The 72089-nt window shown below is 39.7% G+C and overlaps 2 non-coding genes across 2 annotated transcripts; both read left to right on the top strand.

Moving 5' to 3' along the window:
- Window positions 1-17217: 17217 nt before the first annotated feature.
- Window positions 17218-17325, top strand: LOC112782114 (small nucleolar RNA R71). The gene has a single exon (XR_003192852.1). It is a non-coding gene; the product is annotated as a small nucleolar RNA R71 (small nucleolar RNA).
- Window positions 17326-33751: 16426 nt separating this feature from the next.
- LOC112780884 (small nucleolar RNA R71) lies at window positions 33752-33858 on the top strand. Its single transcript, XR_003191691.1, has one exon. It is a non-coding gene; the product is annotated as a small nucleolar RNA R71 (small nucleolar RNA).
- The last annotated feature ends 38231 nt before the right edge of the window (window positions 33859-72089 follow it).

Below are 72089 nucleotides of genomic sequence, written 5' to 3'. Positions count from 1 at the left end.
TTTGGAACATGGTTTTGAGCTAAGAACACAAGCATGTGAGTTTTGAGCCTAATTCTGTGGTTACATCATATAACCACTTATTTCCATTCTTGTCTATATTATTCTCTTTCTATGATTGTAATCTTTGATTTTTTTGATTCTCTATGTCCATTATTCCATGAATACATGCATTTATATGATTAAGGTCATCATTTTATTTAGCTCACTTACCCAAATAGCCAACCTTTCATCAACCACTGTTAGCCAATTTTGAGCCTATTTAATCCCTTTTGTTCTTAATTTTAGCACATCACTACCCCTAAGTGAAAAATAATAAATGTCCCTTAATTTAGATCTTTTATTAGCTTAGGCTAGTGAGGGTGTGTATCATTTGGGTATGGGAAACTTGGAAACATTGGTTGAGGTAAAAGTGTGTTTTTATATTTTTGTTGAAGATCTTAGGAATTGGGTACATGCTCATGCATTAAATATGTAAACCCATATGCATTGATATGTTTGTATATAATTTGAAAAAAAATGATGATAAAAAAATGATAAAGAAAAATAATATATATATATATATATGGAATAAATTTAGCATATATATATATATATATATATAAGAAAAAGAAAAAGAGAAAAAGAAAAGCAATAAAAAGGGGAAAAAATGCCCCAAGCTAAAGTTCTATAATAACAATGCATATGGAATGTGAATTAAAAAGAATGCATGAGTGTGTGAAAAAGTGGTAATCATGGGTAGTTAGGTATTGTATTAGAATTGTATAGGTTGTTATATGTGTTTGGTGAGAGCTTAGGTTAATCAAAAATTCAAATTTCAAGCTCACTTGACCATATGCAACCTTACCTTAACCCTAGCCCCATTACAACCTTTGAATAAGTCCTCATGATAAATGTATGCATGCATGGAATAATTGTTGATTGTTAGATGAAAAACAAATCTTGGAAAGCATGATTAGAAGAGGATTGAGTGAATCAACCCTATACACTTGAGCGACTAGAGTGGATACACTTCTGGTGAGGGTTCGATGCTCAATTCCTTGATCCTTGCTTTGACGAGCTTTCTTTTTGCAAGTTTGTATATACTTAAATTTTTATATTTGAATTGGTAGGATTCATGAATCGTCATATGATCTTAACCCTACTTGTTCATATACGTTCTTAGAGATTGATTTACTTTTAACCAAGTAGGTAGAATCATTTTGCATTTAGTTGCATGCATATAGTTTATTTGCATTGAAAAATGTTCATACCCGTTTTCTTGTCTTTGTTGGTTTAGCATGAGGACATACTTGGTTTAAGTGTGGGGAGGTTTGATATATAAACCCCAATTTTGTGGTTTATCTTGTGTTGAATTTAGGGGATTTTATCATCTTTTCTCACATTTATTCAATGAAATAGTATGGTTTTGTGCATTTCTCCTAATTTGTGCTTAAGAGTAAAAACATGCTTTTTAGGCCTTTAAATCGTTAATTTTAATTTACTTTAATTCCATTCGATGCCTTGATATGTTTGTTAAGTGATTTCAGGATTAGAAGGCAAAGATTGGGTTGAAGGAATGAAGAAAAAGCATGCAAAAATGGAGGATTCATGAAGAAATGAGGATTTGCTTAACTCAAGGCCACGCGCTTTGGATCATCATATGTAACTTTTGACATCTGAGAACCTCTTTAGAGAGGCTGGCCTCATGGCCATGCCTAGGCTATTTTTACTTATATATTTTCTACGGTGGAGTTTCTACACCCATAGATTAAGGTGTGGAGCTCTGCTATTCTTCATGAATTAATGCAATTACTATTGTTTTCTATTCAATCACGCTTGACTCCATTCTAAGATACTCACTCGTACTTCAATATGGAGAATGATATGATCCGTGACACTCATCATTATTCTCAAATCTATGAACGCGTGCCTGACAACAACTTCCGTTCTATCTGAGCTCAACGTAGTCATTGAGCGACAACTTGAGTGCGTATCTCTTGGGTATCTAATACACGGACCGAGTCCGTGATATTAGTATCGTTGTGGTATAGGCTAGAACCAATTGGCAGCATTCCTGGGATCCGAAAAGTCTAAACCTTGTCTGTGGTATTCCGAGTAGGATCTGGGAAGGGATGACTGTGACGAGCTTCAAACCTGCGAATATTGGGCGCAGTGACAGTGTGCAAAAGGACAAGGGTCCTATTCCGACATTAGCGGGAACCGACAGATCATTAGCCGTGCGGTAGCTGTACATGGTATTTTTCCCACCAATAAATTACATAAGTAACTTTATTTTATTTTATGTTTTGTTTATCTTTTAATTATCTAAACCCCATAACCATTTGAATCTGCCTGACTAAGATTTACAAGATGACCATAGCTTGCTTCAAGCCGACAGTCTCTGTGGGATCGACCCTTACTAACGTAAGGTATTACTTGGACGATCTAATGCACTTGCTGGTTAGTTGTGCGGAGTTATGAAAAGTGTGAATCACAATTTCGTCCACCAGTAGTAGTCACGTTAGTTAGGCCGTTAGTGTGAGTAACATGATGAGTAAATTCCTGGCTTGAAGACGTTAGTGACACCAATATGGTCACTAACATCCCCAATCTACCTTGAATCACGTTAACCCAGCTGTTAGTGGCACTAATGTGGCCACTAACGGCACCAATTTTGCCTTAAGCCCACGTTAATGCCCACGTTAGTGGCATTAACGGGGCCACTAACGTGGCCTTCCTTGCTCTTCGATCACGTTAATTGTGTTAACTTCACCATTAATGTCCCATACTGCCCCCTTCTTCCACGTTAATGGCTCACGTTAGTGGCACTAATGTAGCTATTAACGTGGCTCTTTCTTCCTTTCGCTCACGTTAATGGTGTTAACTTCACCATTAATGTCCCAAGCTGCTCCCTTCTTCCACGTTAATACCCACGTTAGTTGCATTAACTCAGCCACTAACGTGGCTTATTCTCCTTTTGCCCACTTTAGTGCCCACGTTAGTGGCACTAACGTAGCTACTAACGTGGCTCTTCTCTATTTCTTCTTACCTGAAATCAATCAAACAAATTACATCAAAGCCTTGCTCTAATCATAAGATAATGCATCATTGATTACATCAATTAATCTTTGCATTATTCTTATGAAAATGTTTAGAATTCACAATGGTTGATTGAATCAAGACATGAATGCACAACTCATCCAAATGCTTGCCTATTACCTAAGAAAATGCATGAAACTAACCTTAAACATACTCAAAATGGCTTGTGAAACTAGCCAAGATGCCCTGGCATCAAGTACCAAGGGCTAAATATTTTTCCCTTTTATAACTAACCTAATTTTGATTTGAAACTAAAATAAAATAATATGGTGTTTCTTTGTCGAGCAACAACTTGAGACAAAACATTTAGAGTCACGGCTAGGCTCAAGGTGCAAAGCACCCAATGAACTTAAATGGTGGAAAGAAAGTAAACAAGCTTGCTTCAAGGTGATGTTTCAAGGAAGAATTCTATAATTTAATCCGGACGGAAGCTTTGAAAGATTATGATCAATTATGTTGAATTGTGCATTAGTTGAATGGTGAACCAAACTCATTTAGATTGCAATCCTTTAACCTTTTATCATAAGCCCAAGAAGTTTGGATTAAGCCATGATTCTTTGCTTGCTTGAGGACAAGCAAGATATTAAGTTTGGTTTTGTGATGCATCCGCATCTTAAGTATTTTTCCTTCTTGATTTCAATTGATTTAGTAAGAGTTTCTGTTAACTAAGCAATGAATTTAAGGTTAGAATGAACATTACTATGATTACTTGAAATTCATTGATTATAAAAATTTTTAAAAGGAAAACAAAAAGAAACAGAACAGAAAGAAGAATGGAGAGTAACAAATAGAAAGCTCCCAGTGACAAACAGTGACAAGCGAAAAGCTTTCTGTGATTAATAGAAAGCTCCGAGGAAGGAGCAAGCTCACTGGAAAGAGAAGATGAGGAGTGTACAACGTGAACTCCATGACGTACGATGTGAGGGAAGAAAAAGGTTTTGTGCGTACACACACAAGTGTGCGTACACGCACAAGAACATATTATTCACCATTTCACGTAGTACGTTGGCAATTTCACGTAAGACGCAGCAGCTATGCAAACGCACAACAAGGAAATTTTGGCGAATGTGCGTACGCACACATGTGTGCATACACATAAATTGATTTTCACGTATAATGTGGAGTTCACCACGTATAACGTGAAGGAGGAACATGGAGGCAACATTAGAGAAAAGTGGCTCACGTACAACGTGGCCTATTTCATGTTGTATGTGAGCCCAACAAAATGCATTCCAAAGCCAAAACGTGCTTCACGTATAACGTTGTACAATCCATGTACTACTTAGGCTTGGGCTTTGATGCATGCGAGAACTCATGCATGGGATGAACTATAATGTACATATATGTATTCATGGGGGTGTTCTTTGGAGTGCCTTCCTTCCTTATGTACCTTGTCATCTTGAGAGCACACTTAGCAAACTTGTGCAAGTAATTAAGGTAATCAAGAGTAAGAAAGATAATACAGAAGATAAGAGACTAAAAAAAATTAAAACTAACATAAAGAATTAAAACTATGAGGTTTGCATGAATCAAGATTAGTGAGTAGTGCAACACCAAACTTAATTCTAAGCCAAGTACCCAGAGAGCATAATACCATGCAAGAATGGTACACCAAAAGTTGTTTCATGCAAACATGCTAGAATTAAACTATGAGAATTAAATATGAAAATAAAGCATACCAAAAGTTAGGTTGCCTCTCAACAAGCGCTTCTTTAACGTCAGTGGCTTGACGGTTGAACCCCTTTAGGTGAGGAGGTGGTACGTCCTCTGGCAATCTATCTCCCCTCTAAGATAATGCTTAAGTCTCTAGCCATTTATAGTCAAGGTCCTTCCTGAGCTTTCCTCTAAAAGTTCCATATACCCTATGGTGAGACTTTAGTGATTGTGAAGGGTCTAGACCACATTGATTTTAATTTTCCTGGAAAGAGTTTCAACCTTGAATTGTAAAGTAACATCAATTGCCTGGGTTCAAAAGTCCTTGAAGCCATTCTTCTATCATTCCATATTTTGGTTTTCTCCTTGTAAATCTTAGCATTCTCATAGGCTTCCCTTCTGAATTCATCAAGTTCATTTAGTTGGAGCAATCTCTTCTCTTCCACAGCTTTGGCATCAAAGTTGAGAAACTTTATTTCCCAGTATGCTCTATGCTCAATTCCATGGGCAAGTGGCAAGCTTTGCCATAGACTAGTTAATAAAGTGATATTCCAATAGGGGTCTTGAAGGCTGTTTTGTTAGCCTAAAGAGCATCATTAAGCTTTCTTATCCAATCCTTTCTTGAGGCTCCCACGGTCTTTTCTAGTATTTTGTTGAGCTCTCTATTGGAAAACTCTACTTGTCCACTAGTTTGAGGATGATATGGGATTGCCACTTTTTGTTTAACTCCATATCTTTGGAGGAGAATGTCCAATTATTTATTGAAAAAATGGCAACCACCATCACTAATCAATGCCCTTGGGACACCAAATCTACTAAAGATGTGCTTCTTGAGAAAGCTAAGCACTAATTTAGTACATTGGTAGGCAAGGGAATTGCCTCTACCCACTTGGAAACATAGTTAATGGCCACTAGAATGTAATTGTTTGAGTGTGAGGAAGGGAATGGTCCCATGAAGTCTATACCCATGCATCAAACAATTTCACTTATAAGATGGGGTTTTGAGGGAATTCATTCCCCTTTGGCAAGTTCCCAGCCCTTTGGCAAGCATCACAATTCTTCACAATCCTCTTGCATCCTTGAAGAGGGTGGTCCAATAAAATCTAGATTGAAGGACTTTTGTTGCCATCCTTTCTCCACCAAAATGCCCCTCGTATTCAGAACCATGACAATGCCAAAAAATTTCTTGAGTCTCTTCTTCTGAAATATGTCTCCTAATAATGCCATCCGAGCACCTTTTAAATAGATAAGGATCATCTCAAAGGAAGTACCTTGCATCATGATATAGTTTCTTGAGTTGTTGCTTGGTGAAGTCCTTTGGTATGATCCTCCCTGCTTTGAAATTAGCCATATCTGCAAACCATGGTGGCTTGTGAAGCAAAAAAAGTTGCTCATCAGGAAATTCTTCATGTAAGGCCAGGGAAGTGGATTGCTTGAGGTGTTCAATGGTTCAAATCTAGAGAGGTGATCTTTCACTTGATTTTTAGAGCCCTTTTGGTCCCTAATTTCATTATCAAATTCTTGTAGAAGAAGCACCCATCTAATCAATCTTGGCTTAGAATCCTACTTAGTTAAAAGGTACTTAAGAGCAGAGTGATCAGTGTAAACAATAATCTTTGAACTAACAAAATAAGATCTAAATTTATCAAATGCAAAAATAATAGCTAGCAATTCTTTCTCTGTAGTGGTATAGTTCCTTTGAGCCTTATTAAGCACCCTGCTTACATAGTATATAACATGCATGAGCTTGTCTTGCCTCTGTCCCAACACAACCCCTATTGCAAAGTCACTTGCATCACACATTAGTTCAAATGGTAATATCCAAATTGGGGGAGCAATGATAAGTGTAGAGACAAGCTTGGCCTTGAGAGTTTCAAAGGCATACAAGCATTCATCATCAAAGTACAAAGGTGCATCAACAACTAGGAGGTTGCTTAATGGCTTTGCTATTTTAGAAAAATCTTTGATGAATCTTCTATAGAGGCCAGCATGGCATAAGAAACTCCTTATGCCTTTTACATTTACAGGGGGTGACAATTTCTCAATTACCTCTATTTTGGCCTTGTCAACTTTTATTCCCTTACTTGAGATTCGGTGTCCATGAACTATGACTTCAGTAACCATAAAGTGGTATTTTTTCTAATTTAAAACAAGGTTATTTTCTTGACACCTTCTCAATACTAAGGCTAGATGTTGCAAGAACCCTTCAAAGGAATCACCAAAAATAGAGAAGTCATCTATAAAGACCTCAATAAATTTTTCAATCATATTAGAAAAGATAGAAAGCATGCACCTTTGGAATGTCGCAGGAGCATTGCACAAACCGAAAGGCATACAGCGGTAAGCAAAGACTCCAAAGGGACATGTAAATGTCGTCTTTTCTTGATGCTGAGTGTCCACAGCTATTGGTTGTAGCTAGAATATCCATCTAAGAAGCAATAAAAAGCATGTTCGGCCAACCTTTCTAGCATTTGATCAATAAAGGGGAGAGAAAGTGATCCTTTCTTGTGGCTGTGTTGAGCTCCTATGATCAATGCACATCCTCCAACCAGTTATGGTCCATGTAGGAATGAGCTCATTCTTGTCATTAGCCACCATAGTCTTACCTCCCTTCTTGGGAACAACTTGTACTGGACTCACCTAAGAGCTATCAGAGATTGGGTAAATTATTCCGGCTTCCCATAGCTTCATCACTTCCTTTTTAACCACCTCCTTCATGGTAAGATTGAGCCTCCTTTGTTCTTGTACCACTGGTTTGGCATCCTCTTCAAGCAAGATATTGTGCATGCACATTGTAGGACTTATTCTTTTGAGGTCACCAATAGTCCAACCAAGTACTGTTCTATGTTCTTTTAGCACCTTGAGTAATCCCTCCTCCTCACAATTATTCAATGAGGAATTGATGATTATTGGATATGTCTCTAATTCTCCAAGGAAAGCATATTTCAAAAAGGGAGACAGGGGCTTTAATTCTAGCTTTGCTGGCCCTTCTTCCTTTGAAGGGATATATGATGCTTCCTTGGGTGGTGGGTATTCTTCAATCTCACCCTATTCAACCTCAAAAAGGTATTCAAGTGTTTCAACAAATGGTACTTTTTCCAATGCCTCTTGCACCAACGAATCAATGATGTCAATTTTCATGAAATCATTGGTTGTTGTAAAGCTTTAAATACATTGAGCACAATTTGCTCATCATTCACCCTCAATGTTAATTCACCTTTTTGAAAATTAATTAAAGCTCTCCCTATAGCAAGGAAAGGCCTCCCCAATATAATAGAGGCATTGACATCCTTTTCCATGTCCAAAATGACAAAGTCCGCAGGGAATATGAATGTCCTCACTTTCACCAGTAAATTCTCAACAACACCCAAAGGAGATTTAAGAGGGCGGTCAGCAAGTCATAGAGAAATTCTTGTAGGCTTCACCTTTTCAATTTGAAGTTTGTACAATAAAGATAATGGCATTAGATTGATGCTAGTTCCCAGGTCACACAAAGCTCTTTCAACAGTCACTTTCCCAATGGTGCAAGGGATCACAAAGCTTCCAGGATCTTTTAATTTCTCAAGAAGGTTCTTTAAGATTATAGCACTACACTCCTTTGTGAGCACCACGGTTTCATTCTCCCTCCAATTTCTTTTCTTGGAAATCAACTCTTATATAAACTTGGCATATAAGGGCATTTGTCCAAGAGCTTCAGGAAAGAGGATGTTTATTTGTAGCTTCTTGAAAACCTCCAGAACTTAGAAAATTGATGATCCTTGGCCTCTTTTTTGCAACCTTTGAAGGTATAGTATTCTCGGCTTGTATTCAGTCATTGGATATTCTCTTTTGGTGTATCTTTGGAGGCTTGTGTTAGTTGTTGTTGAGTAGAAGGGATTGCCTATTCTTCTTGCAAATTGTTACCCTCTAGAGCTGCTTCTCTGTTCTTGGCAACATGTGTTTCATCTTCTTCCCTTTTCAGCACTCTTCCACTTCTTAGACTTATTGCTTTGCATTTTTCCTTGGGGTTTGGAATTCTATCACTGGAAAAGAACACTTATGGCTTGGTACACGAAATTGTGATCTCAGACAACGGCGCCAGAAACTCTGTACGCACGTCTTAATAAATCGTTTTTCATTCACAACTTCGATACAACTAACCAGCAAGTGCACTAGGTCGTCCAAGTAATAAACCTTACGTGAGTAAGGGTCGATCCTACGGAGATTGTCGGCTTGAAGCAAGCTATGGTCACCTTGTAAATCTCAGTCAGGCGGATATCAAATAGTTATGGAGTTTTCGAATATTAATAATAAAAAGAAAATAAGGATAGAAATACTTATGTAATTCATTGGTTAGAATTTCAGATAAGCGTATAGAGATGCATTCGTTCCTCTAAACCTCTGCTTTCCTGCTGTCTTCATCCAATCAATCTTACTCCTTTCCATGGCTGGCTATATGTAAGGACATCACCATTGTCAATGGCTACTTTTTATCCTCTCTGAAAAATGGTCCGATGCGCTGTTACTGCATGGCTAATCGTCTGGAGGCATCACCCTTGTCAACGGCTGCATCCCATCCTCTTGTGAAAATGGTCCAAATGCTCTGTCACAGCATGGCTAATCATCTGAGATTCTCGATCATACTGGAATAGGATTCACCCTCCTTTTGCGTCTGTCACTATGCCCAGCACTCGCGAGTTTAAAGTTCGTCACAGTCATTCAATCCCAAAATCCTACTCGAAATACCACAGACAAGGTTTAGACTTTCCGGACTCTCATGAATGCCGCCATCAATCTAGCTTATACCACGAAGATTCCGATTAAGAGATCCAAGAGATACTCATTCAATCTAAGGTGGAATAGAAGTGGTTGTCAGGCACGCGTTCGTGGGGGAATGATGATGATTGTCACGTTCATCACATTCAGGTTGAAGTGCAAATGAATATCTTAGAAGCAGATTAGTTGAATTGAATAGAAAAACAGTAGTACTTTGCATTAATCTCTGAGGAACAGCAGAGCTCCACACCTTAATCTATGGAGTGCAAAAACTCTACCGTATGAAAATACATAAGTGATAATGGTTCAGGCATGGCCGAATGGCCAGCCCCCACAAAAGTCTAAGATAGCATAAAACTGATCAAAGATGTCTAATACAATAGTAAAAGGTCCTATTTATAATAAACTAGTTACTGGGGTTTACAAAAGTAAGTAATTGATGCATAAATCCACTTCTGGGGCCCACTTGGTGTGTGCTTGGGCTGACCTTGAATGTTACATGTGCAGAGGCTCTTTCTGGAGTTGAACACCAGGTTGTAACGTATTTCTGGCGTTCAACTCTGGTTTGTAACGTGTTTCTGGCGTTTAACTCCAGACTGCAGCGTAGAACTGGCATTCAACGCCCTTTTGCATCGTCTAAACTCGGCCAAAGTATAAACTATTATATATTTCTGGAAAGCCCTGGATGTCTACTTTCCAACGCAATTGGAACCGCGCCATTTTGAGTTCTGTAGCTCCAGAAAATCCACTTTGAGTGCAGGGAGGTCAGAATCCAACAGCATCAGCAGTCCTTCTTCAACCTCTGAATCAAGGAGGCCGTGGCCCTAAGCACTTTGTTTTCCAGTATTACCACTGGATACATAAATGCCACAGACACATAATTGGGTGAACCTTTTCAGATTGTGGCTCAGCTTTGCTAAAGTCCCCAATTAGAGGTGTCCAGGGTTCTTAAGCACACTCTTCTTTTTCTTTGGACCTTGACTTTAACCGCTCTGTCTCAAGTTTTCACTTAACACCTTCACACCACAAGCACATGGTTAGGGACAGCTTGGTTTAGCCGCTTAGGCCAGGATTTTATTCCTTTAGGCCCTCCTATCCACTGATGCTCAAAGCCTTGGAATCCTTTTTATTTACCCTTGCCTTTTGGTTTTAAGGGTTATTGGCTTTTTGCTCTTGCCTCTTGGTTTTAAGAGCTTTTGGCTTTTTCTGCTTGCTTTTTCTTTTTATTTTTTTTCGCCTATATTTTTTTTTCTTTTTTTTTTCTGCAAGCTTTGTTCTTTGCTGCTTTTTCTTGCTTCAAGAATCATTTTTACGATTTTTCAGATTATCAAATAACATGTCTCCTTATCATCATTCTTTCAAGAGCCAACATATTTAACATTCTTAAACAACAACTTCAAAAGACGTATGCACTGTTCAAGCATTCATTCAGAAAACAAAAAGTATTGTCACCACATCAATATAATTAAACTAAGTTCAAGGATAAATTCAAAACTCATGTACTTCTTGTTCTTTTGAATTAAAATAGTTTTCATTTAAGAGAGGTGATGGGTTCATAGGACATTCATAACTTTAAGACATAGTTACTAACTACTAATGATCATGTAATAAGACACAAACATGGATAAGCACTTAACATTAAGAAAACGAAAAACAGAAAATAAGAACAAGGAATGAGTCCACCTTAGTGATGGTGGCGTTTCCTTCTTGAGGAACCAATGATGTCCTTGAGCTCTTCTATGTCTTTTCCTTGTCTTTGTTGCTCCTCCCTCATTGCTTTTTGATCTTCTCTTATTTCATGAAGGATGATGGAGTGCTCTTGATGTTCCACCCTTAATTGTCCCATGTTGGAACTTAATTCTCCTAGGGAGGTGTTGATTTGCTCCCAATAGTTTTGTGGAGGAAAATGCATTTGAGGCATCTCCGGGATCTCATGGTGATGAGCTTCATGCGTCTCTTGAGATCCATGAATGGGCTCTCTTGCTTGCTCTATCCTTTTCTTAGTGATGGGCTTCTCTTCCTCAATGGGAATGTCTCCTTCTATGAAAGCTCCAGCTGAGTAACATAGATGGCAAATAAGATGAGGAAAAGCTAGCCTTGCCCTAGGAGAGGGCTTTTCGGCTATTTTGTAGAGTTCAAGGGAGATGACTTCATGAACTTCTACTTCTTCTCCAATCATGATGCTATGGATCATCATGGCCCGATCCACAGTAACTTCAGATCAGTTGCTAGTGGGGATGATGGAGCGTTGGATGAATTCCAACCATCCTCTAGCCACAGGCTTGAGGTCTAGTCTTCTTAATTGAACCGGCTTGCCTTTGGAGTCAATCTTCCATTGAGCTCCTTCCACACATATGTCCATGAGGGCTTGGTCCAACCTTTAATTAAAGTTGACCCTTCTAGTGTAGGGGCGTTCATCTCCTTGCATCATAGGCAAGTTAAACGCCAACCTCACATTTTTCGGACTAAAATCTAAGTATTTTTCCCGAACCATTGTAGTATAATTCTTTGGGTTTGGGTTCTTACTTTGATCATGGTTCCTAGTGATCCATGCATTGGCATAGAACTCTTGAACCATTAGGATGCCGACTTGTTGGATGGGGTTTGTTAGAACTTCCCAACCTCTTCTTTGGATTTCATGTCGGATCTCCGGATACTCATTCTTCTTGAGCTTGAAAGGGACCTCGGGGATCACCTTTTTCTTGACCACAACATCATAGAAGTGGTCTTGATGAGCTTTGGAGATGAATCTTTCCATCTCTCATGACTCGGAGGTGGAAGCTTTTGTCTTCCCTTTCCCTTTTCTAGAGGATTCTCCGGTCTTGGGTGCCATCAATGGTAATGGAAAAACAAAAAGCTTATGCTTTTACCGCACCAAACTTAGAATATTGATTGCCCTCGAGCAAGAGAAGAAAGAATAGATGAAGAAGAAGAAGAAAATATGGAGGAGAGGGGGGAGGGGTGTATTCGGCCAAGAAGGGGAAGAGAGGATTGTGTTGTGTGAAAATGAAGAAGAATGGAGGGCTTTATTTAGGGAAGGGAGGGAGGTAAGGTTCGTGATGCCAGAGCATTTTGGCCAGTTTCACTGACCTTTTCTTTACTATTTTTAGGGTAGTTTCATGCATTTTCTTAGGAAATAAGCTAGTTTTGGGTAGATATTCACTTACACCTGGATTCAAGCATACATTGTGCATTTTACATGATTTCATGAGGATTTTGCATGAGTTTAGTGACAAATTATATGCTGCATTACCCATGACTTTGGACTAGAACTTTGATGCACTCTATTGCCAGATTTCAGGACCAAAGGAAGCAAGGAATGGGAGGTAACTTGCAAAGTTAATGAGAAAAGTGACTACCAATAACGCTCTCGAAGCCGTCATTACCCACGTTAAGAGTCACGTTAACTAAGTTAACGTGAACTCTAATGTCAAGAAGGAAATTTGAGCCAATGTTAGTGACACTTAAGATTATCACTAACGTTGGCCAATACTCATAAGTGGCCGCGTTAGAGTCCACGTTAACTTAGTTAACGTGGCCTCTAACGTTAAAAGGGGGAAAGGAAGCAAATGTTAGTGACATTCAACATTGTCACTAACGTTGGCCTAAGTGCACAATGCCATGTTAACTTGGCTAACGTGGGAGCTAACGTGAAGAGGCAAGGGTGGTCGACAACGTTAGTGACACCCAACATTGTCACTAACGTTGGAAGCAACCACACAACCCCAAGGAGCCACACAAGCCACTATGAGCCACGTTAACTCCCACGTTAACTTAGTTAATGTGGAAGCTAACGTGGATGAGTAAAAGATGAGCCAACATTAGTGACACTCAACATTGTCACTAACGTTGGGGATGGCTAAGCAATGCCACGTTAAAGAGCCACGTTAACTAAGTTAACGTGGGCTCTAACGTGAGACATGGTGGCACATTGGAACGTTAGTGATAATGTTGAGTGTCACTAATGTTCTCGAAGGATGGCAAGCCCACGTTAAAGAGCCACGTTAACTAAGTTAACGTGGGCTCTAACGTAGGAGAAAGGGGGGCTTTTCAACGTTATTGGGAAAGTTAAGCCCCAATAACGTGTGCGAAGGACCTAGAGGCAACGTTAGTGGCAACGTTTGTACCACTAACGTTGAAGTTAACGTGGCTTTTACTTAGGAACGTTAGTGAGAAAGTTGATTGTCACTAACGTTCTTGAACTCATATTTTCACTAAACGTTAACACCCCTAACGCCCTGAGCTAAAGTCTCTGCCCACTTCACACTTTCTCTCTGCAAGTAAAGCCAAGCCCAAATGAAGAAAAGAACTGCTTCAAACTCAAGATCCAAAGGCCCAAGACTTGAAGAGCCAACTAGAAGATGAGAAGAGTAGTATATATAGGAGTAGCTTTGAATTATTTTGAGAGTTCCGGGAGTTAAAAAATAGCATAGAACTACTTCCTGTATTTACTTTCTCTGCACTTCTAGTTTTCATGATGTATTCTCCATCTTTGTTTTCATTTTCCAGAGCTATGAACAACTAAACCCCTTTCATTGGGTTAGGGAGCTCTGTTGTAATTTGATGGATCAATACTAGTTTTCATTATTCTTCTTCTATCTTTTCTCTTGATTTTACTTGAAAGCTTTCGATCTTCATCCAATTGGGTAGTGATCTTGGAAAAGAAACTATTCATACTTGGATCTCTTCTGAACCTTGGAAGAGGAATGAAGAGATCAAGCTAGAAATGCTTTCTCATGCTGGACCAAATTGGGTTTGGATGGATATTTGACTATAATCCTCTCAATACTTGATTTGGGAAATGCATGTGGTATAATCAGTGACCATACTTCATCTCTTCTCATGAGCAATTGACCAAGGAATTGGCTATTGATCAAGATTTGAGAGATTCAATTACAAGAAATTGTAATTCAATCACTTAAGATTGCCAAGGAGATCAATGAGTGCATTGATTGAGGAAGAGATGTAAATGAGATTGATCCGGAGAATGCAATATCTCCTAAGCCCAATGAACTCCCAATTTCTGATCTTACCCATTCTCTTTAATTTCTGTCATTTACATTTATGAGCAATTCCCCCATTCCCATTTAAGATTCTGCAATTTACTTTCTGCCATTTACTTTCCCGCCATTTAATTTTCTGCAATTCTCAACTCAATTTCTGATTAGCTCAACTAGAACATTCCTCTAATTAAAGTTGCTTGATCAATCAATCCTTGTGGGATTCGACCTCACTCTATTGTGAGTTTTTACTTGACGACAAATTCGGTACACTTGCCGAAGGAAATTTGTTATGGGACAAGTTTTCCGTGCATCAGTTCGGCCATAAGGGTGGGTTTTGGGTGGGAAATTGATTTTGAATTTTAAAGGCAGGTGGGGTTTATGAGGTAGGTTTATGGGGAAGAGTGGACGGATGTGAGTGGTAAAGTGGTTATAGGGAAGAGAGATTGAGGTGATTGGTAAAGAGTTTTGGGGAAGAGTGTTTATGGGATTGTGTGAAAGAGGGGTGTGAAGAAGTGAGTGGAGGTAGGTGGGGATCCTGTGGGGTCCACAGATCCTGAGGTGTTCAAGGATTTACAACCTTGCACCAAATTAGGCATGCAAAATGCCCTTGCACACAACTCTGGGCGTTCAGCACCAGATTGGTGCTTGTTCTGTGCGTTGAACGCCCATTTGTTGCCCATTTCTGGCGTTGAACGCCAGAAACATGCTTGTTCTGGGCGTTCAGCGCCAGCTCTTCTCCAGGGTGCAATTCTGGCATTCAAACGCCCAGATGCTGCCCATTTTGGGTGTTCAGCGCCAGAACCATGCTCTGTTCTGGCGTTGAACGCCAGCCAGATGCTTCTTACTAGCGTTTAAACGCCAGTAAGGTCTTCCTCCAGGGTGTGATTTTTCTTCTACTATTTTTCATTCTGTTTTCAATTTTTATATTTATTTTGTGACTCCACATGATCATGAACCTAATAAAACATGAAAGAACAAGAAAAATAAAATTAGATAAATAAAAATTGGGTTGCCTCCTATCAAGCGCTTCTTTAATGTCAATAGCTTGACAGTGGGCTCTCATGGAGCCTCACAGATGTTCAGAGCTTTGTTGAGACTTCCCAACACCAAACTTAGAGTTTGGTTGTGGCCTCCCAATACTAAACTTAGAGTTTGACTGTGGGGGCTCTGGTTGACTCTGTTTTGAGAGAAGCTTACTGTGCCTCTTTTCCATGTTTACAGAAGGGTAACCTTGAGTTGTAAACACAAGGGAGTCCTCATTCAATTGAAGGACTAATTCACCTCTGTGAACATCAATCACAGCTCTTGCTGTGGCTAGGAAAGGTCTTCCAAGGATGATGGATTCATCCTCATCCTTTCCAGTATCAAGGATTATGAAATCAGCAGGGATGTAAAGGCCTTCAACCTTTACTAACACGTCCTCTACTTGTCCATAAGCCTGTTTTCTTGAATTGTCTGCCATCTCTAATGAGATTTTAGTAGCTTGCACCCCAAAGATTCCCAGTTTCTCTATTACAGAGAGGGGCATGAGGTTTATCCCTGAACCAAGGTCACATAGAGCCTTTTCAAAGATCATGGTGCCTATGGTACAAGGTACTAGGAACTTTTCAGGATCCTGTTTCTTCTGAGGTAATCTCAGTTGATCCAGATCACTTAGTTCATTGGTGAACAAGGGAGGTTCATCTTCCCAAGTCTCAATACGAAATAATTTGGCATTCAGCTTCATGATTGCACCAAGAAACTTGGTAGCTTGCTCTTCAGTAACATCCTCATTCTCTTCAGAAGAGGAATACTCATCAGAGCTCATGAATGGCATAAGGAGGTTCAATGGAATCTCTATGTTCTCTAGATGAGTCTCAGATTCCTTTGGTTCCTCAGAGGGAAACTCCTTATTGATCACTGGACGTCCCAGGAGGTCTTCCTCCTTGGGATTCACGTCCTCCTCCTCTCTTGTGAGTTCGGCCATGATTGCTATATCAATGGCCTTGCACTCTCCTTTTGGATTTTCTTCTGTATTGCTTGGGAGAGTACTAGGAGGGATTTCAGTGATCCTTTTACTCAGCTGGCCCACTTGTGCCTCCAAATTTCTAATGGAAGACCTTGTTTCATTCATGAAACTTACAGTGGCCTTAGATAGATCAGAGACTAAGTTTGTTAAATTAGAGGTATTTTGTTCAGAGTTCTCTGTCTGTTGCTGAGTGGATGATGGAAAAGGTTTGCTATTGTTAAACCTATTTCTTCCACCATTATAAAAGCCTTGTTGAGGCTTTTGTTGATCCTTCCATGAGGGATTTGGCTGATTTCTCCATGAGGGGTTATAGGTGTTTCCATAAGGTTCACCCATATAATTTACCTCTGCTATTGCAGGGTTCTCAGGATCATAAGCTTCTTCTTCAGAAGATGCCTCTTGAGTACTGTTGGATGCAGCTTGCATTCCATTCAGACTCTAAAAAATCATATTGACTTGCTGAGTCATTATTTTATTCTGATCCAGTATGGCATTCAGAGTATCAATTTCAAGAACTCCCTTCTTCATAGGCATCCCATTACTCACAGGATTCCTCTCAGAAGTGTACATGAACTGGTTATTAGCAACCATGTCAATGAGTTCTTGAGCTTCTGCAGGTGTTTTCTTTAGGTGAATGGATCCACCTGCAGAAGTATCTAATGACATTTTAGCTAATTCAGACAGACCATCATAGAATATGTCCAGGATGGTCCATTCTGAAAGCATGTCAGAAGGACACTTTTTGGTCAGTCCTTTGTATCTCTCCCAAGCTTCATAGAGGGATTCACCTTCTTTCTGTCTGAAGGTCTGAACATCCACTCTAAGCTTACTCAGCTTTTGATGAGGAAAGAACTTGGCTAAGAAATCCTTGACTAGCTTATCCCAAGAGTTTAGGCTATCCTTAGGTTGAGAGTCCAACCATACTCTAGCTCTGTCTCTTACAGCAAAAGGGAAAAGCATGAGCTTGTAGACTTCAGGATCTACTCCATTAGTCTTAACAGTATCACATATCTGCAAGAATTCAGTTATAAACTGAAAAGGATCTTCAGATGGAAGTCCATGAAACTTGCAGTTCTGCTGCATCAGAGAAACTAATTGAGGTTTAAGCTCAAAATTGTTTACTCCAATGGCAGGAATGGAGATGCTTCTTCCATGTAAATTGGAATTAGGTGCAGTAAAGTCACCAAGCATCCTCCTTGCATTATTATTATTTTTGGCTGCCATCTCCTCTTCTTGTTCGAAAATTTCTGAAAGGTGCTTGCTGGATTGTTGTAATTTAGCTTCTCTTAGTTTCCTCTTCAGAGTCCTTTCAGGTTCTGGATCTGCTTCAACAAGAATGTTCTTGTCTTTGCTCCTGCTCGTATGAAAAAGAAGGACAGAAAAATAATAATAGGGATCCTTTTTACCACAAGGGTAAGGAGAGCAGAGATGTGGGATGAAGAGAGGTGTTAGTAGATGAATAAATAAATAGAAGGAGATGAGAGAGAAGGAGAATTTTCGAAAATTATTTTTGAAAAAGAGTTAGTAATTTTCGAAAATAGTTTTTGAAAAAGGTTAGTAATTTTTCGAAAATTAAAATAATTAGTTAATTAAAAAGAAATTTTGAAAAAGAGGAAAGATATTTTCGAAAATTAGAGAGAGAGAGTTAGTTAGGTAGTTTTGAAAAAGATAAGAAACAAACAAAAAGTTAGTTAGTTAGTTGAAACAAATTTGAAAATCAATTTTGAAAAGATAAGAAGATAAGAAGTTAGAAAGGATATTTTAAAATCAAATTTTGAAAAAAATAAGATAAAGAGATATTTTTGAAAAGATATGATTGAAATTAGTTTTGAAAAAGATTTGATTTTTAAAATCACAATTAATGACTTGATTCACAAGAAATCACAAGATATGATTCTAGAACTCAAAGTTTGAATCTTTCTTAACAAGCAAGTAACAAACTTGAAATTTTTGAATCAAAACATTAATTGATGATGTTATTTTCGAAAATTAGGAGATAAAGATAAGAAAAAAATTTTTGAAAAATATTTTTAAAATTTTCAAAAATAAATAAGAAAAATGAAAAAGATTTGATTTTTGAAAAAGATTTTGAAAAAGATAAGATTTTTAAATTGAAAATTTGATTTGACTCATAAAAACAACTAGATTTTTAAAAAAAAATTTGAAAAAGTCAATCCAAATTTTCGAAATTTATGAGTGAAAAAGGGGAAGATATTTTTTTTTTTTTTGAATTTTCAATGATGAAAGAGAAAAACATGAAAAAGACTCAATGCATGAAAATTTTTAGATCAAAATGATGAATGCATGCAAGAATGCTATGAATGTCAAGATGAACACCAAGAACACTTTGAATGTCAAGATGAACATCAAGAACTTATTTTTGAAAAATTTTTAATGCAAAGAAAACATGCAAGACACCAAGGAGATTTAAGAGGGCGGTCAGCAAGTCATAGAGAAATTCTTGTAGGCTTCACCTTTTCAATTTGAAGTTTGTACAATAAAGATAATGGCATTAGATTGATGCTAGTTCCCAGGTCACACAAAGCTCTTTCAACAGTCACTTTCCCAATTGTGCAAGGGATCACAAAGCTTCCAGGATCTTTTAATTTCTCAAGAAGGTTCTTTAAGATTATAGCACTACACTCCTTTGTGAGCACCACGGTTTCATTCTCCCTCCAATTTCTTTTCTTGGAAATTAACTCTTATATAAACTTGGCATATAAGGGCATTTGTCCAAGAGCTTCAGGAAAGAGGATGTTTATTTGTAGCTTCTTGAAAACCTCCAGAACTTAGAAAATTGATGATCATTGGCCTCTTTTTTGCAACCTTTGAAGGTATAGTATTCTTGGCTTGTATTCAGACATTGGATATTCTCTTTTGGTGTATCTTTGGAGGTTTGTGTTAGTTGTTGTTGAGTAGATGGGATTGCCTGTTCTTCTTGCAAATTGTTACCCTCTGGAGCTGCTTCTCTGTTCTTGGCAACATGTGTTTCATCTTCTTCCCTTTTTAGCACTCTTCCACTTCTTAGACTTATTGCTTTGCATTTTTCGTTGGGGTTTGGAATTCTATCACTGGAAAGAACACTTATGGCTTGGTACACGAAATTGTGATCTCAGGCAACGGCGCCAGAAACTCTGTACGCACGTCTTAATAAATTGTTTTTCATTCAGAACTTCGATACAACTAACCAGCAAGTGCATTGGGTCGTCCAAGTAATAAACCTTATGTTAGTAAGGGTCGATCCCACGGAGATTGTCGGCTTGAAGCAAGCTATAGTCACCTTGTAAATCTCAGTCAGGCGGATATCAAATAGTTATGGAGTTTTCGAATATTAATAATAAATAGAAAATAAGGATAGAAATACTTATGTAATTTATTGGTTAGAATTTCAGATAAGCGTATAGAGATGCATTCGTTCCTCTGAACCTCTGCTTTCCTGCTGTCTTCATCCAATCAATCTTACTCCTTTCCATGGCTGGCTTTATGTAAGGACATCACCGTTGTAAATGGCTACTTTTTATCCTCTCTGGAAAATGGTCCAATGCGTTGTCACTGCATGGCTAATCGTCTGGAGGCATCACCCTTGTCAATGGCTGCATCCCATCCTCTTGTGAAAATGGTTCAAATGCTCTGTCACAGCACGGCTAATCATCTGAGGTTCTCGATCATACTGGAATAGGATTCACCCTCCTTTTGCGTCTGTCACTACGCCCAGCACTCGTGAGTTTGAAGTTCGTCACAGTCATTCAATCCCAGAGTCCTACTCGGAATACCACAGACAAGGTTTAGACTTTCCGGACTCTAATGAATGCCGCCATCAATCTAGCTTATACCACGAAGATTCTGATTAAGCGATCCAAGAGATACTCATTCAATCTAAGGTGGAACGGAAGTGGTTGTCAGGCACGCGTTCGTGGGGGAATGATGATGATTGTCACGTTCATCACATTCAGGTTGAAGTGCGAATGAATATCTTAGAAGCGGAATAAGTTGAATTGAATAGAAAAACAGTAGTACTTTGCATTAATCTCTGAGGAACAGCAGAGCTCCACACCTTAATCTATGGAGTGTAGAAACTCTACCATATGAAAATACATAAGTGATAATGATTCAGGCATGGCCGAATGGCCAGCCCCCATGAAAGTCTAAGATAGCATAAAACTGATCAAAGATGTCTAATACAATAGTAAAAGGTCCTATTTATAATAAACTAGTTACTAGGGTTTACAGATGTAAGTAATTGATGCATAAATCCACTTCCGGGGCCCACTTGGTGTGTGCTTGGGCTGAGCTTGAATGTTACACGTGCAGAGGCTCTTTCTGGAGTTGAACGCCAGGTTGTAACGTATTTCTGGCGTTCAACTCTGGTTTGTGACGTGTTTCTGGCGTTTAACTCCAGACTGCAGCGTAGAATTGGCGTTCAACGCCCTTTTGCGTCGTCTAAACTCGGTCAAAGTATGGACTATTATATATTGCTGGAAAGCCCTAGATGTCTACTTTCCAACGCAATTTAAAACCGCGCCATTTTGAGTTCTGTAGCTCCAGAAAATCCACTTTGAGTGCAGAGAGGTCAGAATCCAACAGCATCAGCAGTCCTTCTTCAACCTCTGAATCTGATTTTTGCTCAAGTCCCTCAATTTTAGCCAGAAAATACCTGAAATCACAGAAAAATACACAAACTCATTGTAAAGTCCAGAAATGTGAATTTAACATAAAAAATAATGAAAACATCCCTAAAAGTAACCAGATTCTACTAAAAACATACTAAAAACAATGCCAAAAAGCATATAAATTATCCGCTCATCATGGCTTTCCCTATTTCTTGAGCCATTTGTCCCACTTAAATTTCCAAATTTCTCAATGAAGCCTATTGATTTTTAATGCTAATCCTTGTACCCTCTAATAAACCCATATTTTATGATATATTTTGTGCTCAAATTGAGTGATTTATTCAATCCTTCACCCACTTATTCATATTAATTTCATGGTTTTACTTTCCCTTCCTTATTATGTGATGTATGTGAAAAACATGTTTTCTATGGTTAAAAATAATTATTTTGATTACCCTTTATTTCCATTCGATGCCGTGATTCTTGTGTTGAGTAATTTCAGATCTTATAAGGCAGGAATGACTTAAAGGATGGAAAGAAAACATACAAAATTGGAAGGAAAGCATAAAATGGAGTTTTTGAAGAAACTGGCAGCGATGCGATCGCATGGACGACGCGGCCGCATGCCAGCGCGAAATGGCAGTGACGCGACCGCATGATTGACGCGACCGCGCGCCATGAGCGAAATGCATATGACGCGGACACATGACTGAAGCGACCGCGTGACAAGGAAAACTCCAGACGGCGCGACCGCGTGACCCACGCGGACGCGTAACAGAGGCCACGCACCAAATATTACAGAAAACGCCCCTAGCGATTTCTGAAGCCCTTTTTGGCCCAAATCCAAGTCCAGAAGGCACAGATCAGAGGTTATGAAGTGGGGGAATGCATCCACTCGGAGGGGAGTCTCCAATTAGTTAGTATTCATGAATTAGATGTAGTTTTGAGGGAGAGGTTCTCTCCTCTCTCTTTTAGGATTTAGAATTAGGATTTCTTTTGCTTTCAGGATTATCTCTTTTTATCAGGTTCAATATTCCTTTTTATTTATCTTTTCGATTTAGTTTATGAATTCTTCTATGTTACAGATTATTCTTTTGAATTAATGTTATTTGAGGTATTTCAGTTTATTATTGCTTTCTTTTATTTATATTACTGTTGCTTCCAATCTGAAGACATTTTTATTCCAGTAGATTTATTTTTCCCCTTTTGGTCTTGGTTAGGAAATCAGTAACTCAGGAGTTATCAAACTCAACGTGATCGATAATTGTTATCTTTGCTAATTGAATTGAACTTCAACAATCCCAATCTTTCCTTAGGGATTAACTAGGATTTGAGGATCAAACTAATTAGTCACTTGACATTCCCTTGCTCTAGCAAGGGTTAACTGAGTGGAATTAAGATTCAATTTTCATCATCATTGATAAGGATAACTAGGATAGGACTTCCAATTTCTCATACCTTGCCAAAAGTGCATTTTACAGTTATTTACTCATTTTACAGTCTTTTACTTATTTTAATTGCAATTTAAATTACTTGTTCCTCATCTTCACAACCCCAATTTACAATCTTCATAACCAATAATAAGAACATACTTCCCTGCAGTTCCTTGAGAAGACGACCCGAGGTTTAAATACTCGGTTATCAATTTTAAAGGGGTTTGTTACTTGTGACAACCAAAACGTTTGTAAGAAAGGTTGATTGCTTGGTTTAGTAACTATACTTGCAACGAGAGTTTACTATAACTTCTAAACCATCAATCTTCAGTTCTTCAAAATGGCGCCGTTGTCGGGGAACTGCAATCGTGTGCCTTATTATTGGTTATTGTAAATATTTTTCTTTTACTTGTTTATTATCTTTATTTTTCTCTTTTTATTTCCATTAGCTACTATGAATCCTCACCCCTCTCGCTTTGAGTTTGGTTCTAATATTGTTGAAAGGAGTAAAAGTTATAACAGCAACATGCATCAAGGTCAGAGCAATCAAAGATGGATGGAGCCAAAAGGATCTGATCAACCCTTTAGGCAACAACACCCTCCAAGATATCATGGACAAAGACCATTCTACAATGCGTACCAAGCTGATAGATATGGTGGACAACCTTGTAACTACCAACAAGTCCCACCCCATGCCTATAGACCATCCTCTCAACACAACTTCGAACCACCACACTCACAAGCTCCTTTTCACCATTCGCCACCATATGATCCTCATTTACCCCGATTCCAATCCAATTATTCCCAAACACCACCACTTCCCAATGTACCACGTCTAAATCCATCACCCTAAGAATCAGAGGTTCGCCTCAAGGAAACAGTAGATCAACTTCAAACAACCCTTTATCAACTGGAGCAAGCAATAAGTCAATTATCTTCTAGACGTTCGAACATTCAAGGACCTCCCACAACTCCGTGTGGACAATCTAATGATGAGCATAACATGAAGGAGATACTAGAAACTCCAGTGGACAGAGCAGGGCATGACTTCGTATTGGAACAAGTAGAGGAAGCCGTCATTATACAAGAAGAAGAGTTGGTTAAAGACCTAGGAGACGCTGAACCTCCATGGGAATCCAAATTTGTGGAGAATTCTGTCAAGGACGTTACAATTGATGCTAAGGAGGATAGTACACAACCCCCAAGGCAAGTCTTTTATGAGGAACTAGACGGAATACTCCAAGAAGCAAGTTTCCTTGATGATGATAGTCACGAGTCAAGTTCTCCTAGTAATGAACTTGCATCCGCAAGTGAATTCTCTGAGATCGAAGAGTCTTCCCCAAGTGAATACGAAGACGATGCAGAGGTAGATTTCTCTCAACCTCCCATTTATGACTTAAGTGACGAGGAAGACATAGAAGGCTTTGATCAGGACATGGATGCAATTGAAGAAGTCTGCAAGGAAGTGAAGAAATTCACAGAAGAGCACAAGGGAGTAGAACTTACAAAACCACTAGAAACACCTATCCCAAGGCCATTACCACCCAATATAAGCTTCAAGTGGGTACAATCCTTAACCCTTAGCTTTATTTTCTCACTTGAATACGGTTTGCTCGAAACAGATGGCCAGCTTAGAGCTCTCTGCGGCTTTAAGAGTAAGAGAAAAATGGCTCGCACTCAGAACTGGTGCACAAGGTTCAATAAGGTTCCACGCTTCAACTCGAAGTGTGTGGATTGGCATCATGATCTATAAAATGGATCTCGAAAAATGTTTGGTTATCTTGGTGAAAATCTACTTTCTAAACCGCTCGGATGGAAAAATATAGATCAAGACAAAGGCGGATTTAAAAGCAATGTATGGGATCCTGGAATCTATTTTGACATTTGTCACCCCGGGAGCCTGAGAATCTGTTTGAAGCTGCTCAGAATCTTTACATGCCTAGTTTGGGATCCCAGAGGCTATTGGCATTCCAAACATTGGTAGAGATTTCTGGACGAATTCAAGCGCAAGCCACCATAACAGGAAGCTCATCCAATGTCCAACTTAAGGACTTTAACTTAAAGTGCTAAGTGGGAGACAACCCACCACGGTATGGTCGTTTCTTTTTCAGTTTTATTTGGTGTTATTTATTTTTTGTTTTCCTTTTCAATTGAACCTGAATATTATTCATTCGCATTGTATACTACATAATTGCATACCTACATAAAAAAAAGAAGGCGTGCGACACGACCGCATCGCTCATGCGATCGCGTCAGTTGCGCAAAGCAACCACCCACGTGTCCGCGTCACCCATTCGGCCGCGTGATCTGGAAATCGGCGTAAATATCCAACGTCCAGAAAGTTAGGCTGGAATCGTGTGGCCATTGTGCGTTTCGCACAAAATGCCCACGCGATCGCGCCACCCACGCGATCGCGTCACTTGCACAACACCAATCCCACGCGACAGCGTGAGCGACGCGATCGCGTCGCGTGGATTGCACACCACCCCAAAAGAGACAGAGAGTTGCGCTGAAACGACGCTGGAATCGTGCGTTTAGCACAATTTCCAGCGACGCGGTCAAATGCCTCATGCGACCGCGTCATTCACTCCTTTATCCATTCCATGCAATCGCGTGCCCCACGCGATCGCGTCAACCCCTATTCCACCCCAGCCACGCGACCGCGTGCCCTACGCGATCGCGTGGATTCAAATTTAATAACCCCCAGCCACGCGAAACCCTACCCATTCGCGCCCCCCCAGCCCCCTCTCCTTCCTCTCTTTTCTCCACAACCACCACCCACAACTTCCAGCCACCACCACTGCCCACCGCAACCCCGAAGACCACCCAGAAGCCGCCGCCATGCCACCCCCTTCCTCCCCTTCCTCTCTCTTCTTCTTTCCTCTTCTTCCCTCCATCACCACTGCCACCCCTCCGCGACCGCTACACCCTCCGCGCCGCCGTCACCGCTGCGCCCCCAACCACTACCAACGCCCCCTTCCCTTCCTTCTCCTTTCCCCTCCTAACCCCATTACCCTTCCCGAAACTCCCTGCCTCTGAACAGCCGCCACCGCCGTCGTGCCGCTGTCAACCACCGCGTCAGCCACCACCACCACCATCCTCCGGCCACCTCTCTGCCCCACTTTCTTTCCTATGCCTTCCAGGTTCCGCTGAACGCAACCCTTCTTTCTATTCATCGTTAATTTCCTATTTTTCTGTTTATGTTCATATTTAGGCTAGTTACTTATGCATGTTGTAGTGGATTCTAGGTTCTTAGGTAGCCTAGGATGTGGTTAGTGGATTTAGGCCTGTTTAATTGCGCTGTTCATGTTTCTTGTTTTCTAATTTTTGCAATTCTGCTGTTGCTGTGATGTTAGTATTATTCATATGCTGTAATTTCTTGTTTCATGCTGCTTTTTACACTGCTTTTCCATGTTCATATTCCCTTTATGTAATTGCAACTATATTTTAATTCATATGAGCTATTCTGATTGCTATTTATTTTCTGGGAACATCAAATTTTAGCCGGGATGCTGCCCAAATTTTTGTAAATTATTTTGATTTTCATTCCTATTTTGGTTTTGGCAAACTTGCACTCTGCTTTACTCAGCTTTTACCAAACCAATTCATGAATGACAGGGCAAGCTTTCTTATTCTTTTTAATTTCCTGGTTGATAAATTGCATCTTGGATGATTCAATTCCACTTTTTGCTATTTTCATTTGATTCATCCTTAACTTCCTTGTTTGAATTTGAGTTATCTGTTGCTTTAATTTGTGAATTCTCGTTATTTAGATAATGCTCATTATGCCACTTACTCTAACCCACTTTTTACTAATTCACTAATTTTAACTTCCTAACCTCTTTTTCATTCCTAACCCACTTACCTTTCAAAACATTTCTTCTGGTTTTTCACTATTCTCTCTAACATTCTAACCAAGGCATGATAGACGTTTTTCCTACTTAACATGAATCCTTTTACATTTTGGATTGTGAATTTTTATTCTCGGACTTTTAACTCCTATACAATCCTTAATGAACATTTACTTAACTCCTTTTCATTATTCTATTGCTCCTTTGCCATTATATGCTTCTTTCGATTAATTGCTTACCTGCTTTCCTATTTTTATTATATCATGGTTTTCTGTTTTTTTTAGGATGTCTGACACCCAGAGAAAGGGAAAAGGAAAGGCAACAACTGGCAAACGGAAAAGAGGAGAATCCTCTATGTCCATACTGGACATCATGCACGATGACTCCTGGCGGGAGAAACACTTTACCCTGCAGGAGAAGGCTGACCAACTACTCTCTGCTACTGATCCCATTAGATTTGCAAACCGATACTGCGAGCTGAAGTATCCGGTGTTTGCAACCTCCAGGAACCTGTACCTGGAGAGGACTTTGAAAATCCCAGAAGAACTCCAGCAATACACCTCTGATCAGATCAAACAAAGAGGCTGGTTCTTCCTGGAGAGAAACCTGACTGAGGTCAATGCATCTTGGGTAAGGGAATTTTACTACAATTACTTCAAAACTTCCCTAGATGCAGTAAACCTAAGAGGGAAGTAGATACTGGTCACTGAAGAGGCCATAGAGGATGTTCTGAAGCTTCTGCCTAAATCCGATCAGCTGGATGGTTATCAAAAAGTTGAGGAGGACATGCGCTTCATGAAGTTTGATTGGGATGCCGTCAAGGCAAGGATAGCCCTTGACCCGACTGTTCCATGGGTCATGGGTCAGAACACCACCATGCCTAAGGGAATCAAGCGGGCATACTTGAATGATGAGGCTTGGCTATGGCATCAGATCCTAAGCAACTTTATTATACCGAGTACTCACGAGACGGAGCTACCTGCCGCTATGATTACCCTTTTATGGTGTGTGATGGAGGGTAAGGACCTGTACCTGCCACGCTTCATTCGGTACTACATGGCCAGGGTCCACGTCCGAGGCACTCTCCCTGGTGCACGAAATTGTGATCATCAACAATGGCGCCAAAGACTTGGAGCTCTCAAACGTGAATCACACTTCGTCACAATTCCGCACAACTAACCAGCGAGTGCACTGGGTCGTCCAAGTAATAAACCTTACGTGAGTAAGGGTCGATCCCACGGAGACTGTCGGCTTGAAGCAAGCTATGGTCATCTTGTAAATCTAAGTCAGGCGGATTCAAATGGTTATGGAGTTTAAGGTGATGAAAATAAACATAAAATAAAGATAGAGATACTTATGTAATTCATTGGTGGATTTCAGATAAGCGTATGAAGATGCTTTGTTCCCCTTGAACCTCTGCTTTCCTATTGCCTTCTTCCAATCATTCATACTCCTTTCCATGGCAAGCTTTATGTTGGGCATCACCGTTGTCAATGGCTACATCCCGTCCTCTCAGTGAAAATGGTCCTGATGCTCTGTCACAACATCGGCTAATTAGCTGTCGATTCTCGATCATGTCGGAATAGGATCCATTGATCCTTTTGCGTCTGTCACACACCCCACAATCGCGAGTTTGAAGCTCGTCACAGTCATCCCTTCCCAGATCCTACTCAGAATATCACAGACAAGGTTTAGACATTTCGGATCTCAGTAATGGCCGCCAATAATTCTAGCCTATACCACGAAGGTTCCAATCTTAGATTAGAAACCCAAGAGATATGCATTCAAGCTTGTTTGCATGTAGAACGGAAGTGGTTGTCAGTCACGCGTTCATAGGTGAGAATGATGATGAGTGTCACGGATCATCACATTCATCAAGTTGAAGAACGAATGAATATCTTGGAGAAGAAATAGACTTGAGTTGAATAGAAAAACAATAGTACTTGTATTAATTCATGAAGAACAGTAGAGCTCCACACCTTAATCTATGGTGTGTAGAAACTTCACCGTTACAAATACATAAGAACAAGGTTCAGGCATGGCCATGAGGCCAGCCCCAAACGTGTCTAAGATAGCATAAGACTTATCAAAGATTCAATGTATGAAAATACAATAGCAAAAGGTCCTTTTTATAGAGAACTAGTAGCCTAGGGTTTACAGAAATCAGTAATTAATGCAGAAATCTTCTTCCGGGCCCACTTGGTGTGTGCTTGGGCTGAGAATTGAAGCATTTTCGTGTAGAGACTTTTCTTGGAGTTAAACGCCAGCTTTTGTGCTAGTTTGGGCGTTTAACTCCAGCTTTTGTGCCAGTTTTGGAGTTAAACGCCAGAATTCTTGAGCTGACTTGGAACGCCTGTTTGGGCCATCAAATCTCGGGCAAAGTATGGACTATTATATATTGCTGGAAAGCGCAGAATGTCTACTTTCCAACGGAATTGAGAGCGCGCCAATTGGGCTTCTTTAGCTCCAGAAAATCTACTTTGAGTGCAGGGAGGTCAGAATCCAACAGCATCTGCAGTCTTTTTTCAGCCTCTGAATCAGATTTTTGCTCAGGTCCTCAATTTCAGCCAGAAAATACCTGAAATCACAGAAAAACACACAAACTCATATTAAAGTCCAGAAGAGTGATTTTTATTTAAAAACTAATAAAAATATAATAAAAACTAATTAAAATATACTAAAAACAATGCCAAAAAGCGTATAAATTATCCGCTCATCACAACACCAAACTTAAATTGTTGCTTGTCCCCAAGCAACTGAAAATCAAATAGGATAAAAAGAAGAGAATATACAATGAATTCCAAAAACATCTATGAAGATCAGTATTAACTAGATGAGCGGGGCTTTTAGCTTTTTGCTTCTGAACAGTTTTGGCATCTCACTTTATCCCTTGAAGTTCAGAATGATTGGCATCTATAGGAACTGAGAATCCAGATAGTGTTATTGATTCTCCTAGTTAAGTATGTTGATTCTTGAACACAGCTACTTTATGAGTCTTGGCCGTGGCCCTAAGCAGTTTGTTTTCCAGTATTACCGCCGGATACATAAATGCCACAGACACATAACTGGGTGAACCTTTTCAGATTGTGACTCAGCTTTGCTAGAGTCCCCAATTAGAGGTGTCCAGGGTTCTTAAGCACACTCTTCTTTTTGCTTTGGACCTTGACTTTAACCGCTCAGTCTCAAGTTTTCACTTGACACCTTCACGCCACAAGCACATGGTTAGGGACAGCTTGGTTTAGCCGCTTAGGCCAGGATTTTATTCCTGTGGGCCCTCCTATCCACTGATGCTCAAAGCCTTGGATCCTTTTTATCACCCTTGCCTTTTGGTTTAAAGGGGTATTGGCTTTTTATGCTTGCTTTTTTTTTTTTTGCAAGATTTTCACTGCTTTTTCTTGCTTCAAGAATCAATTTTATGATTTTTCAGATCATCAGATAACATTTCTCCTTTTCCTTTCATTCTTTCAAGAGCCAACAATTTTAACATTCATAAACAATCAAATTCAAAAGTATGCACTTTTCAAGCATTCATTTAGAAAAACAATAGTATTGCCACCACATCAAGATAATTAAACTGTTTTAAAATTTGAAATTCATGCACTTCTTTTTCTTTTTCAATTAAAAACATTTTTCATTTAAGAAAGGTGATGGATTCATTTTCATAGCTTTAAGGCATAGACACTTAGACACTAATGATCATGTAATAAGGACACAAACATAGATAAACATAAAGCATAATTTTCGAAAAACAGGAAAATAAAGAACAAGGAAGTTAAAGAACGGGTCCACCTTAGTGATGGCGGCTTGTTCTTCCTCTTGAAGATCTTATGGAGTGCTTGAGCTCCTCAATGTCTCTTCCTTGCCTTTGTTGCTCCTCTCTCATGGTTCTTTGATCTTCTCTAATTTCATGGAGGAGGATGGAATGCTCTTGGTGCTCCACCCTTAGTTGTCCCATGTTGGAACTCAATTCTCCTAGGGAGGTGTTGATTTGCTCCCAATAGTTTTGTGGAGGAAGATGCATCCCTTGAGGTATCTCAGGGATTTCATGATGAGGAAATTCCTCATGCTCTTGATGAGGTTCTCTTGTTTTCTCCATCCTTTTCTTAGTGATGGGTTTGTCCTCATCAATGAGAATGTCTCCCTCTATGTCAATTCCAGCCGAATTGCAGAGGTGACAAATGAGATGAGGGAAGGCTAACCTTGCCAAAGGAGAGGACTTGTCCGCCACCTTGTAGAGTTCTTGGGATATAACCACATGAACTTCCACTTCCTCTCCAATCATGATGCTATGTACCATGATAGCCCGGTCTATAGTAGCTTCAGACCGGTTGCTAGTGGGAATGATTGACCGTTGGATGAACTCTAACCATCCCCTAGCCACGGGCTTGAGGTCATGCCTTCTTAGTTGAACCGGCTTCCCTCTTGAATCTCTCTTCTATTGAGCGCCCTCTTCACATATGTCCATGAGGACTTGGTCCAACCTTTGATCAAAGTTGACCCTTCTAGTGTAGGGGTGTGCATCTCCTTGCATCATAGGCAAGTTGAATGCCAACCTTACATTTTCCGGACTAAAATCTAAGTAATTCCCCCGAACCATTGTAAGCCAATTATTAGGGTCCAGGTTCACACTTTGATCATGGTTCTTGGTGATCCATGCATTGGCATAGAACTCTTGAACCATTAAGATCCCGACTTGTTGAATGGGGTTGGTGAGAACTTCCCAACCTCTTCTTCGGATCTCATGTCGGATCTCCAGATACTCATTCTTTTTGAGCTTGAAAGGGACCTCAGAGATCACTTTCTTCTTGGCCACAACTTCATAGAAGTGGTCTTGATGCACCCTTGAGAGGAATCTCTCCATCTCCCATGACTCGGAGGTGGAAGCTTTTGCCTTCCCTTTCCTCTTTCTAGAGGTTTCTCCGGCCTTTGGTGCCATAAATGGTTATGGAAAAACAAAAAGCTTTAGCTTTTACCACACCAAACTTAGAAGGTTGCTCGTCCTCGAGCAAAAGAAGAAAGAAGAGAGTAGAAGAAGAAGAAATAGAGGAGATAGAATGGGCTTTGTGTTTCGGCCAAGGGGGAGAAGTGGTGTTTAGGTTGTGTGAAAATGAAAGAGTGAAGATGGGTTTATATAGGAGTGAGAGGGGTGTGTATGTTTCGGCCATTATGGGTGGGTTTGGGAGGGAAAGTGGTTTGAATTTGGATGGTGAGGTAGGTGGGGATCCTGTGGGGTCCACAGATCCTGAGGTGTCAAGGATATCTCATTCCTGCACCAGGTGGCGTGCAAAACGCCCCTTTCTGCCAATCCTGGCATTAAACGCCAGGCTGCTGCCCATTTCTGGCATTTAACGCCAGCTTCTTGCCCATTCTTGGCGTTAAACGCCAGTCTGGTGCCCTTTTTTGGAGTTAAACGCCCAGAATGGTGCCAGACTGGGTGTTTAACACCCATTCTGCTACCTTTACTGGCGTTTAAACGCCAGTAACTATCTCCTCTAGGGTGTTCTGTTTTTCATTCTGTTTTTCACTTTGTTTTTGCTTTTTCAATTGTTTTTGTGACTTCACATGATCATCAACCTACAGAAAACATAAAATAACAATAGAAAATAGAAATTTAACATAGATAAGTAAAGATTGGGTTACCTCCCAACAAGCGCTTCTTTAATGTCAATAGCTTGACAGTGGCTCTCATGGAGCCTCACAGATGTTCAGAGCAATGTTCGAACCTCCCAACACCAAACTTAGAGTTTGAATGTGGGGGTTCAACACCAAACTTAGAGTTTGACTGTGGGGGCTCTGTTTGACTCTGTATTGAGAGAAACTCTTCATGCTTCCTCTCCATGGTTACAGAGGGATATCCTTGAGCTTTAAACACAAGGGAGTCTTCATTCACTTGAATGATCAATTTTCCTCTGTCAACATCAATCACAGCCTTTGCTGTGGCTAGGAAGGATCTGCCAAGGATGATGGATTCATCCATACACTTCCTAGTCTCTAGGATTATGAAATCAGCAGGGATGTAATGGTCTTCAACCTTTACCAAGACATCCTCTACAAGTCCATAAGCCTGTTTCTTTGAATTGTTTGCCATCTCTAGTGAGATTCTTGCAGCTTGTACCTCAATGATCCCTAGCTTCTCCATTACAGGGAGAGGCATAAGGTTTATGCTTGACCCTAGGTCACACAGAGCCTTCTCAAAGCTCATGGTGCCTATGGTACAAGGGATTAAGAACTTTCCAGGGTCCTGTCTCTTTTGAGGTAATCTCTGCCTAGTCAAGTCATCCAGTTCTTTAATGAGCAATGGAGGTTCATTCTCCCAAGTCTCATTACCAAATAACTTGGCATTTAGCTTCATGATTGCTCCAAGGTACTTAGCAACTTACTTTTCAGTGACATCTTCATCCTCTTCAAAGGAAGAATACTCATCAAAGCTTATAAAAGGCAGAAGTAAATTCAATGGAATCTCTATGGTCTCAGAATGAGCCTCAGATTCCCATGGTTCCTCATTAGGGAACTCTATTGAGGTCAGTAGGTGTCCATTGAGGTCTTCCTCAGTGGGAATCACTGCCTCTTCCTCCTCTCCATGTTCGGCCATGTGAGATATGGTTATGGCCTTGCACTCTCTTTTTGGATTCTCTTCTGTATTGCTTGGGAGAGTACTAGGAGGGAGTTCAGTAATTTTCTTACTCAGCTGACCCACTTGTGCCTCCAAATTTCTAATGGAGGACCTTGTTTCAGTTATGAAACTTTGAGTGGTTTTGATTAGATCAGAGACAATGGTTGTTAAGTCAGAGGGGTTCTGCTTAGAATTCTCTGTCTGTTGCTGAGAAGATGATGGAAAAGGCTTGCTATTGCTAAACCTGTTTCTTCCACCATTATTGTTGTTGAAACCTTGTTGAGGTCTCTGTTGATCCTTCCATGAGAGATTTGGATGATTTCTCTATGAAGGATTATAGGTGTTTCCATAGGGTTCTCCCATGTAATTCACCTCTTCCATTGCTGAGTTCTCAAAATCATAAGCTTCTTCTTCAGAGGAAGCTTCCTTAGTACTGCCTGTTGCTGCTTGCATTTCAGACAGACTCTGAGAAATCATATTGACTTGTTGGGTCAATATTTTATTCTGAGCCAATAGGCATTCAGAGTATCAATCTCAAGAACTCCTTTCTTTTGAGTTGACCCATTATTTACAGGATTCCTTTTAGAGGTGTACATGAATTGGTTATTTGCAACCATTTCAATGAGTTCTTGAGCTTCTGCAGGCGTCTTCTTCAAATGAAGAGATCCTCCAGCAGAGATATCCAATGACATCTTGGATAGTTCAGACAGACCATCATAGAAGATTCCTATGATGCTCCATTTTGAAAGCATGTCAGAAGGGCACCTTCTGATTAATTGCTTGTATCTTTCCCAAGCTTCATAGAGGGATTCACTATCCTTCTGTCTAAAGGTTTGGACTTCCACTCTAATCTTACTCAATTTTTGAGGTGGAAAGAACTTTGCCAAGAAGGCATTGACTAGCTTTTCCCAAGAGTTCAGGCTTTCTTTAGGTTGTGAATCCAACCATGTCCTAGCTCTGTCTCTTACAGCAAAACGAAAGAGCATAAGTCTGTAGACTTCAAGGTCAACCCCATTGGTCTTGACAGTGTCACAGATTTGCAAGAACTCAGCTAAGAACTGATGAGGATCTTTGGTGCACAAATTGCGAATCACACTTTTCACAACTCGTACCACTGACCAGCAAGTGCACTGGGTCGTCCAAGTAATACCTCACGTGAGTAAGGGTCGAATCCCACGGAGATTGTTGGTTTGAAGCAATCTATGGTTATCTTGTAAATCTTAGTCAGGAAGTCAATTATGTTTATCAGTTGAATTGTGAATAAACAAGAGAGCATGGATTAAAGGTTACTTGTTATGCAGTAATGGAGAATATGTTGGAGTTTTGGAGATGCTTTGTCTTCTGAATCTCTGCTTTCCTCTGTCATCTGATTCACGCACGCACGTCCTTCTATGGCAAGCTGTGTGTTGGGGCATCACCGTTGTCAATGGTTACATCCCCTCCTCTTGTGAAAATGGTCCAAATGCTCTGTCACAGCACAGCTAATCATCTGAGGTTCCCGATCATGCTGGAATAGGATTCACCCTCCTTTTGCATCTGTCACTACGCCCAGCACTCGCGAGTTTGAAGCTCGTCACAGTCATTCAATCCCTGAATCCTACTCGGAATACCACAGACAAGGTTTAGACTTTCCGGATTCTCATGAATGCCGCCATCAATCTAGCTTATACCACCGAGATTCTGATTAGGGAGTCTAAGAGATATTCATTCAATCTGATGTAGAACGGAGGTGGTTGTCAGGCACGCGTTCGTGGGGGAATGATGATGATTGTCACGTTCATCACATTCATGTTGAAGTGCAAATGAATATCTTAGATAGGAACACGCATGTTTGAATAGAAAACAGGAATACTTGCATTAATTCATCGAGACACAGCAGAGCTCCTCACCCCCAACAATGGAGTTTAGAGACTCATGCCGTCAAAGAGTACAAAGTTCAGATCTAAAAATGTCATGAGATACAAAATAAGTCTCTAAACTATGATGGATGGTGCAGATATCCACTTCTGGGGCCCACTTGGTGTGTGCTGGGGCTGAGACTTAAGTAATTCACGTGCATAAGGCCATTTTGGGCGTTCAACGCCAGGTTTGGATGCATTTCTGGCGTTGAACTCCAACTTTTAATCCTTTTCTGGCGCTGGACGCTAGAATTGGGCAGAGAACTGGCGTTGAACGCCAGTTTACGTCATCTATCCTTGAGCAAAGTATAGACTATTATATATTGCTGGAAAGCCCTAGATGTCTACTTTCCAACGCAATTAGAAGCACACCAATTCGAGTTCTGTAGCTTCAGAAAATCCACTTTGAGTGCAGGGAGGTCAGAATCCAACAGCATCAGTAGTCCTTTTTCAGCCTGAATCAGATTTTTGCTCAGCTCCCTCAATTTCAGCCAGAAAAATACCTGAAATTACAGAAAAACACACAACTCATAGTAAAGTCCAGAAATATGAATTTTTCCTAAAAACTAATGAAAATAAACTAAAAACTAACTAAAACATACTAAAAACTATATGAAATTAACCCCAAAAAGCATATAAAATATCCGCTCATCACAACACCAAACTTAAACTGTTGCTTGTCCTCAAGTAACTAGACAAATAAAATAGAAGACTAATAGGTTGAGAAGCAATAATATCTCAGAGTTTTTGAGTGAAGCTCAGATTCTAATTAGATGAGCGGGACTAGTAGCTTTTTGCTTCCGAACAGTTTTGGCATCTCACTTTATCCATTGAAGCTCAGAGTGATTGGCATCTATAGGAACTTAGAATTCAGATAGTGTTATTGATTCTCCTATTTCAGTATGATGATTCTTGAACACAGCTATTTCATGAGTCTTGGCCGTGGCCCTAAGCACTTTGTTTTCCAGTATTACCACCGGATACATAAATGCCACAGACACATAATTGGGTGAACCTTTTAGATTGTGACTCAGCATTGCTAAAGTCCCCAATTAGAGGTGTCCAGAGTTCTTAAGCACACTCTTCTTTTGCTTTGGACCTTGACTTTAACCGCTCAGTCTCAAGTTTTCACTTGACACCTTCACGCCACAAGCACATGGCTAGGGACAGCTTGGTTTAGCCGCTTAGGCCAGGATTTTATTCCCTTAGGCCCTCCTATCCACTGATGCTCAAAGCCTTGGGATCCTTTTTATTATCCTTGCCTGTTGGTTTTAAGGGCTATTGGCTTTTTGCTCTTGCCTTTTGGTTTTAAGAGCTTTGGCTTTTTCTGCTTGCTTTCTCTCTCTTTTTTTTTCTTTTTTTTTTCTGCAAGCTTTGTTCTTTGCTGCTTTTTCTTGCTTCAAGAATCATTTTTATGATTTTTCAAATTATCAATAACATGTCTCATGTTCATCATTCTTTCAAGAGCCAACATATTTAACAGTCTTAAACAACAAATTCAAAAGACATATGCACTGTTCAAGCATTCATTCAGAAGACAGAAAGCATTGCCACCACATGTAACTAATTAGAATTTCTCTTATTAAAAACTCGAAATTTTATTGCCTCTTATTTAAAAGATCTACTATTTTATTCATGTTTGCTGATGATGAGAAAAATAAACTATGGCTTAATTGGAGATAAAATCAAAATAGATACTAATTACTACTATATGATTCCTAAGGTAAAACTAAAATAAGAACAATTATCACAGAGTTAAGGCTAAGATTAGAACTCAACAACCTTGAGGTTTGGAAGTGGATGTTCCTCTAGTCTGTGAGGTGCTTGGTCCTTCAAGAGAGAATTTCTGGCGCTTCAGTTCCTTTAAGTCACGCCCTTGCTCCTCTTGTTCCCTCAGCAGTTTTGCAGAGCATGCTGTTTTGATTTTGCTCTTGGATCTCCGGATATTCATCTTCTTTCAGATCGAATTTAACTTCCGGGATCACTGATCTTAGACCCATTATTTTGTAGTAATGGTCTGAATGTTCCTTGGTTAAGAACTTCCCTTGATTCCAAAGTGGTTTTGGAATACTCTCTTTCTTGCCTCTTGGAGTGGGTTGTTCTCCTTTAGGTGCCATGATCTTAGTGATCACGGATAAGCACACCAAACTTAGAGGTTTGCCTGTCCTCAAGCAAAAGAAAAGAAAGGAGATGGGTAGAAGGAGAGCTCCTCCCCACTATCCTGGCGTTTGAACGCCCAAACACTGCCTGTTTTGGGTGTTCAACACCCAAATACTGCACTCCTGGGCGTTGAACGCCCAGTTGTTGCCCTTTTCTGGCGTTGAACGCCAGATTGCTATCCTTACTGGTGTTCAGCGCCCACTGGATGCCTCTTTTGGGCGCTGAACGCCCAAAATGGCCTCTTACTGGCGTTTTCTTGCCAGTGAGCTCTTTTTCTCTGTTTTGTGTGCAGATTCCTTCTGTAACCCTGTGAATTTATAAAATTGATTCTTTACCTTAGTATCAATGAACTTTATATAAACAAATAAAAAATAAAAATAGGGCAAAATGCTTAGAGGATTGATGCCCCATGGCTGGGTTGCCTCCCAGCAAGCACTTCTTTATTGTCTTTAGCTGGACCTTGCTGAGCTTTTAATCTAGCTTCAGCCTTGAGCACTCTTGCTCAGTGTTGCCTTCAAGATAGTGGTTGATTCTCTGTCCATTGACAATGAACTTCTTATCAGAATCAATATCTTGAAGCTCCACATAACCATATGGTGATACACTTGTAATCACGTATGGTCCCCTCCACCGGGATTTCAGTTTCCCGGGGAATAGCCTGAGTCTAGAGTTAAACAGCAGAACCTTCTGTCCTGGTTTAAAGATTCTAGATGACAGCTTTCTGTCATGCCATTTTTTTTATTTCTCTTTATAAAGCTTGGCATTTTCGAAAGCTGTGAATCTGAATTCCTCTAGCTCATTTAGCTGGAGCAATCGTTTTTCTCCGGCTAATTTGGCATCAAAGTTTAGGAATCTGGTTGCCCAGTAGGCCTTATGTTCCAGTTCCACGGGTAGGTGACATGCCTTACCATACACGAGTTGGTATGGAGAGGTCCTTATAGGGGTCTTGAATACTGTTCTGTAAGCCCATAGAGCATCATCCAAGCTCCGTGCCCAATCCTTTCTACGGGTATTTACTGTCCGTTCCAGGATTCTCTTTAATTCTCTGTTAGAGACTTCAGCTTGCCCATTGGTTTGTGGATTATATGGAGTAGCCACCTTGTGGCGAATCCCATATCGAACCATGGCAGAGTAAAGCTACTTATTGCAGAAGTGAGTGCCCCCATCACTGATTAGTACTCTAGGGACACCAAACCTGCTAAAGATATGTTTCTGGAGGAACTTCAGCACTGTCTTAGTATCATTGGTGAGTGTGGCAATGGCTTCAACCCATTTTGATACATAGTCAACTGCCACCAGAATATAAGTGTTTGAGTATGATGGTGGGAAAGGTCCCATGATGTCAATTCCCCATACGTCAAACAACTCAATTTCCAAGATTCCTTGTTGAGGCATGGCGTAACCATGAGGCAGATTACCAGCTCTTTGGCAACTGTCATAGTTACGTACAAACTCTCGGGAATCTTTATAGAGTGTGGGCCAATAGAAGCCACATTGGAGGACCTTGGTGGCTGTTCGCTCACCTCCGAAATGGCCTCCATATTGAGATCCATGGCAATGCCACAGGATCCTCTGTGCTTCTTCTCTAGGCACACACCTACGGATTATTCCGTCTGCACATCTCTTAAAGAGATAAGGTTCATCCCAAAAGTAGTACTTTGCATCAGTAATTAATTTCTTCTTTTGTATCCTGTTGTACTCCTTGGGTATGAACCTTGCAGCTTTATAGTTTGCAATATCGGCAAACCATGGTGTTTCCTAAATGGCAAATAAATGCTCATCCGTAAAAGTCTCAGAGATCTCAAGAAAGGGGAGGGGCGTCCTTTCTACTAGCTCTATCCGGGACAGATGATCAGCTACTTGGTTCTCTGTCCCTTTTCTGTTTCTTATTTCTATATCAAACTCTTGCAGAAGCAACACCCATCTGATGAGCCTAGGTTTTGAATCCTGCTTTGTGAGTAAATATTTAAGAGCAGCATGATCAGTATACGCAATCACTTTTGATCCTACTAAGTATGATCTGAACTTGTCAATGGTGTAAACCACTGCAAGTAATTCTTTTTCTGTGGTTGTGTAATTCTTCTGGGCATTATTTAGAATGTGACTTGCGTAATAAATGACGTGCAGAAGCTTGTTATGCCTCTGTCCCAACACTGCACCAATGGCGTGATCACTGGCATCACACATTAGCTCAAATGGTAATGTCCAGTCTGGTGCAGAAATAACTGGTGCTGTGACCAGCTTAGCTTTCAGCGTTTCAAACGCTTGCAGGCACTCTGTGTCAAACACAAATGGCGTGTCAGCAGCTAGCAGATTGCTTAGAGGTTTTGCGATTTTTGAAAAATCCTTTATAAATCTCCTATAGAATCCTGCATGCCCCAGAAAGCTTCTAATTGCCTTAACATTGGCAGGTGGTGGTAATTTTTCAATTACCTCTATTTTTGCTTGATCCACCTCTATTCCCTTGTTTGAGATTTTATGCCCAAGAACAATCCCTTCAGTCACCATGAAGTGACATTTTTCCCAGTTTAAAACCAGGTTGGTCTCTTGGCATCTTTTCAAAACAAGTTTCAGGTGATCAAGACAGGAGCTGAATGAGTCTCCATATACTAAGAAGTCATCCATGAAGACTTCCAGAAATTTTTCCACCATATCAGAGAAAATAGAGAGCATGCATCTCTGGAAGGTTGCAGGCGCATTACACAGCCCAAATGGCATCCTTCTATAAGCAAACACTCCAGATGGACATGTGAATGCTGTTTTCTCTTGATCCTGGGGATCTGCTGTAATCTGGTTATAGCCTGAGTAGCCATCCAAAAAGCAGTAATAATCATGACCTGCCAGTCTTTCTAGCATCTGGTCTATGAATGGTAAAGGAAAATGATCCTTTCTGGTGGCTGTATTGAGCCTTCTGTAGTCAATACACATGCGCCACCCTGTAACTGTTCTTGTAGGAACCAGTTCATTTTTTTCATTATGAATCACTGTCATGCCTCCCTTTTTTGGGACGACTTGGACAGGGCTCACCCAGAGGCTATCAGAAATAGGATAAATAATCCCAGCCTCTAGTAATTTGTTGACCTCTTTCTGCACCACTTCCTTCATGGCTGGATTTAGCTGCCTCTGTGGTTGAACCACTGGTTTGGCATTATCTTCCAATAAGATTTTGTGCATGCATCTAGCTGGGCTTATGCCCTTAAGGTCACCTATGGACCACCCAAGAGCTGTCTTGTGTGTCCTTAGCACTTGAATAAGTGCTTCCTCTTCCTGTGAATTTAAGGCAGAGCTTATGATCACTGGAAAAGAGTCACCTTCTCCCAGAAATGCATATTTCAAGGATGGTGGTAATGGCTTGAGCTCGGGTTTAGGAGGTTTTTCTTCTTCTAGAAAAATTTTCAGAGGTTCTTTCATGTCCTCTGAATCCTCTAAATCAGGCTGAACATCTTTAAAGATGTTTTCCAACTCTGATTCGAGACTCTCAGCCATGTTGATCTCTTCTACCAAAGAGTCAATAAGATCAACTTTCATGCAGTCTTTTGATGTGTTAGGATGCTGCATGGCTTTGACAGCGTTCAACTTAAACTCATCATCATTGGCTCTCAGGGTTATTTCCCCCTGTTGGACGTCAATGAGGGATCGTCCAGTTGCTAGGAAGGGTCTTCCTAGAATGAGAGTAGCACTCTTGTGCTCCTCCATTTCCAACACAACAAAGTCAGTGGGAAAGGCGAATGGCCCAACTCTGACAATCATATCTTCAATCACGCCTGATGGGTATTTAGTGGAGCCATCAGCAAGTTGGAGACATATCCTGGATGGTTTAACTTCTTCAGTTAAGCCAAGCTTTCTGATAGTGGATGCAGGTATTAGGTTGATGCTTGCCCCAAGATCGCATAAAGCTATCTTGGTGCATTGACCTTCCAATATGCATGGTATCAGAAAACTCCCAGGGTCTTTGAGCTTCTCAGGAAAGCTTTTCAGAATGACTGCACTGCATTCTTCAGTGAGGAGAACTCTTTCTGTTTCTCTCCAATCCTTTTTATGACTCAAGATCTCTCATGAACTTGGCATAAGAAGGTATTTGCTCAAGTGCTTCTGCAAATGGAATCTTTATTTCAAGAGTCCTGAGGTAATCTGCAAAGCGAGCAAATTGCTTATCCTGCTCCTCTTTTCAGAGTTTTTGAGGATAAGGTATCTTGGCTTTATATTCCTCACCCTTAGTGGTTAAAGAAGCCTTTTTAGAGGGGTTGTTATCAGCACTTGTGTGTGTCTGATCCCTCACTGGCAATTGAGTGCCAGAGTTAGAAACTGGAGTGACATTAGACGCCAACTCCTTGTCTGTTCCTGGCGTCTGAACGCCAGAACTGTGCCTATTTTGGGCGTTCAGCGCTAGATCTTGCCCAATTTGGGTGTTCAACGCCAGATCCTTGCCCATTTCTGGCGTTGAATGCCAATCCTGCCTTGTTTCTGGCGTTGAACGCCAGTTTTGGGCATGGTCTGGGCGTTCAGCGCCAGCCTTCCACCAATTTTCTGGCGTTTTAGTGCCAGAATTATTTTTCCCTGGGCTCTTACTGTCCTCAGGTGAATTTTGGGTGGTTTGCTCATTCCTTAGCTTTTTGCTGCCTTGAGGTGGGGTATTTAATGTTTTCCCACTTCTTAATTGAACTGCTTGGCATTCTTCTGTTATTTGTCTTGATAGCTGCTGCTTTGTTTGCCTAAACTGTTCTTCCATATGTATATTAGCCATTCTTGTTTCTTGTAGCCTGTTTTTGAATTCGGCTAGCTGCTTTGTTAGAAAGTCCAATTGTTGATTGAATTCAGCAGCTTGTTTTACAGGACTGAGTTCAGCAGTTACTGTTTTAACCTCTTCATTCATGGAAGGGTTGCTGCTTAGGTACAGATGCTGATTCCTGGCAACTGTATCAATGATCTCTTGAGCCTCTTCAATTGTCTTTCTCATGTGGGTAGATCCACCAGCTGAGTAATCTAGAGACATCTGAGCTCCTTCTGCAAGCCCATAATAGAAGATGTCTAACTGAACCCACTCTGAAAACATTTCAGAGGGGCATTTTCGTAGCATCTCTCTGTATCTCTCCCAAGCATCATAAAGAGATTCATTATCTCCTTGTTTAAAGCCTTGGATATCCAGCCTTAGCTGTGTCATCCTTTTTGGAGGGAAATATTGATTCAGGAATTTTTCTGTCAGCTGTTTTCATGTCCTTATGCTGGCCTTAGGTTGGTTATTCAACCACCTCTTAGCTTGATCTTTTACAGCAAATGGAAACAGTAATAGTCTGTAGACATCCTGATCTATTTCTTTATCATGTACTGTGTCAGCAATTTGTAAAAACTGTGCCAGAAACTCTGTAGGTTCTTCCTGTGGAAGACCGGAATACTGGCAACTTTGCTGCACCATGATAATGAGCTGAGGATTCAACTCAAAGCTACTGACTCCAATGGAGGGTATGCAGATACTACTCCCATATGAAGCAGTAGAGGGGTTAGAATATGACCCCAGAGTCCTCTTGGACTGTTCATTTCCGCTTAGGTCCATGATGGAGAAAGGGAGATGATGTAAAATAGGAAAAATATTTTTATTTATTTATTTATTTATTTATTTCGAAAACAAAATAAATCAAAATAAAATTAATAAAAATGAGTGAAAGATTTTCGAAAAAAGTGAGGAGAGAGAAAGTGGTTAGAAGATTTTGAAAAGGATATGATGATTTTTGAAAAAGGTTTTAAATTTTGAAATAAAAATCTGAATTTTAGAAATAGATTTTGAAAATTTGCTTTTAAAATAGAGAGAAAAGATATTTTTGATTTTTAAGAGGAAAGAGAAAAACAATAAGATAGCACAAGATTTAAAATTTTTAGATCTAATGCTCCTTATTTTCGAAAATTTTGGAGGGAAAACACCAAGGAACACCAAACTTAAAAATTTTAAGATCAAGACACAAGGAAAACTCAAGAACACTTTGAAGACTCACAAGAACACAAGAACATGAAGGAAGAACACCAAACTTAAAATTTTTAGAAAACCAAAATAAATTTTCGAAAATTTTAAGAAAAATCAAGAAGAAAACACCAAACTTAAAGTTTGGCACAGAATTCAGTAGAAAAATTATTTTTGAAAAAGATTTTAAAAAGAAAATAAGGATTCTAAAATTTTAACACGACAATAATAAGAGACTCTAAACAAAAAGGAGAAATTTTTTCCTAATCTAAGCAACAAAATAAACCGTTAGTTGTCCAAACACGAACAATCCCCGGCAACGGCGCCAAAAACTTGGTGCACAAATTGTGAATCACACTTTTCACAACTCGTACCAGTGTCCAGCAAGTGCACTGGGTCATCCAAGTAATACCTCACGTGAGTAAGGGTCGAATCCCATGGAGATTGTTGGTTTGAAGCAATCTATGGTTATCTTGTAAATCTTAGTCAGGAAGTCAATTATGTTTATCAGTTGAATTGCGAATAAACAAGAGAGCATGGATTAAAGGTTACTTGTTATGCAGTAATGGAGAATATGTTGGAGTTTTGGAGATGCTTTGTCTTCTGAATCTCTGCTTTCCTCTGTCATCTGATTCACGCACGCACGTCCTTCTATGGCAAGCTGTGTGTTGGGGCATCACTGTTGTCAATGGTTACGTCCCCTCCTCTTGTGAAAATGGTCCAAATGCTCTGTCACAGCACAGCTAATCATCTGAGGTTCCCGATCATGCTGGAATAGGATTCATCCTCCTTTTGCGTCTGTCACTACGCCCAGCACTCGCGAGTTTGAAGCTCATCACATTCATTCAATCCCTGAATCCTACTCAGAATACCACAGACAAGGTTTAGACTTTCCGGATTCTCATGAATGCCGCCATCAATCTAGCTTATACCACGGAGATTCTGATTAGGGAGTCTAAGAGATATTCATTCAATCTGATGTAGAACGGAGGTGGTTGTCAAGCACGCGTTCGTGGGGGAATGATGATGATTGTCACGTTCATCACATTCATGTTGAAGTGCGAATGAATATCTTAGATAGGAACACGCATGTTTGAATAGAAAACAGGAATACTTGCATTAATTCATCGAGACACAGCAGAGCTCCTCACCCCCAACAATGGAGTTTAGAGACTCATGCCATCAAAGAGTACAAAGTTCAGATCTAAAAATGTCATGAGATACAAAATAAGTCTCTAAAAGTTGTTTAAATACTAAACTAGTAGCCTAGGTTTACAAAAAATGAGTAAACTATGATGGATGGTGCAGATATCCACTTCTGGGGCCCACTTGGTGTGTGCTGGGGCTGAGACTTAAGCAATTCACGTGCATAAGGCCATTTTGGGCGTTCAACGCCAGGTTTGGATCCATTTCTGGCGTTGAACTCCAACTTTTAATCCTTTTCTGGCGCTGGATGCCAGAATTGGGCAGAGAACTGGCGTTGAACGCCAGTTTACGTCGTCTATCCTTGAGTAAAGTATGGACTATTATATATTTCTGGAAAGCCCTGGATGTCTACTTTCCAACGCAATTGGAAGCACGCCATTTCGAGTTCTGTAGCTCTAGAAAATCCACTTTGAGTGCAGGGAGGTCAGAATCCAACAACATCAGTAGTCCTTTTTCAGCCTGAATCAGATTTTTGCTCAGCTCCCTCAATTTCAGCCAGAAAAATACCTAAACTTACAGAAAAACACACAACTCATAGTAAAGTCTAGAAATATGAATTTTTCCTAAAAAATAATGAAAATAAACTAAAAACTAACTAAAACATACTAAAAACTATATGAAATTAACCCCAAAAAGCGTATAAAATATCCGCTCGTCAATCTTCTAATGGAAGTCCATGAAACTTGCAATTCTGTTGCATTAGAGAAACTAATTGAGACTTAAGCTCAAAGTTGTTTACTCCAATGGTAGGGATAGAGATGCTTCTCCCATAGAAATCAGGAGTAGGTGCAGTAAAGTCACCAAGCACCTTCCTTGCATTGTTGGCATTGTTGTTTTCGGTTGCCATGGTTTCTTCTTCTTTGAAGAGCTCTGTTAGGCCCTCTAAAGAGAATTGTTCTTTAGCTTCTCTTAGCTTTCTCTTCAAGGTCCTTTCAGGTTCAGGATCAGCTTGAACAAGTATGCCTTTATCTTTGTTCCTGCTCATATGAAAGAGAAGAGAACAAGAAAGTAAGGAATCCTCTATGTCACAGTATAGAGATTCCTTGAGGTGTCAGAGGAAAAGAAGAATAGAAGGATGAGGTAGATGGAGGAGAATTCGAACATATAAAGAAGGAGGGAGTTTGAATTGTACCTTGATGAGGAGTCTTAGTCCCTTAAATAGAAGGATGTGAAAAGAGGGGAAGAATTTTTGAAAATTAATTAAAAGATTTAAAAAGAAATTTGAAAATTTGATTGAGATTTTCGAAAACTAAGATTGGGAAAGAAATAAAGTGATTTTTGAAAAAGATTTTGAAATTAGAAAAAGATATGATTGAAAATTAATTTTGAAAAAGATGTGATTGAAAAGATATGATTGAGAAGATATGATTGAAAATCAAATTAAAAAAGAGAAAGTTTTAAAACTAAAGTTGATTACTTGACTAACAAGAAATTAAAAGATATGATTCTAAAATTTAAAATTTGATCCTTTCTTAATAGGCAAGTAACAACTTGAAAATTTTTGAAGTAAATTTTGAATTGAAGCAAGGATTTTGGAAATAGTGAAAATAATTATAAAATGGAAAGAAATTGATTTTGAAAGAGATATGATTGAAAAGATATGATTTGAAAAAGATTTGATTTTGAAAAATTATGAAAACTTGAAAAAAATGTGAATTAAAAATAAAATCTTCCCTCTAGTGTCATCCTGGCGTTAAACGCCCAGAATGGTGCCCATTCTGGCGTTTAACGCCCAAATCTCTACCTTTTTGGGCATTAAACGCCTAGCCAGGTATCCTGGCTGGCGTTTAAACGCCAGTTTTCCTTCTTCACTGGGCGTTTTGAACGCCCAGCTTTTTCTGTTTGATTCCTCTGCTGAATGTTCTGAATCTTCAATTCTCTGTATTATTGACTTGAAAAGACATAGTTTTAAAAATATTTTTGAATTTTTGATGATGAGAAACAATAAAAATGCAACTAAGATCAAATAAGCAATGCATGCAAGACACCAAACTTAAAAATTTGTATACTAAGGACTATAACAATGTAAAAATGCATGTAAGAAACAACAAAATACACTAAACAAGAGAATTTAAAGATCAGAGCAAGGAAATCATCAAGCACAACTTGAAGATTAATGAAGAACATGCATGAATTCGAAAAATGCAAGAAGAACAGAAACATGCAATTGACGCCAAACTTAAAAATTGATACTAGACTCAAACAAGAAACATAAAATATTTTTTATTTTTATGGTTTTATAAAATTTTTTTGGGATTTTTGAAACTTATATGGAAAAGAAAATAAAGAGAATCCAAACTTTTAATAAGAATTCCAAGAATCATGCAATGTTAGTCTAAAACTTCAGTCTAAAAAGATTAGACATGTTTGGCCAAGCTTCAGCAGGACATTACATTCGATAGCTAAATTGATGAGAATCAATCAGCTTTTGTGATGGTGGGAATATCACCTTGAAACTCTAGAATTCATTCTTAAAAATTCTGAAGAAAAGATACCTAATCTAAGCAACAACATGAACTGTCAGTTGTCCAAACTCGAACAATCCCCGGCAACGGCGCCAAAAACTTGGTGCACGAAATTGTGATCATCAACAATGGCGCCAAAGACTTAGAGCTCTTAAATGTGAATCACACTTCGTCACAATTCTGCACAACTAACCAGCAAGTGCACTGGGTCGTCCAAGTAATAAACCTTACGTGAGTAAGGGTCGATCCCATGGAGACTGTCGGCTTGAAGCAAGCTATGGTCTTCTTGTAAATCTCAGTCAGGCGGATTCAAATGGTTATGGAGTTTAAGGTGATGAAAATAAATATAAAATAAAGATAGAGATACTTATGTAATTCATTGGTGGATTTCAGTTAAGCGTATGAAGATGCTTTGTTCCCCTTGAACCTCTGCTTTCCTATTGCCTTCTTCCAACCATTCATACTCCTTTCCATGGCAAGCTTTATGTTGGGCATCACTGTTGTCAATGGCTACATCCCGTCCTCTCAGTGAAAATGGTTCTGATGCTTTGTCACAACATCGGCTAATCAGCTGTCGGTTCTCGATCATGTCGGAATAGGATCCATTGATCCTTTTGCGTCTGTCACACGCCCCACAATCGCGAGTTTGAAGCTCGTCACAGTCATCCCTTCCCAGATCCTACTCAGAATACCACAGACAAGGTTTAGACATTCCGGATCTCAAGAATGGCCGCCAATAATTCTAGCCTATACCACGAAGGTTCCAATCTTAGATTAGAAACCCAAGAGATATGCATTCAAGCTTGTTTGCATGTAGAACGGAAGTGGTTGTCAGTCACGCATTCATAGGTGAGAATGATGATGAGTGTCACGGATCATCACATTCATCAAGTTAAAGAACGAATGAATATCTTGGAGAAGAAATAGACTTGAGTTGAATAGAAAAATAATAGTACTTGTATTAATTCATGAAGAATAGCAGAGCTCCACACCTTAATCTATGGTGTGTAGAAACTCCACCGTTAAGAATACATAAGAACAAGGTTCAGGCATGGCCGTGAGGCCAGCCTAAAACGTGTCTAAGATAGCATAAGACTTATCAAAGATTCAATGTATGAAAATACAATAGCAAAAGGTCCTTTTTATAGAGAACTAGTAGTCTAGGGTTTACAGAAATCAGTAATTAATGCAGAAATCTCCTTCCGGGCCCACTTGGTGTCTGCTTGAGCTGAGAATTGAAGCATTTTCGTGTAGATACTTTTCTTGGAGTTAAACGCCAGCTTTTGTGCCAGTTTGAGCGTTTAACTCCAGCTTTTGTGCCAGTTTTGGAGTTAAACGCCAAAATTCTTGAGCTGACTTGGAACGCCTATTTGGGCCATCAAATCTCAGGCAAAGTATGGACTATTATATATTGCTGGAAAGCCCAGGATGTCTACTTTCCAACGCAATTGAGAGGGCGCCAATTAGGTTTCTGTACTTCCAGAAAATCCACTTTGAGTGCAGGAAGGTCAGAATCCAACAGCATCTGCAGTCCTTTTTCAGCCTCTGAATCAGATTTTTGCTCAGGTCCCTCAATTTCAGCCAGAAAATACCTGAAGTCACAAAAAAACACACAAAATCATAGTAAAGTCCAGAAGAGTGATTTTTATTTAAAAAATAATAAAAATATAATAAAAACTAATTAAAATATACTAAAAACATACTAAAAACAATGCCAAAAAGCGTATAAATTATCCGCTCATCACTCCCCTTTCCCTATCTGATTACACAGCTTGGCCGTCGAGCTGACGTGCCCTGGGAGGATGCTGATGAGAAGCCACCTGCTGTAGAATGCAAGAAAATTATCCCTCACAGCAGGAACTTTCTGGCTTTGGGCTACAGACCTCCATTCCTCACTGCTACTGCTGAGACAGCCACACCATCTGCCGGCCCCTCTTCCTCTACAGCTACCCCAGCTACCCCTGCTACCATCACTACACCTCCACCTGCCTCAGAGCCAGTTTATCACCTAGTGCACCGCCTGTTTCGACAGCTAGACCAGATGGAGCGCCGCAACCGGCGCCGATATGAGAGAGCTGAGCGTCGCAGCAAGCGACGCTATGAGCACATGAAGCTGATGATACGATCTGGCGATATCCCCTCCAAGCCTGACACATCATCAGAGCCATCTGAGGAGGAGGCAAATGATCACGAGGCAGAGACCCATCCACAGAGCGAGGCTGCACAAGCAGGTACAGAGCAGGCTGCTTCACAGCAGGAGGCCCCGCATCAGATCCAGGCTGCAGTCCCAGAGGTTCCTATTCAGTCAGCACTTCCTCTGCAGTAGGCAGATCCTAAGACTACCACCACAGAGACTCCAGCTACCCACCCTTCCAATGATGACACCCCTTCACACCCTGCTTGAGTGAGCATCAGGGATGATGCTTCATTTTAAGTGTGGGGAGGTCGCCATCTCTGGCGTATTTTTTTGGTGAACCACTACAAACCCTTTTATTTTGGCTATTTCTCTGTATTTTTCTATTTATTTTTATTTTTATTTTCTCAGTACTTATACATTGCTATTTTCATGTATTTTTACTCTATTTCTGCTTGTTGCACTTTTAGTTCATATTTTAGCCATTTAGTTTAGTTGCAATTCTAACTTATTAGTTATAGAAATTGTGGATTAATTAGTATAGTTTACCCTTTTTAGCATAAGATAGCTTAGTTTAAATTGAAAATATAAAAGGAAGTAAACTAGAGACTTGAACATAATAGAAGCAATCCACACACCTTGTATATATAGCATTCCATGTTAGTTAGTTAAAAACATTTCATCAAGGAGAAATACTAGAACTTTAAAGCCACCTTAAGATTTACATTGAGAATAATGGGAACTCTTAATTTTACTTGCATGACATGCATAACTGATATATGATTTTTGAGTTAGAGAACACACAGCCTGTGAGTTTTGAGCTTAATTATATGGTTACATTCAAACCATAATTTTTATTTCTGTGTGTTCCGCCCTTCTTTTTTATTCTGGTGTTCTTTACTTTGTTTTAATCTATATATTCGATTATAGAATAGAAATACATACCAAGAGAGTGATTGAGGCCATTGTTTGATTTTAGCTCACTTATCCCAAATTAGCCTACCTTTTACATCACCCTTGTTAGCCCCTTTGAGCCTTTGAATCCCCTCTTATTCTACAAACCACATTACTAGCCTTAAGAAAAAAAACAAAATAAAAATTCGAAGTTGAATCCTTGGTTAGCTTAAGATAGAAATTGTGTAATTGTTTAAGTGTGGAAAACCTATTGGGAACATGGATGATAAAAACAAAGGGTAGAAAGTTGAAAAGAATAAAATAATTCAAAATAAAAAATTTTGGGAAGCATGCTCATGTGGAATCAAAATAATTTAATTACCGTGTGCATTAAAAAAATAAATATTTATTTTTCAGTATTTAAATAAAGGGGATACAAAAGAATTCCCCAAATACAAAATAATGCAATGCACATGGGACAAAATTAAAATATGAGCATGTAACATAAACAAGTGGGAAAAATATGGAAAATAAGTAAAAAAGTTGTGCTTTACAAAATATGTATGTTAGGTGAGATCTTAGACTAATCAAGGATTCACTTAATTAGCTCACTTAGCCTTATACATATACCCTTACCTTTACCTTGGCCCCATTACAACCTTAATTAAAGACCTCATGATTTTTTTATGCCTATATTCTATAATTGTTGATTGGTCAGATGAAGAACAAAGTTATGGAAATAAAGATAAAAAGAAGAATAGAGTGATTAACCCAATAAACACTGAGTGACTAGAGAGTAAACACAAAATCCAGAAAGGGTTCAATAGCTCATCAACATATATCTATGCTTAAATTATTAATTGTCTTACAAGTTTGTAAAATATTTTTCTTTCCCATCTCAATTGTAAAAGTGCTTTATCATTATCTAAGGTTTGGCTATACATATATGATTCCTTGAGAATGTGAATTAATTTGACTACATGTAAGTTTTATATACAAGTGAATAAAAATTAGAATTGCATGATTCATTTAGGTAGTTGCATTTAGGATAAATTGCATTGCATGAGATTCCACCACTTCAACCTTACCTTACTCTTTATCTTGGATTTAGCATGAGGACATGCTATTGTTTAAGTGTGGGGAGGTTGATAAACCCATATTTTATGATATATTTTGTGCTCAAATTGAGTGATTTATTCAATCCTTCACCCACTTATTCATATTAATTGCATGGTTTTACTTTCCCTTCCTTATTATGTGATGTATGTGAAAAATATGTTTCCTATGCTTAAAATTAATTATTTTGATTACCCTTTATTTCCATTGCCGTGATTCGTGTGTTGAGTAATTTCACATCTTCTAAGGCAGGAATGACTTAAAGAATGGAAAGGAAACATACAAAATTGGAAGGAAAGCATAAAACAGAGTTTTTGAAGAAACTGGCAGTGACGCGATCGCATGGACGACGCGACCGCATGCCAGCGCGAAATGGCAGTGACGCGACCGCATGATTGACGCGACCGCGCGCCCTGAGCGAAACGCATATGACGCGAACGCATGACTGAAGCGACCGCGTGACAAGGAAAACTCCAGACGACATGACCACGTGACTCACGCGGACGCGTAACAGACGCCACGCACCAGAAATTACAGAAAATGCCCCCAGCGATTTCTGAAGTCCTTTTTGGCCCAAATCCAAGTCCAGAAGGCACATATCAGAGGTTATGAAGTGGGGGAATGCATCCACTCGGAGGGGAGTCTCCAATTAGTTAGTATTCATGAATTAGATGTAGTTTTGAGGGAGAGGTTCTCTCCTCTCTCTTTTAGGATTTAGAATTAGGATTTCTTTTGCTTTCAGGATTATCTCTTTATCAGGTTCAATATTCCTTTTTATTTATCTTCTCGATTTAGTTTATGAATTCTTCTATGTTACAGATTATTCTTTTGAATTAATGTTATTTGAGGTATTTCAGATTATTATTGCTTTCTTTTATTTATATTACTTTTGCTTCCAATCTGAAGACATTTTTATTCCATTATATTTATTTTTCCCCTTTTGGTCTTGGTTAAGAAATCAGTAATTCAAGAGTTATCAAACTCAACGTGATCGATAATCGTTATCTTTGCTAATTGAATTGAACTTCAATAATCCCAATATTTCCTTAGGGATTAACTAGGATTTGAGGATCAAACTAATTAGTCGCTTGACCTTCCCTTGCTCTAGCAAGGGTTAACTGAGTGGAATTAAGATTCAATTTTCATCATCATTGATAAGGGTAACTAGGATAGGACTTCCAATTTCTCATACCTTGCCAAAAGTGCGTTTTACAGTTATTTACTCATTTTACAGTCTTTTACTTATTTTAATTGCAATTTAAATTACTTGTTCCTCATCTTCAACAACCCCAATTTACAATCTTCATAACCAATAATAAGAACATACTTCCCTGTAGTTCCTTGAGAAGACGACCCGAGGTTTAAATACTCGGTTATTAATTTTAAAGGGGTTTGTTACTTGTAACAATCAAAACATTTGTAAGAAAGGTTGATTTCTTGGTTTAGTAACTATACTTGCAACGAGAGTTTACTATAACTTCTAAACCATCAATCTTCAGTTCTTCACCCTCCATGAATTTTTCTAAGACTAATTAAAGGTTAGAAAGCCTCTGAGAGTCTTGTTGCATTGGTTATGAGGGAGGTGGTTGTTGGTGATAGTGGTTTTGATGGTGGTTATTTCGGTTTTGATGGTTAGGATTGAAGGTGTTTCGATGAGGATTGAAGTGGCTTTGTTGATGGTTATTGTTGAAGTTATTAGGCCTCTCAATTTTGATTTTACCACCTAAAATTTGGGTGGTTTCTCCATCCAGAATTATAGGTTTTGGAGAAGGGGTTATTGTGAGGTGGTCTTGAAGGATTGCTCATGGAGTTCACTTGCTCCAGAGAGGATCGCCCGCACTCCATTCCTTCACTTTAAGAGAATCCATTATTTGCACCATAGGAATTCTCTTGAGAGCTCATTGCTGAGACTTGAATTCCTCCTAGGTGTTGAGTAATTGCATGGATTTGTTGGGACATGACTTTATTTTGAGCCAAGATGGTATCCAATGCATCTAATTTTATGACTCTTTTCCTCATTAATCTTTCCGAGGAATAGAGATATTGGTTGTTGGCTACCATCTCAATTAACTCCAGTGCTTCATCAGTGGTCTTCTTCATATGCAAAGAGCCTCTACACGAGTTATCCAATGAAACCCATGAGGCGGGGTGTGATGCCAGGGTATTTTGGCCAGTCTCACTGACCTTTTCTCTACTGTTTTAGGGTAGTTTCATGCATTTTCTTAGTAAATAAGCAAGTTTTGGGTAGAGATACACTTACACCTTGATCCAAGTAAACATTGTGAACTTTGCATGATTTCATGAGAGTTTTCCATAGATTGAATGATAAAATGGATGATGCATGATCTCATGATTAAGAACCAAGCTTTTATGCACTTTATTTGCTTGATTTCAGGACAAAGGAAGCAAGGAAGAGCCACGTTAGTTTAATTAACGTGACCACTAACGTGGAATGGGAGTAAGTTTGCAGCGTTAATGGAAAAAGTGATCACCAATAACGCCTTCGAAAGCCATCACAACCCACGTTAGTTGCCACGTTAATTACATTAATGTAGGAACTAACGTGGAGGAAAAGGGAAGCTCCAACGTTAGTGGTAAAAGTGAATACCACTAACGTTCCAAAAGGACACAATTGGCCACGTTAAGAGTCACATTAATTACATTAACGTGAACTCTAACGTGGGAGGAGGAGGGAATCGCCAACGTTAGTGACACTCACCTTTGTCACTAACGTTGGACTAAGCCAATATTGCCCACGTTAGTGGTCACATTAAGACCACTAACGTGAAGGGTAACGTGGAGCAAGGAATGATAGGCCAACGTTAGTGACACTCACCTTTTGTCACTAATGTTGGAGATGGCAATCACCACCACGTTAGTGGTCACGTGAATGCAATTAACGTGAGGCACTAACGTGGGAAGAAGGGGCGTTTGAAGCGTCAGTGACAAAGGTAAGTGTCACTAATGCTCGTGAAGCTTGGGCATACCCACGTTAAGGGCCACGTTAGTTACACTAATGTGGATCACTAACGTGGGGAAAAGAAGCAAGAAGCAACGTTATTGGAAAAGGTGAATGCCAATAACATTTGCGAAGGACCAAGATCCAACGTTAGTGGTCACGTTAGTGCCACTAACGTTGAGGTTAACGTAGGTCAATTAGGTTTGGAGCGTTAGTGAAAAAGGTTATCGTCACTAACGTTTTCGAACCCAAATTTACACTTAACGTTAACGCCACTAACGTCCTAACTAACTTGCTACCATGCCTGACTCACTTTCTCTCTGCAAGAAAAGCTAAGCCCACTGAAAACTATAACTGCTTCAACTAAAGATCAAAGGCCCATATCCAAGATTTAAAGAGCCGACTAGAAGATCAGAAGAGTAGTATACATAGGAGTAGTTTTGAACTAGATGGGGAGCTTGGCATTTTGGAGAACTATACTCTGTATATTTTTACTTTCTCTGCAACTTCTAGTTTTAATTTCAGAATGTACTTTTCATTTTCGCTTTCCATTTCCAAAGTTATGAACAACTAAACCCCATTTCATTGGGTTAGGGAGCTCTGTTGTAAATTGATGGATCAATAATAGTTTTCATTATTCTTCTTCTTTCTTTTCTCTTGATTTTACTAGAAAGCTTTCGTTTTTCATCCAATTAGTTAGCTATCTTGGAAGAGAAGCTTTCCATAATTGGATCTCCTCGGAACCTTTGAAGAGGAATGAGGAGATCATGCTAGAAATACTTTCTCATGCTGGACCAAATTGGGATTTGGATGGATATAGTGACATATAATCCTACCAAAAATTTGATTTGGGAATGCATGTGGTATAATCAGTGACCAAACTTCATCTCTTCCCATGAGCAATTAAATCAAGGAATTGGACAATTGTTCAAGCTTAGAGAGATTGGGTTGCCAAGGAATTGGGATCCAATCACTTAAGATTGCCAAGGAGATCAATGAATGCATTGATTGAGGAAGAGATGAGAATGAACTTGATCCAGAGAATACAACATCTCCTGAGCCCAATGAATCCCCCACTTCTGATCTTACCCATTCTCTTTATTTTCTGCCATTTACTTTTATGCTCACCTTCCCAATTCCCCATTTAAGATTCTACAATTTACTTTCCGCCATTTACATTATACCCCTTTATTTCCAACATTTACATTTTCCGTTATTTACTTTCCCGCCATTTAACTTTCTGCAATTCCTCAACTAAATTTCTGCTTATCTCAACTAGAACATTCCTTTGATTAAAGTTGCTTGGCCAATCAATCCCTATGGGATTCGACCTCACTCTATTGTGAGTTTTTACTTGACGACAATTCGGTATACTTGCCGAAGGGAATTTTGTTGAGAGACAAGTTTCTGTACATCAATTTTATGGCGCCGTTGCCGGGGATTGATTTTGTATCGACAATGATTAAGTTGGAGGATAACTAGATTGAGCATTTTTCTTTTGTTTTGTTTTAATTCAATTTGAGTGATTTACTTTCATTTTTAGCTATTTTCTTTCCTTCTCCCCTTACCTGTTTGTGGTGTTCTCTTACTTGTTTACAATTCAGTTCACTAACCCACTAACTATTTGATATATTGCATCACTCACACTAATAGCATTCCTAACAAGAGTAATTTCTCCATTCAATTTCTCTCTTGCTTTTCGCCTTGTTGGTTGTATGACAGGTAGAAGAAGCTGATAAACCCCGATTTTGTGGTTTATCTTGTGCTTATTTTGGGAGATTTTATCACCTTTTCTCACATTTATTCAATAAAATAGCATGGTTTTGTAATTCTCCCTTGAATTGTGCTTAAATGTGAAAACATACTTTTTAGGCCCTAAAATTGATAATTTTAATTCACTTTAATTCCATTCGATGCCTTGATGTATTTGTTAAGTGATTTCAGGTTCGTAGGGCAAGTATTGGATGGAAGAAGTGAGGAGAAAAGCATGCAAGCGGGAGAACAAATGAAGAAATGAAGGAACCGGAAAGCTGTCAAGCCCGACCTCTTCGCACTCAATCGACCATAACTTGAGCTACAGAGGTCCAAATGAGGCAGTTCTAGTTGCGTTTGAAAGCAAACATCCGGGGCTTCAAAATGATATAAAATTTGCCATATGTTACTTCGCGCTCAGGGGCGCGCACGCGCCATGTACGCGTGCGCGCCGATTAAGCACGTGGGCCACTTAAGAGAAATCGTGGCCAGCGAATTCTAGAGCATTTTGGGGCCCAATCCAACTCATTTCCAATGCTGTTTCATGCAGAATTCAGGCTTGGGCAAAGGAGGAGCAATTAGTTTTAGCCAATATGAGCCTTTAGTTAGATTTCTAGAGAGAGAAGCTCCCTCTTCTCTCTAGAATTAGGTTAGGATTAGAACATTTTCATCTTAGATCTAGGTTTAATTCATGCTTTGATTTACTTTTCTTTTATAATTCCTTGTTCCTCTACTCTTTCTCTCTCTAATTTTGTATTTCATTCTTGTAATTGCTTACTTTGTTGTTGATGCACTTTTGTTCCTCCATTTTTCTTTAATGCAATTTATGATTCATGTTCCTTTATTGTTGATTTGGATTTGTTGTTGTTTAATTCCTTGCAATTGGTAGTTGGTAGATTTTATATTCTTGCACATTTACTATGCTTTCCTTTATTACCCACCAAGTGTTTGACAAAATGCTTGGTTGGGCTTTAGAGTAGATTTTGAGCATTCTTGGCTTGGAAAGAGTGATTAGGCAATCTTGAGTCATGAAAACCCAACCTATGTTGGTGATCTAGAGTTGTTAGCTAGTATTGTTTCCATTGACGCTAATCTTTTGCTAATTTCATTAGTGAGTTGGTTAGGACTTTTGGATTGAGATTAGCTAGTCTCGTTAGACTTTCTCCCTATTTGTTGGAGTTGACGTAATGAGATAAATTCTTGTTTATATTTGTGACATGATTAATTAGTCTTGTTTGACATTCTCCCGATGTGTGAGTTAACTAAATAAGATGAATTAATCATGCATGACTAGGATAGAAGGCCTATGATCTCAATTCTTGTCATGAATGTCTCTCTTTATTACTTGCTTTCTTTAATTGCTTGCTTACTTTACTCTTCTTGTCATTTAATTTTTCTTGCCATTTATTTTCTTGCAAAAATATAAAACCAACCCCCTTAACCCCTTCATAGCCAATAATTGAGCACTTCATTGCAATTCCTTGTGAGACGACCTAGAGTCTAAATACTCCAGTTAATTTTCATTTGGGGTATGTTAATTGTGACAACCAAAATTTTTGTATGAAAGGATTCTTGATTGGTTTGGAAACTATACTTCACAACGAGAATTCACTCATTTGAGGAAATTCTAAACCGTCAAGAATTCGTTTGTCAAAATGGCGCCGTTGCTGGGGAGTTGCAATGGTGTTATGTTATTGGTTATTGTATATATTGTGAATAGCTTTATTTTTGGTTTGTTTGTTGATTTTTGCTAGTTGTAGGACTTAGTTTTCTTTATTTCTTGTTAACTTTTGTTTTTATTTTCTCTTTCACTATGAATTCTCACTTTGGCTATGAGTGTGATTACAACTATGTTGTAGGAAATGGGAACATCAATGAAGATGTGCATCAAGGATGGGATGACCAAAGGTGGGAGGAGCCATATGCATATGATCAATCCTCTTGGCAACAACCTCCACCAATGCACTATGAAGAAGAGCCATTCTATGATGCATACCAATCCAATGGTTATGGTGAATCCCCTTGTGACTTCCAAGAACCACCACCATACACCTATGAGCCATATCCCCAACATAACCATCAACCATACTCACAAGCCACCTTTCACCAACCATCTTCATATGACCCTAATCCATACCCACCACACCAACAATCATATGAGCCATATGAGCCACTGATGAGCGGATATTTTATACGCTTTTTGGGGATAATTTCATATAGTTTTGAGTATGTTTTAGTTAGTTTTTAGTCTATTTCTAGTAGTTTTTAGGAAAAATTCATATTTCTGGACTTTACTATGAGTTGTGTGTTTTTCTGTAATTTCAGGTATTTTTCTGGCTGAAATTGAAGGAGCTGAGCAAAAATCCGATTCAGGCTGAAAAAGGACTGCTGATGCTGTTGGATTCTGACCTCCCTGCACTCAAAGTGGATTTTCTGGAGCTACAGAACTCGAAATGGCGTGCTTCCAATTGCGTTGGAAAGTAGACATCCAGGGATTTCTAACAATATATAATAGTCCATACTTTGCACAAGGATAGACGACGTAAACTGGCGTTCAACGCCAGTTCTCTGCCCAATTCTGGCGTCCAGCGCCAGAAAAGGATCAAAAACTGGAGTTGAACGCCCAAACTGGCATAAAAACTGGCGTTCAACTCCACAAATGGCCTCTGCACGAAATCTCAGCCCCAGCACACACCAAGTGGGCCCCAGCACACCAAGTGGGCCCCAGAAGTGGGTCTCTGCATCATCCATCATAGTCCACTCATATTTTGTAACCCTAGGCTACTAAGTTTAGTATTTAAACAACTTTTAGAGACTTATTTTGTATCTCATGACATTTCAGATCTAAACTTTGTATTCTCTGACGGCATGAGTCTCTAAACCCCATTGTTGGGGGTGAGGAGCTCTGCTGTGTCTCAATGAATTAATGCAAGTATTTCTGTTTTCCATTCAAACACGCTTGTTACTATCTAAGATGTTCATTCGCGCCTAACTGTGATGAAGGTGATGATCAGTGACATTCATCACCTTCCTCAAACCATGAACGCGTGCCTGACAACCACCTCCGTTCTATATCCGATTGAATGAGTGTCTCTTAGATTCTTTAATCAGAATCTCCGTGGTATAAGCTAGAACTGATGGCGGCATTCATGAGAATCCGGAAAGTCTAAGCCTTGTCTGTGGCATTCCGAGTAGGATTCAAGGATTGAATGACTGTGACGAGCTTCAAACTCCTGAAGGCTGGGCGTTAGTGGCAGATGCAAAAGGATAGTAAATCCTATTCCAACCGGATCGAGAACCAACCGGTGATTAGCCGTGCTGTGACAGAGCGCGTGAGCGTAGTTTTCACTGGAAGGATGGACGGTAGCCATTGACAACGGTGATCCACCAACCCACAGCTTGCCATAGGAGGACGTGCGTGCGTGAACAAGAAGACAGAGGAAAGCAGAGATTCAGAAGACAAAGCATCTCCAAAACTCCAACATATTCTCTATTACTGCACAACAAGTAACTTTTAATTTATGCTCTACTGGTTATTCACAATTCAATTGATAACATAATTGACTTCCTGACTAAGATTTACAAGATAACCATAGATTGTTTCAAACCAACAATCTCTGTGGGATTCGACCCTTACTCACGTAAGGTATTACTTGGACGACCCAGTGCACTTGCTGGTCATTTGTGCGAAATTGTAAGAGAGTAATGTGTGCTAAATTGTAAGAGAATAACAATTTTGTGCACCAAGTAACAATTTCGTGCACCAAGTTTTTGGCGCCGTTGCCGGGGATTGTTCGTGTTTGAACAACTGACGGATTATTTTGTTGCTTAGATTAGGAAAAAAAATCTTTCTTTTTGGGTTTAGGCTATCATATTTTTTTAAAACCTTTTTCAAAAATAATTTTTCTATTAAATCCTGTGCCAAACTTTAAGTTTGGTGTTTTCAAAAATAATCTTTCTTAAAATAAGGTCCCATAACTCATTTGGCTAGAACATTAATTTGATTGGGTTAGAATCTTTTATACTCTTTTCAAAACCTTCTTTTTCAAAAATATTTTTTTTTATTAAATCTTGTGCCAAACTTTAAGTTTGGTGTTTTCTTGTTGATTCCCCTTTGATTTTCGAAAATTTTGGTTTGGTTTTCTAAAAATTTTAAGTTTGGTGTTCTTCCTTCATGTTCTTGTGTTCTTGTGAGTCTTCAAAGTGTTCTTGAGTTTCCTTGTGTCTTGATCTTAAAATTTTTAAGTTTGGTGTTCCTTGGTGTTTTCCCTCCAAATTTTTCAAAAACAAGGAGCATTAGATCTAAAAATTTTAAATCTTGTACTATCTTATTGTTTTTCTCTTTCCTCACTAAATTCAAAAATATCTTTTCAAAATATCTTTTCTAACTTCCTATCTTTTCAAAATTTGTTTCAACTAACTAACCAACTTTTTGTTTGTTTCTTAACTTTTTCAAAACTACCTAACTAACTCTCTCTCTCTCAAATTTTTGAAAATATCTCCCTTCTTTTTAAAAAATTTCATTTTTTTAACTAATTATTTTTAATTTTTTTTTACGAAAAAAAAAAATTTTCAAAATTCAAATTCTTTTTAGTTATTTTATTTTATTTAAGTATTTACTTCTTATAAAATAAAATAAATAAAAAGATAAATCAGTCCAAGTTATATCCATAGATCCATCATGGACATAAGTGGAAATGAACAGTCCAGGAGGACTCTGGGGTCATATTCTAACCCCCTCTACTGCTTCATATGGGAGTAGCATATGCATACCCTCCATTGGAGTCAGTAGCTTTGAGTTGAATCCTCAGCTCATTATCATGGTGCAGCAAAGTTGCCAGTATTCCGGTCTTCCACAGGAAGAACCTACAGAGTTTCTGGCACAATTTTTACAAATTGCTGACACAGTACATGATAAGGAAATAGATCAGGATGTCTACAGACTATTACTGTTTCCATTTGCTGTAAAATATCAAGCTAAGAGGTGGTTAAATAACCAACCTAAGGCCAGCATAAGAACATGGAAACAGCTGACAGAAAAATTCCTGAATCAATATTTCCCTCCAAAAAGAATGACACAGCTAAGGCTGGACATCCAAGGCTTTAAACAAGGAGATAATGAATCTCTTTATGATGCCTGGGAGAGATACAGAGAGATGCTACGAAAATGCCCCTCTGAAATGTTTTCAGAGTGGGTTCAGTTAGACATCTTCTACTATGGGCTTGCAGAAGGAGCTCAGATGTCTTTAGATTACTCAGCTGGTGGATCTATCCATATGAGAAAGACAATTGAAGAAGCTCAAGAGCTCATTGATACAGTTGCCAGGAATCAGCATCTGTATCTAAGCAGCAACCCTTCCATGAATGAAGAGGTTAAAACAGTAACTGCTGAATTCAGTACTGTAAAACAAGCTGCTGAATTCAATCAGCAATTAGATTTTCTAACAAAACAGCTAGCTGAATTCAAAGACAGGTTACAGGAGACAAGGATAGCTAATATACATATGGACGAACAGTTTAAACAAATAAAGCAGCAGCTATCAAAGCAAATAGCAGAAGAATGCCAAGCAGTTCAATTAAGAAGTGGGAAAACATTAAATACCCCACCTCAAGGCATCAAAAATTCAAGAAATGAGCGACCCACCAAAGATTTCCCTGAGGACAGTAAGAGCCCAGGGAAAAATAATTCTGGCACTAAAACGACAGAAAATGGGTGGAAGGCTGGCGCTGAACGCCCAGACCATGCCCAAAACTGGCGTTTAGCGCCAGAAACAAGGCAAGATTGGCGTTCAACGCCAGAAATGGGCAAGAATCTGGCGTTGAACGCCCAAATGCTGCAGAATCCAGCATTGAACGCCCAAAATGGGCACATTTTTTCTGGCGTTCAGGCGCCAGGAACAGACAGTGAGTTGGCGTCTAACGTCACTCCAGCTTCTAACTCTGGTACGCAATTGCCAGAGAGGGATCAGACACACATAAGTGCTGATAACAACCCCTCTAAAAAGGCTTCTTTAACCACTAAGGTTGAGGAATATAAAGCCAAGATACCTTATCCTCAAAAACTCCGGAAAGAGGAGCAGGATAAGTAATTTGCTCGCTTTGCAGATTATCTAAGGACTCTTGAAATAAAGATTCCATTTGCAGAGGCACTTGAGCAAATACCTTCTTATGCCAAGTTCATGAAAGAGATCTTGAGTCATAAAAAGGAGTGGAGAGAAACAGAAAGAGTTCTCCTCACTGAAGAATGCAGTGCAGTCATTCTGAAAAGCTTTCCTGAAAAGCTTAAAGACCCTGGGAGTTTTCTGATACCATGCATATTAGAAGGTGATTGCACCAAGACAGCTTTATGCGATCTTGGGGCAAGCATCAACCTAATACCTGCATCCACTATCAGGAAGCTTGGCTTAACTGAAGAAGTTAAACCAACCCGGATATGTCTCCAACTTGCTGATGGTTCCACTAAATACCCATCAGGCGTGATTGAGGACATGATTGTCAGAGTTGGGCCATTCGCCTTTCCCACTGACTTTGTTGTGCTGGAAATGGAGGAGCACAAGAGTGCCACTCTCATTCTAGGAAGACCCTTCCTAGCAACTGGACGATCCCTCATTGACGTCCAACAGGGGGAAATAACCCTGAGAGTCAACGATGACGAGTTCAAGTTGAACGCTGTCAAAGCCATGCAGCATCCAGACACATCAACAGACTGCATGAAAGTTGACCTTATTGACTCTTTGGTAGAAGAGATCAACATGGCTGAGAGTCTCGAATCAGAGCTGGAAGACATCTTTAAAGATGTTCAGCCTGATTTGGAGGATTCAGGGGACATGAAAGAGCCTCTGAACTTTCTTCTGAAAGAGGAAAAACCTCCTAAACCAGAGCTCAAGCCACTGCCACCATCCTTGAAATATGCATTTCTGGGAGAAGGTGACACTTTTCCAGTGATCATAAGCTCTACTTTAAATTCACAGGAAGAGGAAGCACTTATTCAAGTGCTAAGGACACACAAGACAGCTCTTGGGTGGTCCATAGGTGACCTTAAGGGCATAAGCCCAGCTAGATGCATGCACAAAATCCTATTGGAGGATAATGCCAAACCAATGGTCCAACCACAGAGGCGGCTAAATCCAGCCATGAAGGAAGTGGTGCAGAAAGAGGTCACCAAATTACTAGAGGCTGGGATTATTTATCCCATTTCTGATAGCCCCTGGGTGAGCCCTGTTCAAGTCGTCCCAAAAAAGGGAGGCATGACAGTGATTCATAATGAAAAAAATGAACTGGTTCCTACAAGAACAGTTACAGGGTGGCGCATGTGTATTGACTACAGAAGGCTCAATACAGCCACCAGAAAGGATCATTTTCCTTTACCATTCATAGACCAGATGCTAGAGAGACTAGCAGGTCATGATTACTACTGCTTTTTGGATGGCTACTCAGGCTATAACCAGATTGCAGTAGATCCCCAGGATCAAGAGAAAACAGCATTCACATGTCCATCTGGAGTGTTTGCTTATAGAAGGATGCCCTTTGGGCTATGCAATGCACCTGCAACCTTCCAGAGATGCATACTCTCTATTTTCTCTTATATGGTGGAAAAATTTCTGGAAGTCTTCATGGATGACTTCTCAGTATATGGAGACTCATTCAGCTCCTGTCTTGATCACCTAAAACTTGTTCTGAAAAGATGCCAAGAAACCAACCTAGTTTTAAACTGGGAAAAGTGTCACTTCATGGTGACTGAAGGAATTGTTCTTGGGCATAAAATCTCAAACAAGGGAATAGAGGTGGATCAAGAAAAAATAGAGGTAATTGAAAAATTACCACCACCTGCCAATGTTAAGGCAATCAGAAGCTTTCTGGGGCATGCAGGATTCTATAGGAGGTTTATAAAGGATTTTTCAAAAATCGCAAAACCTCTAAGCAATCTGTTAGCTGCTGACACGCCATTTGTGTTTGACACAGCATGCCTGCAGGCGTTTGAAATGCTGAAAGCTAAGCTGGTCACAGCACCAGTCATTTCTGCACCAGACTGGACATTGCCATTTGAGTTAATGTGTGATGCCAGTAATCATGCCATTGGTGCAGTATTGGGACAGAGGCATGACAAGCTTCTGCATGTCATTTATTATGCCAGTCGCGTTCTAAATGATGCCCAGAAAAATTACACAACCACAGAAAAAGAACTACTTGCAGTGGTTTACGCCATTGACAAGTTCAGATCCTACTTAGTAGGATCAAAGGTGATTGTGTAAACTGACCATGCTGCTCTTAAGTATCTACTCACAAAGCAGGATTCAAAACCCAGACTCATCAGATGGGTATTGCTTCTGCAAGAGTTTGATATAGAAATAAGAGACAGAAAAGGGACAGAGAACCAAGTAGCTGATCATCTGTCCCGAATAGAGCCAGTGGAAGGGACGTCCCTCCCCTTCCTTGAGATCTCTGAGACATTCCCTGATGAGCATCTATTTGCCATTCAGGAAGCACCATGGTTTGCCGATATTGCAAACTATAAAGCTGCAAGGTTCATACCCAAGGAGTACAATAGAATACAAAAAAAGAAACTAATTACTGATGCAAAGTACTACTTGTGGGATGAGCCCTATCTCTTTAAGAGATGTGCAGACGGAATTATCCGTAGGTGTGTCCCCAGAGAGGAAGCACAGAGAATCTTATGGCATTGCCATGGATCTCAATATGGAGGCCATTTCGGAGGTGAGCGAACAGCCACCAAGGTCCTCCAATGTGGCTTCTATTGGCCCACACTCTATAAAGATTCCCGAGAGTTTGTACGTAATTGTGACAGTTGCCAAAGAGCTGGTAATCTGCCTCATGGTTACGCCATGCCTCAACAAGGAATCTTGGAAGTAGAGTTGTTTGACGTATGGGGAATTGACTTCATGGGACCTTTCCCACCATCATACTCAAACACTTATATTCTGGTGGCAGTTGACTATGTATCAAAATGGGTTGAGGCTATTACCACACCCACCAATGATACTAGAACAGTGCTGAAGTTCCTCCAGAAACATATCTTTAGCAGGTTTGGTGTCCCTAGAGTGTTAATCAGTGATGGGGGCACTCACTTCTGCAATAAACATCTTTACTCTGCCATGGTTCGGTATGGAATTCGCCACAAGGTGGCCACACCATATCATCCACAAACCAATGGGCAAGCTGAAGTCTCTAACAGAGAATTAAAGAGAATCCTGGAACGGACAGTAAATACCCGTAGAAAGGATTGGGCAAGAAGCTTGGATGATGCTCTGTGGGCTTACAGAACAGCATTCAAGACCCCTATAGGGACCTCTCCATACCAACTTGTGTATGGTAAGGCATGCCACTTGCCCGTGGAACTGGAACATAAGGCCTACTGGGCAACCAGATTCCTAAACTTTGATGCCAAATTAGCAGGAGAAAAACGATTGCTCCAGCTAAATGAGCTAGAGGAATTCAGATTCACAGCTTTCGAAAATGCCAAGCTTTATAAAGAAAAATAAAAAAAATGGCATGACAGAAAGCTGTCATCTAGAATCTTTGAACCAGGACAGAAGGTCCTGTTGTTTAACTCTAGACTCAGGCTATTCCCCGGGAAACTGAAATCCCGGTGGAGGGGACCATACGTGATTACAAGTGTGTCACCATATGGTTATGTGGAGCTTCAAGATATTGATTCTGATAAGAAGTTCATTGTCAATGGACATAGAATCAAGCATTATCTTGAAGGCAACACTGAGCAAGAATGCTCAAGGCTGAAGCTAGATTAAAAGCTCAGCAAGGTCCAGCTAAAGACAATAAAGAAGCGCTTGCTGGGAGGCAACCCAGCCATGGGGCAACAATCCTCTAAGCATTTTGCTCTATTTTCATTTTTATTTGTTTATATAAAGTTCACTGACACTAAGGTAAAGAATCATTTGCATAAGTTTACAGGGTTACAGAAGGAATCTACACACAAAACAGAGATAGGGAGCTTACTGGCAAGAAAACGCCAGTGAAGGCCATTTTGGGCGTTCAGCGCCCAAAATGGGCATCCAGTGGGCGCTGAACGCCAGTAAGGATAGCTATCTGGCGTTCAACGCCAGAAAAGGGCAACAACTGGGCGTTGAACGCCCAGGAGAGCAGCATTTGGGCGTTGAACGCCCAAAACAGGCAGTGTTTGGGCGTTCAAACGCCAGGATGGTGGGGAGGAGCTCTCCTTCTACCCATCTCCTTCTTTTTCTTTTGCTTGAGGACAAGCAAAGCTCTAAGTTTGGTGTGCTTATCCGTGATCACTAAGATCATGGCCCCTAAAGGAAAACAACCCACTCCAAGAGGAACAAGGGCGTGATTTAAAGGAACTAAAGCGCCAGAAATTCTCTCTTGAAGGACCAAGCACCTCACAGACTTGAGGAACATCCACTTCCCAAACCTCAAGGTTGTTGAGTTCTAATCTTAGCCTTAACTCTGTGATAACTGTTCTTATTTTAATTTTACCTTAGGAGTCATATAGTAGTAATTAGTATCTATTTTGATTTTATCTCCAATTAAGCTATAGTTTATTTTTCTCATCATCATTAAACATGAATAAAGTAGTAGATCTTTTGAATAAGAAGCAATAAAATTTCGAGTTTAATAAAAGAAATTCTAATTGGTTAAATGTGGTGGCAATGCTTTCTGTCTTCTGAATGAATGCTTGAACGGTGCATATGTCTTTTGAATTTGTTGTTTAAGACTGTTAAATATGTTGGCTCTTGAAAGAATGATGAACATGAGACATGTTATTGATAATCTGAAAATCATAAAAATGATTCTTGAAGCAAGAAAAAGCAGCAAAGAACAAAGCTTGCAGAAAAAAAAAATAAAAAAATAAAAAAAGAGAGAGAAGCAAGCAGAAAAAGCCAAAAGCTCTTAAAACCAAAAGGCAAGGGCAAATAAAAAGGATCCCAAGGCTTTGAGCATCAGTGGATAGGAGGGCCTAAAGGAATAAAATCCTGGTCTAAGCGGCTAAACCAAGCTGTCCCTAACCATGTGCTTGTGGCGTGGAGGTGTCAAGTGAAAACTTGAGACTGAGCGGTTAAAGTCAAGGTCCAAGCGAAAAAAAATAAACAAAAAAAAAAGAGTGTGCTTAAGAACTCTGGACACCTCTAATTGGGGACTTTAGCAAAGCTGAGTCACAATCTGAAAAGGTTCACCCAGTTATGTGTCTGTGGCATTTATGTATCCGGTGGTAATACTGGAAAACAAAGTGCTTAGGGCCACGGCCAAGACTCATAAAGAAGCTGTGTTCAAGAATCATCACACTGAACTAAGAGAATCAATAACACTATCTGAATTCTGAGTTCCTATAGATGCCAATCACTCTGAGCTTCAATGGATAAAGTGAGATGCCAAAACTATTCAGAAGCAAAAAGCTACTAGTCCCGCTCATCTAATTAGAATCTGAGCTTCATTCAAAAACTCTGAGATATTATTGCTTCTCAACCTATTAGTCTTCTATTTTATTTGTCTAGTTGCTTGAGGACAAGCAACAGTTTAAGTTTGGTGTTGTGATGAGCGGATATTTTATACGCTTTTTGGGGATAATTTCATATAGTTTTGAGTATGTTTTAGTTAGTTTTTAGTCTATTTCTAGTAGTTTTTAGGAAAAATTCATATTTCTGGACTTTACTATGAGTTGTGTGTTTTTCTGTAATTTCAGGTATTTTTCTGGCTGAAATTGAAGGAGCTGAGCAAAAATCCGATTCAGGCTGAAAAAGGACTGCTGATGCTGTTGGATTCTGACCTCCCTGCACTCAAAGTGGATTTTCTGGAGCTACAGAACTCGAAATGGCGTGCTTCCAATTGCGTTGGAAAGTAGACATCCAGGGCTTTCTAACAATATATAATAGTCCATACTTTGCACAAGGATAGACGACGTAAACTGGCGTTCAACGCCAGTTCTCTGCCCAATTCTGGCGTCCAGCGCCAGAAAAGGATCAAAAACTGGAGTTGAACGCCCAAACTGGCATAAAAACTGGCGTTCAACTCCACAAATGGCCTCTGCACGAAATCTCAGCCCGAGCACACACCAAGTGGGCACCAGCACACCAAGTGGGCCCCAGAAGTGGGTCTCTGCATCATCCATCATAGTCCACTCATATTTTGTAACCCTAGGCTACTAAGTTTAGTATTTAAACAACTTTTAGAGACTTATTTTGTATCTCATGATATTTCAGATCTAAACTTTGTATTCTCTGACGGCATGAGTCTCTAAACCCCATTGTTGGGGGTGAGGAGCTCTGCTGTGTCTCAATGAATTAATGCAAGTATTTCTGTTTTCCATTCAAACACGCTTGTTACTATCTAAGATGTTCATTCGCGCCTAACTGTGATGAAGGTGATGATCAGTGACATTCATCACCTTCCTCAAACCATGAACGCGTGCCTGACAACCACCTCCGTTCTATATCCGATTGAATGAGTGTCTCTTAGATTCTTTAATCAGAATCTCCATGGTATAAGCTAGAACTGATGGCGGCATTCATGAGAATCCGGAAAGTCTAAGCCTTGTCTGTGGCATTCCGAGTAGGATTCAAGGATTGAATGACTGTGACGAGCTTCAAACTCCTGAAGGCTGGGCGTTAGTGACAGATGCAAAAGGATAGTAAATCCTATTCCAACCGGATCGAGAACCAACCGGTGATTAGCCGTGCTGTGACAGAGCGCGTGAGCGTAGTTTTCACTGGAAGGATGGACGGTAGCCATTGACAACGGTGATCCACCAACCCACAGCTTGCCATAGGAGGACGTGCGTGCGTGAACAAGAAGACAGAGGAAAGCAGAGATTCAGAAGACAAAGAATCTCCAAAACTCCAACATATTCTCCATTACTGCACAACAAGTAACTTTTAATTTATGCTCTACTGGTTATTCACAATTCAATTGATAACATAATTGACTTCCTGACTAAGATTTACAAGATAACCATAGATTGCTTCAAACCAACAATCTCTGTGGGATTCGACCCTTACTCACGTAAGGTATTACTTGGACGACCCAGTGCACTTGCTGGTCATCTGTGCGAAATTGTAAGAGAGTAATGTGTGCTAAATTGTAAGAGAATAATAATTTTGTGCACCAAGTAACAATTTCGTGCACCAGCCACGCATAGAGCCACCACCATTCCAACATCAACATTTTCAAGATGAACCACCTCCAATGTATGAAAATTTCCAACCACAAGATGAATACCACTTTCCACCACAACCTCCCATGGAAGAATACTCATGTCCTTCAATCCAAGAGTCATATGATCCTACTCATGATATCCAAGAAGAACAAGAGTCAAGGGATCGTTTCAAGGAGACATTGGATCAATTTCAAGCAACCATGGAGTGTTTTGTGCAACAAATGGAAAGAATGGGAAATATTGAACCACCACAACCCTACCAAGAAGAACCACCTTCCAACTACAATACTTTTCCCTCAAACAATGAACCCTCTCTTCCACCATCACCCCCCGATGAAGCCTTTATGCTAGAATTAAGGGATCTTGAATCTCATATCTCAAGGCGACACGAGGAGGATGAAAAGAAATTTGAGGAGTTAAGAGCAAAAACGGCTATCATGGTAGAAGCCATTAGCAACATAGTCTCATCCCACCTAAGCCTATGCGATCAAGGCACTTCCATTGTGGAATGTGGAGAAGCAACCAAGGAGCTTAGTGAGGGAGTGAACTTGAAGCTCCAAGGTGAAGAAGAAGAGTTAAAGCAAGTAATGCAACAAGAGGAGGAGGTAGAGATTATTGAACAAGAGGAAGAAGTGGTTGAAGACTTAGGAGATGCGGAACATCCTTGGAAACATAGAGTTGAAGAAAACCCTTCCAAGATGATTGAATTTGATGCTAAGGAGGAATGTGCACAACCTCCAAGGCATATCTCTTATGAAGAATTGGATGGGATAGAGCAAGCATTGAGTTCCCTTGGTGATGGAGATCAAGCATCAAGTCTTAGTGGTGAAGAATCCTTTGAACATGAAGAACTTTCCCCCATTGGATTTGATAGCAATATGGAGGTAAATCTCTCTCGTCCTCCCATTTGTGATTTGAGTAAGGGAAAAGGTTTAGATAAAATTGTTGAACAAAGGATTGAAAGTAAGAGATCTTGTGAAGAGGTGGAAAATCCTTAGAAAAAGGAGGATGGGAATTGAATACGTTTTGTCAAAACCTTTGGAATCACCTTTGCCTAGGTTGCCATCTACACCTTCATTTGAGTGGTTGAAACTCATTTCTATTAGCTTTATTATCCCACTTGAATATGGTTTGCTTGAAACGGATGGCCAACTTAGGATACTTTGTAGGATGAAGCGTAAAAGAAAGATGTTTCGTGGTTGGCGTTGCAAATCAAGGCTCATTATGGTTGAAGCTTCAAGGAGTAAAGGTTGGACTAGTGCTCAATTGGATGGGTCTAGGAGAACAGATTGGTGCTCCTATGAGAATTCATCTCTCTTGCCACCCGGAGGAAACCACCATGATCAACTCAAGGACGGGTGTGAAAACAAAGTATGGGATCCCGGATCGCACAAGGAAGATCCACTTTGGGAGCCCATGGTTTGTGAAGAACTCCATCAAAGCTTGGAGTTATTAACTTTGAATGATGAAGCACAAGGGAAGTCCAAGCATTGGTGGATGTTCAAGGATGGATTCAAGCACAAGCCTCCTTGATGAAGAGCTCCCCATAAGTCCAACTTAAGGACAATAAACAAAAGTGCTAGGTGGGAGACAACCCACCATGGTAACATCTTTCCCTTTTCCTCTTTGTAAATATTGGTAATTTAGATTTGATTTCATGTTTTGTTTGATTAGTTGAGTTTAATTGGGAGTCTAGTAGGTTAAATAAGGTTTTATGATGTTTTAGTAGTCGTTTGGAGGTTTGGAATGCTTGGTTTGGTGCAAAAACATAGAAAAATTTTGAAAAACAGAGCACCACCCACGCACACGCGCGCTCTACGCGTATGCGTGAATCAAGCAATTCCGGCCATCCACGCGCACGCGCCATGTACGTGTACGCGTGGATTGAATTTTTCCACTTCCCATACATTCACCCGAGAGTTGTGCCTGAAGTGTGCCAACTTTGTGCCCAAAGGCACGCGCACGCATACCTTGCGCGTCCGCACCGACTCTCTACTTCGCCATGCACGCGTACGCACATTGCACGCGTACGCGTCGCTTCCATTTCATCAATCCACGCTTACGCACACATGATGCGCACGCATGGATTGCCCTGTTTCACCTTCTTTTCTTCTCTTCTTTCCATTTCTTTCCTTCTTCTCTCTCTTCTCTTATTTTCTTTCCACCCTTCAAACATCATCCAACACTACCAAACATCATGTAACACCATTTTTTTAGTTAGTTAGTTAGTTTAATTTTTATTTTCCATTATAAGTGTTGGATTACTAATCTTGTTTACTATTTACTGCTGCTTATTACTAATGAGATGTTAGTTTAACATCATTTTTGTTATTGTCATTGTTGGATTCCTTTGTTGAGGTTGCAATTTATTACTTGGTCTTGAATTTTCATGTTCAACACTTTTGAATACCAAGTACTTGTTACATTGCCTTTAAGCTTCTTAACTCTTTTGAATTGCATGTTTTGGCCGCCATGCATTCATCATCTATGGTTTGGCAATTGTATATTATCATTGCATTTTTTTTAGGTGATGCTTGTTTATGGTCTACCCTTACTCACATCACTTATTTCATGCATTGAGATTGTAGAATTGTGAAATCGGATCGAAAGCTTACCTAGTGACATATTTTTGAGCTTTTCAAGTTTTGTGGACCATGCTTGCTATGTGATTGATTTCCACTTCTATCTTCTTTTTCCTAAGCTCCATAGCATCCATGTGTTTCACCTCTATGTCACTTAGGTGTTGCAACAACTTCAATATGTGTCATTGATTGTTGTGTGAGTTTCATATACCATTTTGTTCACTAAATTTACTTACACATCAATCAATGTCCATGCATTATCCAATTTCACAATTGCTTGATTTTTGCTTGAATGCTTTTATGCTTCTTCACTACTTGTTGGGTTGTTTTAGTCTACAAGTCTTTTAAAGTATCTCAAGCACACTAGAATGAGTGAAGTGCATGTTTTATTTTGTATAATTGTGACATGATTTTTAAATACTAGAGTGTGAATTCTAAACCGCATGCAAGTTAGAACCCATACAACTATTTTTTATTATTGTCACACCAATTCACTCACTCAATTCTAGTGATTTACCTCATTCCAACAATCCATGCTTCCTTGCTTGTGCATTTACTTGTCTTATTATCTCCTGTTTTCTATATTCAGGATGAGTCATCATAAGAAAAAAATGAAAGCGGAAGGAAGAACACGCAGCAACCGGTTGACCTACCAGCTGAAGGTGGCAACTCAGAGAGTCGCCGTACCCTCTTGCTCATCTTTGAGTACACCGAGGACGGTGCAAACTTTTAAGTGTGGGGAGGCCGTCTGACCACTCGGCGTTTTCGGTAACAAGTTTCTAATCCCAACACTTTTGCATCTCATTTTAGGATTCTTAG

The sequence above is a fragment of the Arachis hypogaea genome, chromosome 19 (assembly GCF_003086295.3).
Source record: "Arachis hypogaea cultivar Tifrunner chromosome 19, arahy.Tifrunner.gnm2.J5K5, whole genome shotgun sequence".
Lineage (NCBI taxonomy): Eukaryota > Viridiplantae > Streptophyta > Magnoliopsida > Fabales > Fabaceae > Arachis > Arachis hypogaea.
The sequence above is the reverse complement of the archived record's forward strand: the minus strand, read 5'-3'. Positions and strand labels throughout refer to the sequence as shown.